Source organism: Calypte anna, chromosome 2, assembly GCF_003957555.1.
Source record: "Calypte anna isolate BGI_N300 chromosome 2, bCalAnn1_v1.p, whole genome shotgun sequence".
Lineage (NCBI taxonomy): Eukaryota > Metazoa > Chordata > Aves > Apodiformes > Trochilidae > Calypte > Calypte anna.
The window spans coordinates 5,984,889-6,056,621 of record NC_044245.1 but is presented as its reverse complement, the minus strand read 5'-3'; the positions used below and the strand labels follow the sequence as shown (position 1 = coordinate 6,056,621).

General features: G+C 45.1%; 1 protein-coding gene across 1 annotated transcript; it reads right to left on the bottom strand.

Moving 5' to 3' along the window:
* Positions 1-18,835: 18,835 nt before the first annotated feature.
* On the bottom strand, positions 18,836-34,331 carry CSRNP1 (cysteine and serine rich nuclear protein 1). The gene is made up of 5 exons (XM_030444067.1): positions 34,199-34,331; positions 27,004-27,199; positions 24,520-24,779; positions 23,870-24,166; positions 18,836-22,775 (listed from the first exon to the last, which is right to left on the bottom strand). Exons 2-5 carry the CDS (start codon positions 27,173-27,175, stop codon positions 21,792-21,794), a joined length of 1,713 nt encoding a protein of 570 aa, XP_030299927.1. The 5' UTR covers positions 27,176-27,199; positions 34,199-34,331; the 3' UTR covers positions 18,836-21,791.
* Positions 34,332-71,733: the final 37,402 nt, after the last annotated feature.

Genomic DNA, 71,733 nt, shown 5'->3' with positions numbered 1-71,733 from the left:
CCCAGGATTTCTGAGGACTTTCTGTGTTGTCACATAAAAAATATTGATAGATCTGATGTTTTCAGGAAGAGCTTTCTGCTTCAAGAGGCTGGAAATGTTAGCAGTATCTGAATTCTTTTTTTGCTCTGCCACTATTTCTTTTAAAAGCTTTACCCTTTTCCATGGGATGAGCAACATTGCTGTATCTTATTAATTACAACCCTCAAAACAAAAATAAAAAATTCCACAGGATTTAAGCAAATATTTAATTAATTTTTGCCACATTTGAAAGGACTTGAGTTATTGTGAGGTAGAGATACAAAATATTTTATTGCCTTATAATTTTTAGGCAACTTTTCAGCCATGGAATGATTACTTGTTTGGCTGAGAAGTGGTAAACTTAATATGTTTTTCTTTGAAATGGTGATTATTTGTGGATTTTGGATTTTCAGAGCAGTGCTGCAGAACCCCTGTGCAGTTTATATGAATCCTTTAAGGCTCAGTTTGTTAAGTGTTATTTTTTCATGTGCACAGAAATGAAACTAAGGTTTTCAGATGTGCTTATTAAGTTAGAACTGGTAAAAATGCAAACTTCTGAATAGGTCAAGACTTCTTTTGGAAAATACTGGAGCATGATCATGGGGAAAGTTATATTTATAGTGAAATAGGGTACTCCAAAGAGAACTATGTCCACCTGACTATATCAACTGGGAATACTTAAGAGCTCTAATTGTAAATAGTCCTCCATCTGCAAACATTAGGAAACAAATCTTGGCTTAAAATATTTCAGTGATTCTGCTCAAGATCCTTTTCTATAATGTAGACAGTCAGAGAATCCAAATAATTCATGTAACGTACTGTACAAGGCACATGTTTATTTGAGGAATCTCAATGTATTTTCTATACATAAGTTATACACATGACCTCTACATCCTACAAATGGTTTTACCCATTTTCCAGTTTTATATGGAAGTCCAAACAGTTCTTAGTCTATTTTTTTGATTTAGCTCTTTTGGGCAATTTTTTTTAAAAATTAGAGGTTATAATTATAGGTCTTCACATGTATCTGTAAATGATATATCAAAATACAATTAACCAAATCAAATTTGGACTATACAATCCATCTGATAATGAGAGGTTTCTTTTTATTTTACTGCACAATACATAATATTTTTTTGTAACTGGAATCTGTTTAATTTAGTGATTTCCTTATGACTTAATTGCTCAGAGCAGGTCCCCACAGCTGTGATATAGATGGGTTAAAGGTGTGCATACACAATACAGAGTTTATGGCACAGATCTTTCAGCCTGCACTGGACTGTCTGTGCAGCACTGTATGAAATACTTAATAAAACTTTCATTATATAGATGTGCAATTTTTTTACTGCTGAACACTGGTATAAAATCTCTGATGCAAATTCAAGCTCCTCAAGAACTTGCTGTACTGAAATGGGAGGGTCCTGCTCTTCCTTACTTCTTGCTGCATGGTCTCACCTGCTTCTTTGCACAGTCTCTGAAAACCATCCAGTTCTGCATCTGCTTGATCAGTTTTCTAAAATGACAGAGAAATAACCAGGAAAAATAGGAACGTATTTTCCCTGAGCTAGCAAATAAAATAATTTTACTGTGTGAGAGGAAAAGTTCCAGAGCTCAGGGCACATGTGGGCCTTGCTGCCAGGAGTAGGGTGATAACAGGTTGCTTTTCTTTGCAGCAACAAGATGTTAGAGCAGCTCAGCCATGTGGGTAAAGTTACCCTTGGCACAACTGATGGAGCTGGCCTGCTCATCACTTTTGAGCTATGTGAAGTCCTTGTAACTGGAGACACGAGCCAATACCCTAGAGCTGGATGTGACTCTAATAAATTATCCTTGCCAGTCGCTCGAAGGGGTTCCTTTCAGACTGCAGTTATTAAATGAAGTGCTGTTCTTTATCCATATTGCTCTTCACTATTTTATTTGCCATCATCACCACAGTGCAGGTGCATCTTGGTGAATTGTGTCCAAGAACGTGGCTCAACATCTGGCACGACCCAGCTGTTCTCTTGCTCACTGTCTCACAAAGGCACCATTGTGCTTTTAGTAGGGCTCGTGGGTTTGCTGCAATTTCAGGGTGAGAGTGAGAGCATCAGGTTTGACGTTTTAGGGTGGAAGTTGGAAGAAATGTAGACATCTGTGCCCTAGGGAGAGATCTGAATTGGCTGGTTTCCAGCAGCAGCTGACATTGACAGAGTTTAAATTCATGCAGTACCTAACCAAGAGTACTTCAGTAACTGCAGATGCAACCTTTGTCTAAGCTCAGAAGCAGAAAACAGCACTTAAGCAGCCATGATTCAATGCAGGAACTGGGGAAAAGTAAAACTCCTTCTCTTCCTGGACTGACTTCTTCCTTGGCAGAGTTTACCTGGTTATTGTGTCTCTTTTTTAAATGGCTAAACAGTGATCTGTGCATCAGAACTGGCAAACGTGATCTGTGAAACTGCAAGAACTGGGAAGCTATAAATGAAAAGGTGGTACATACATGAGGAAACCTGCACATCCATCAATCTATTAATAAGTTGAACATCTAAAGAAATTAATGACCTTATTGCATATGTATGTTTGTATACAAATGTATGTTTACTGCAAATATGTCAAAATACTCTTTTTAGAAAGACTTTTGTTTTTCATGGTGCTTTTTAAAGGTAAATGTGGAAACTTCACACTGAGAAGTTTGGTCACAATCTACTCATTTAAATTAGGCACAATCTTACAGGGATCTTAGGAACAATCCAATCAAGCTCTGAGATAACTTAGCAGAGCTAAAAGCACAGTGACTGGGCCAGAGAGCCACAGTCAGATCCCTCTGAAATCCAAGACTTCTACTTGTAGGGATATCTGTAAGATAGTTTGGCTGCTTTCTTGAGGTTTTCCTGTGCATTATCATTTAATTCCCAAGTACAGCCCCTGTTTATAGAGCCATATTTAATGCCTACACCCAGTTCTTACACTCTGCAAGAGACTACTTTGATTCACCCCTTCCAGTGAGTTATCCCTCTTCCTCTCAAGGGAGAGAGCAATGTACCAATATTACCTCAACTCCTTGAAAGGTCACAGTGTTCTCTTACCTTCAGTGGCCACAAACTCTTCAAGAACAGTATGAACCTGTTAAAAAGCTGGCTGTCCTGACAGTAGCACTGTGCTTTGTGCTTGAGGACCTTGGCATAGCTTTTAGCACCAAAACAAGTATTCTGAGTTCTTGATCCAGACATGGAAGCCATCTTCTCCTTCCTTTCCATTCCCACCTTTCTGCATCACCATACATCCAGCGAAAAGCTCTCAGTTCTGTTACTCCAGACAAGTAGGTGTTTAGCATAATATCCTGAAGCTTCACTTTGAGCCTCTCTTCTCCTGCAATCCTTTTCCTTGAATTTCTCATGGAAGGAAGGAAATGTCAATTTGAACCTTCTTCTGCAGGTGAACATTTTACCTGGAAATACTAAAACCCATCTAAAAATAGTTCAAGGGCAAGTTTCCCAATAGCTGTTTGCTGGTATTAAGGAACAGGGGAGGCTGAGAAAACACTGAGGATTTAATGAACTTGAATACAGTAATTCAAAAACTCTTATTAAAGTTTGTCATTGGTAATCCTCATTAGGAAGACTCGCTTGCTATCTTCTCTCAGTCAGGTTGAATTATGTTTGTTTACCATGACATCCAGTGGAGAACTTGAGTGCTCAATTGCTTTGCAGAACCCAGACTTTTCAAAAATGATATTTCTTGTCTCATATTTGAGGGTGAAAAGGTTAATTGCTTCACTTTGCATCAGCAGCAGGTTTACAGAGTAGGCACTTGGGCAGAGTTTCAGATGACAAAACAATTTGTTTTGAGTCTATCAAACAGATTGTGCCCATTCTTTATTCCTGAGTCCAACTGGCCAGACACAGCTCACATCCATGTGTTTAAACTCTTTCATCTCTAAACCAGAGTGTATGCAACCCAGCTGCCTATCAGCATCATGCCTGGCCTGTATTTCACATTAAAATGCGACCAAATATCATCTGAGCCTGTGATGGCTGACATGGGTCAAAATCACACCAGGAACTGCTCAAGCAGTTTCATAGACAGCAGAAGGGAACTCCAAGCCTTTTGCTCTGGTACAGTTTAGTTCTTGGCAGAGAAAAAGCTCTGAGCCTGAAGATAAAAGTAGAAAAGTTCCATTTGATCCAACCAAACCCATGGAGTTCAGGCTTTGATTTGGACTTGTTGTTATTTAAGATGCAGAGCATGGGACTGGTCTGTGTACCAACTCTCCTGATCACTTCATCACTTGGCCAGCTTGGCGGTGTCTCTCCTGTAGAAAGCCTGGAATATAAGTGACAAACATGGAGGAGGGATGTACCAGAATGCCTTTTAAATTGTCTTTACTATCCCAGTTAGCAGCCATGGTTGACTCCTCCTTGCCTGGCTGGAAGGTTCATCCCAGTGATTTGAAAGCTCTGAGTTTCTCATGCTTGGTAATTTCCCAAAGCCCTACATGAAGAAGATTCTTCAACTAGACATGGCAGCAAGTGATATAATCACTACAGTAGCAATAGATAAGGTACTGCAAGGTTCCCATCTTCTTTACCATCAAGCATTTAGCACAGAGTTTATCAGTGACTTACTCACAAAGACTTCAAACATAGGAGTGGAAATGCTAATTTAAAGTTGATGACTATTAAATGGGTCTTTTCATACAACATTCTTTCCTTTTCAGAATTGTTACTAGGTGCCTGATTTGCCTTTTCACCTTTTTTTTTTATTTCCACTTCCACTGCTTTCTTAACTTTAAAATAAATCTTTGAAATTAAATTAATAAGCATATTAAAATACTTCTGAATGTGTTTGCTACTTTTTCTGTGCTAAGGACTAAAAGGCAGAAAGGGACCTGGGAGTCTGGATTGACAGGAAGCTGAACATGAGCCAGCAGTGTGCCCAGGTGGCCAAGAAAGCCAATGGCATCCTGGCCTGTATCCGGAACAGCGTGGCCAACAGGTCCAGGGAAGGGATTCTGCCCCTGTACTCAGCGCTGGTGAGGCCACACCTCGAGTACTGTGTCCAGTTCTGGGTCCCCCAGTTCAGGAAGGATATTGAGGTCCTGGAGCAGGTCCAGAGGAGGGCAACCAGGCTGGTGAAGGGACTCGAGCACAGACCCTATGAGGAGAGGCTGAGGGAGCTGGGGGTGTTCAGCCTGGAGAAGAGGAGGCTCAGGGGAGACCTCGTCGCTCTCTACAACTACCTGAAAGGAGGTTGTAACCGGGTGGACGTTGGTCTCTTTTGCCAGATGACTTTCAACAAGACAAGAGGGCACGGTCTTAAGTTGTGCCAGGGTTTAGGTTAGATATTAGAAAGAATTTCTTTACGGAGAGGGTGATCAGACATTGGAATGGGCTGCCCAGGGAAGTAGTGGATTCTCCGTGTCTGGAGATATTTCAAAAGAGACTGGATGTGGCACTCAGTGCCATGGTCTAGCAACCGCAACGATGGTTCAAGGGTTGGACTCGATGATCTCTGAGGTCCCTTCCAACCCAGCCAATTCTATGATTCTATGATTCTATGAAAAGAAATAGAATGTAAGCTGTTTATTTTGTAATTTTTTTTCTTTACTTAAGGTCAAAGTGAACTATTCCAGTAAACATACTGGGTCAGATTCTGATGTCATTAATGCTAAACTTTTCCATCAATTTCAGTGGAGTTTCCCGTATTTATAGAGCTTCAGAGAATAATATTTCATAAGCATACAATTTATTTGCTCATAGAAAAATCACACCCATAACTCTTAAGAGTTATGAAAACTCTGTATTTTGGTAAACTGTTTCCTAGCTCAAGTTACTTTAAAAACTGAAACAACGTATTGAATTAGGTACTGAAATCTCTGCAGAATCTGAAGGCAAGATCAAGGTACTGTGTTGTAAAAAGTAAATAAAGAGGACATTATTTCTCAAGGCTAACTCTTGGTTCTATGTTGTGCATGAATAATTTAAATTACTGATGTTTTCCTCCTTTCCCAAGATGTTCAATACACTCAAATCAATACTGGGAAATAGGAGGGTGGAACCACAAATATCTTAATGCTCTGATCCTGATCCAGCCAAATATGTAATTACATGGTATCCCAGCATGAATATGTGTACTTAATGATTGGATTAGAGTTATATGAATGCTTGAAACTAATCATCAATCATTAAACACATTGAAGTGGGTAACATGTTTTGCTACTCAAAGGAGCCCTCTGACCTTGATTTGATTAGCAGTGTTTTGAATAATTAAGAGTCGAATCATCCAAATTCTTCATTTTACACTTAGGAAACAAGTCACATTGACAGCATCCAGCTGTAAAAGGTTATTCCTGGAAACTGTATCTTTGCTTGTAACACAGGAGATAGTTTTCCTTTTGGCCCTTCTGTGCTCAGTGTTCAGACAAGCTGAAAAGTTTTTAGGGGTGTTTCATTTCAAATAACTTTTGGTTCACATTTTCCATCTAGTTTGTCAAAAATATGTTGCCCTAATACAAAAAATTCGTATGCAGCCTCCTTTATATGATGAGATCCCAGGAACCTGTCTGCAGGAATTCAGGTGCAAGATACAAAGACACAATTGGAGGTGTACGTGCAGTGATTTTTAATGCTGTGTTGGGTGTTTGCTCTAAATGGCAGCACCAAGGTTTATTTCTCAGTCTGTTAACAACCTGCTTGGTTTTGCATGAGCTGTTTGTAGTATGAGATGATCACTAACATATGAAATGAGATTGCTTTAATTCATGCAGTTGATACTTTTTAAGAAAGAAATAGTTTGGATTATTTTGACAAAGACCAAGCCCGTGTGATGCTTAAACAGACTGCCAAGGCCAGAATTCAACTAGGAGAATTAGCAAAATAAACTGGACATTGTCAGATGCTGAGGAATCTGAAAAAGTGGTGTTGAATTACATCACATCTTAAGACAAGCTTCAGACTTGGAGCTCCATGGCAATGCTGCAAAGGTTCATCAGCCTTTTCAGTGCCATTGACACCAATCTCCATGATTTTTCATTTCCTTCCTTTACAGCTGAAGTCCTAACATATTAATTCAAGGTTTTATTCCCTGGTAAGTGCTCGGAGATGGAACAGCTTCCCAGTCCCAATGCCCAAACTCCCCTCTCTCCATTCTCACACATCCCCTAGGTTGACCTCCTTCACAAACCATACGTGTAGAGCCCAGAGCAAAACACACACAGTCCCTCAAGAGCTCTGTGCTAAAGCAATGCCTGAAGTGGAGGAGCTGTGAAAACAGCTGCAATTCATCATCCTCAGTGTAATTTATTTCTCCTTTGGGTATTACAATACAGCCTGACATCAAAGCCATTCAGCTGCAAAATGAGTGTGATCCCATGCACATGGCTGCAGAGCACAGATTATGGACAAACCATTCCTCAAGCTAAATTGCATGATGGCCAAAATATCAATAAACAAACAAGGATCTTCAACAAAATTGTATGTAGGGAACACATAAAGTCATTGGAAAAACAAATCAGTGATAGAAAATGAGTGAGTTTGCCAGGGCTAACAAATCTGATGAATGGAGTGAAAGTGAGTGAAGAGACAGTTTGGCTAGGAGGCCACTTTCTAACTTCATAGCCAAACTAACTGGAAACTAAAAATGATCCATGATATAAGGGGGAGAAAAGTGTTCAATGATTTAAAGAAGGTCTCAGTGCTGAAATATCACATTGAAATTCTTATGGCTCCTAGCAAAATAAAAGGGGACTGTTGGGATGATACGGAAAAGGTCCTGGTCCTACCATAATCATTCTGGTCCTATTGGCATCCCTGGGTGGATGAACCTACCCATCTTCTCCAGTTAATTTCCTTAACTTTTTTGAGGCACACAGAAACAAACTCATGCAGCAGAGAGAAAGGAGCAGAGAAGGATCCTAAAAAAGGATGAACATGTCCAGCCAGTGTTGAACCCCTGTCAGTGCTTACTCTTCTCTCTGTTTGCTATTGCTTTTTGTCCAGTTGACAAAGAGACAAAGAGCAGTTCATGTCACATGCAGTAGCAGGCAGATGGACTGACAGGTAAACTCCTTACAAGAGAATACAACATCTGCATCAGTAGTTGCTGGTCTGAAGTGCTGAACTCCTGAGCCTCAGTTTGCAGAGCTTTGTTTTTTGCTTGGTCTGAGAGCAGCTTGAATTTATCAGGATTTTTTTTCTGTGTCATGGCCCTGTGGGAACTCTGCAGTGTGGTGATGTTTGTGTAACCTTGGGCTCTACCTTGAACAGTTCACTACTCCTTTTTTCCCAACATTTTTAATCAGTTTAATGATTTATGAGCATAGATAAATTGTACTAATAACAAACGTAGACACACCTTTTTATTAGATATTGTAGTATAAAAAGTTGGGTTTTTTTCTTGGAAAAATGCTACCCCTTCAATAAAGATGCTTCAGTTTCTGGTTCTTCTTAATTGTCTGGGTAAGTTGCAATGGAAGCATTTGAACTGGGAAAGGGTGAACCTCTCAAGATCTAAGATATGCAGAATAAAGCATATCAATTTTTTCTCTGCAGTTACTGTGCAAGGACAAAGCCTACTGTGGACACAATTATTCCAGCTGGAAGGTTTTCTCTCTCTTGTGGGAACAAGATCTCCATGAGAAAGATCTGGTAGTTCTCTGGGAGGGAGGGGAAACCTACACCCAGAAAGAAAGAGGATTTAGGTTGGTGTCCAACCATCTGGAAGTTGGGGTGGGGTTGTAGGGTTGTAGGGAGCAAGGGCAACAAGTTAATTTATGTGAAAGCTTTGCATCATGAAGCCTGTTTAGAGTAGTTTTCAATGATGGAGACTTTAAAGACAGCCTCCAGGATAGAGAACAACCAGTGTCACCACCTGGAAGTCTCAATTTGATCTTTCAGACTTCCTTAGCTGGCTGCCCTATGCAGCACAAGTTTGTCACCAGCAGTCGCCCATGATGACTGATGCTCCTTAGGGATCCACATATAGAATCACAGAAAGTTTGGGGTTGAAAGGGACCTCAAAAGATCATCGAGTCCAATCCCCCTGCCAGGGCAGGGTCACCTCCAGGAGGTCACACATCCAGGTGGGTTTCGAATGTCTCCAGAGGAGACTCCACAACCGAGAAGGAGACTCCACAACCTGATAACAAGACAAACTGCACTTCTTTTTTTGTGTGTGTGGTTAGGGGCAACCTCTGGAAATCCCCTAAGGGATGCTCTTCAGCAGGATGTACAGACAGGAGGAAAAATGGGAAGGTATGAGACCCAACCAAACAGCTGGAAGTGGCAGTTAATGCTGGGGTGTTACACTTGGAAAAATCCTTCTATCTGAAAAAAACAGTGAGAAAATGACAGCTACCCTTGTCCAAAGCCACACATACCATTTCTGCATGGCACAGCCTGGGGGTAAAATTTAAACCACAGAAAGCTTGGGTTGAAAGGGACCTTAAAGATCATCCAGTTCCAATCCCCCCTGCATGGGCAGGGACACCTCCCACCAGACCAGGTTGCTCCCAAGCCCCATCCAACCTGGCCTTGAACACTTCCAGGGAGGGGGCAGCCACATCCCTCCTGAGCAACCTGTGCCAGTGTCTCTCCACCCTCCCAGGAAAGAATTTCATCCTAATAAATGCTGCTCTTTGATCTGGGTATCACTTCAGATTGCCTATGCTGACTCCCCAGGGTACTGCTCTCACATCTGTGCTGGAACCCTCATCAGTACCAATTGGGTCATGACTGCAGCTCATTGCCTCACCATGTGAGTAGCACAAAAAGCATTAAAGCTCTTGCTCTGCTCTTGCTGCAGGCAGGAGTCAGAACCTTCCCACCCTTGGAGCTCCCCACTGATGCCCTTCCTTGGACAGATGGACATCTGGCTGCACATGTAATCAAGGGAACTCAAAAGCTCTGTTTGCTTTAGCCTTGATTTTCCACTTTAATTGCTGACTTCCTGGGAGTGGAAATCAAGCTGATTGCTGGTTTGCATAAGAGGAGGTACATTTGCATGGATGTGAGCCTTTCAGATGGCTTTACCTCCTGAGAAACCTGCACAGAGAGGGAAAGATAGAAGAGAAGGAAGGCACATTTTGCCTTCCTTGCTGTACCATTTACTCTGCAGCATGTCTAACATGCACTGCCTGAATGATGCAGTGTGACACCAATAAGTGAACACTCCCCCTTTATTCCTCATGCCCTCAGAAAATGTACTTACAGTAACGTGTAACAAGCTGATCCTTCACACTCTGCTTCAGAGAGATGCAGAGATGCAAAATGATGAGGGGTGGTTAATGGTATGTAAGGGGGAAGGAGAAGTGTTGAGGGTGTCTCTGGGATCACTGGGCAGATAAGGCTGCATGAGCTGGGGTGCAGGACTGGTGGGGATCTCAAGCAAAAGTCACTGTCATCTGTGCAGGGGGACATGGTGTGAGGTCTGGATGCGGTGTAAGATCTGTAATTATTGGAGGGTTTTCAAGCTCTCCTCTTTCTCTTCCTATCTGACCCTCACATGGGACCTGCTTTTGCCATTTCTCCACCTATGATAGCTCTACTGCAAATCCTGACCATCTTGCTGCTTTCTGCTGAATATCCTCTAAACCAGACTGCTCCCCATCCCTCCATCTCCCCACAGTGCACCCAGCAGACAGAAAACCTACATATCCTCAGGGTGTTTCTCTCCCTTCAGAGTTGGACTAGATGATCTCTAGAGGTCCCTTCCAACCCCTAAAACTGTGTGTGTGTGATTTCAGAGGGGATAGTTGCCCTTTCTTCCAGCAGCTTGTCCTACTGGCCAGGCCTGAGGGACTAGGTTGAGACTGTGGCAGTTCCCTCTGTCCTCATCCAAAGGATGAAGCTGTGTGGATGTCTTACCACCCCTGCAATGTTGTTGTGTTGCACCCAATGCCAGGCAGTGCTTTCCCCTCGTTGTCACCCTTCTCCTCCCCAGCCACATGGACACCTGAGGTTGCTACAAGTTTTGGCTATGTCCAACTGAACCCTCTGGCTATGTGGAAAAGGAAGGTTCTGTGAGGTCCCCTTTATCCAAGAGGCTCCAGGTTGACCTGTCATCAAGGCAAGGAAGTCTGGCAGTGAAGGCAGGGGATAAAGTTTACCTCTGCCTGGATTCACTACAAAGGTGGCTTCTGGTGAAAGTGATCATGCAGAGCCCTTAAAAAGTAGTGGCCAAATATGTAACGTATTTCATCATGTAAATATATTAATATAATATAGAAAAACATAAAAATAAAACAGGTTGTACAATCATAAATAGGACAATTATAGACATAGTATAATTTTAATTACGGTCTTTACCATATTAGTATTATATTTAATGTATTTTCTGTGTGGTTTAATTATGACAGAACCCTGTTACAAACCAGTTGCTGAGCCAAACAAGAGACTTTATCTTTTAATATTTTTTTAGCTCAAGTACCTTTCTTTTTTCATCACCTTAATTTCCCAGGATCCTTTGAATACACTTGCTGGCAAAGAAGAGGGGGAGAAGCATTTCCCTTCTTTCTACTGGGTTTCCTGTAGCTGGTGACTGCACTGATTTATTTTTTCTTTAACAGACATGCTGTGCAGGTGGACCTGTCTGGGAAGCATTGTGTGTGATACAAAATGCTGTGGACCATCTGCTTGGAGTCCCTGTATTTGCAGCAGTGGCAGGGTGGTTAAATTTGGGTTTCAGCCTTTCCTGGAGTGTCTATATATATGAATGCAAATGTAGGTTGAGGTAGTGAATAGTAGTAAATAGTGAGTCTGATCTTTGAAAGATCCTGGGAGGTACTGAGTGGTCTCTGCTCTCATGCTCTTTGAAAAGAAAGCAGCACAATATTTTATTTTCATGTTCAGGACAGGGATGAACAACTCGTTTAGTGGTCATTCCCATTTGCCACTAGAGGGCATTGGCAAACCGAGGGAATACCCCACACTGCTGCCACCAACTGCTTAAGAAGTTTTGTGGCCCGAGAAGGGTAGAATAGCATCTGTGCTGCCTTGCACTCTGTCCTTCGTTTTGGTTTTTTTTTTTTGCAGACACACAGATAAACCAGGACAAACAGGAGCTGCTTTTCACTGCTCTTATCCAGAGGTCCGATTTGCAAACAGATAAATCCTCCTTATTACAGTAAGCCCAAATGAAAACAAAACCAGCAGGGCCTCCTTTAGGGTTTGTACAAGAGTGGAGTCCCACCTGTGTTTTTAGCTCTCTTCGTTCCTGGACTGCACTTGGTGTCTCCTGGGTGCTCAGACGTTTGGCAGTTCTCCTCTTCTGACAAGTTTGAACCACCCCAAAAAACTCAGCTTTAATATTCCTGAATGGTGCTCGCTTCTTTCAAGACAGAATGTGTGATTTCTGCTGCTCTGAGTTCAAATATTTAACTTTTTCCAAAAAACCCTCAATCTCTTTGGCTTGGCCATGGAGTGATGGCCATGTGGAGTGGCCTTGTCAGAGCACTTAGCAGCTGAGAGGAGCACGCTGGCACCTGAGGTCTTGGCCTGACTGTGTTCAAGCTTTTTCCTTTGAGTTTCAGAAGGAATTGAAAAGACACAGATCAAAGGCTTTGAGAAATGAGTTTGTTTTTTTTTTTAAAGGGAGCCCCTCTAACCACTTCCAAAAAACTACTCAGATGCTGAGGTGTTAAGAGTGCCTGGTGGTTTTGCAGTGCCTGGGGGGCTGTTTCTAAGTGCTTGGTGCATGGGCCATGGGGAGGTGTGGGGATGCCACACGGGATCCCAAATTCTCACCACCTACCATCCCTGGCCTGGGCTGAGCAGAGCTGGGAACCATGGAGGACATTGCTGCTTCTTGGACCAAAAGCACTCCTGGGACTCCATTAGCATATTAATGAGGATGCACGTGCCTTGCCACAACCCCAAACTCCACAGCCACCCCCTGGCATGAGATCACTAGAGGACAGGTTGTCCCTGCTTCCACACGCAGCTCTGCAACTGTCCCTGGTCTCCGTGGCCAGCAGGTGCTTGAAACCTCCTTGCTCTAAAAGCCAGGCTGGACATTGCTCCTTTAAATTCTTCCTCTGAATTAGCAAGACCTGGACCTGCTCCTGCAAGAGCCAGAGGGAGAAACATCAGGCTGCACTTGCAGGAGCAGGAGAATGGGGTGCTGGAGACTCTCTGCTCTAATTCATGGTCATTATCACCTCCTCAATGCCAAGAGGAACGTTCCTTCTGCCTTCTGATGACAGGAACAGCTTGTGCTGCTCAGAGGTGATTTATTGCCTTGGATAAGAGGAAGGTGATATCCTGGCAGCACAGGGCAGGGTGCCTGTGCTTCTCCTGTGCCTCGTTTACCCTTTGCTGTCCAAGAGCCTGGCTAGAAGTACTTGTTCCCCAGCTCTGCTGGACAAAGCTGGGATCCCAGGAGCACATTTTGGGAAGTCTGTGGAAAATGCTGTGCTTCACACAGGTTTTACTGTATGAAGACAGGAGATGACACAGTCAATATCCAGTGGTATTAAGAAAAGACATCTGGGCACACACAGTACTGTAATGCTGACTTTAAGTCTGCCCATCTTTTTATGTGAAGCTTGGAGGTTGCAGCTCAACCAGGGAACAAACCAGATTTTGGAAAACTAGTGCTCCCTACAGCTTTATGGGGAGAAGAAAAAGGAGACAACCATGGCAATGGGAGACTGATCTCCCAGGGCTGGTCCCATCTTGTGTAGGGGCCTCTAGTGAGCTGTGGAACTGGCTATGTCACCTTGAGCTGTTTGGGGAATTAAGGCTGGAGATGCTCTGAAACACAGTTTGTGGGAGTAGGGATCAAATACAGTGGTCAGTGTCAGTAGGGATGGATGAGGACATCCCATCCTGTGGCATCAAAGGGACACAGTTCTTCTGAGGTCCCTTTTCACAATCCCCATGATGATATCTCTATGCCCTTGAGCATCTTAACTGGCCCAAAACACAACAGAACTGGGGAGCTTTAAATTTAAGCAGAGATAAATTCAGCAAGAGGGTCCTCAGTCACACCCCAGCTGAATAGCAATGTTCTGGTTATAGACTTCTCGTCCAAATCCTTCCCTGGGGCTGTTTTCCTTTACCAGAATAACCCTCAAAATCTCCAGTACCACTCCTTCACCCATAGCCCCCTTGCTCACTTGCAGGCAAATATTATGGTGATTTAGGAGTAGGATTACAAGGGGCTCCCTTGCCTCCTGGCCATTATTCAGCCTTCATTTCCAGAGAGCTCTTTGGGATGCTTTGACTAGGAAAAGTATTTGAGGACCTTTAAGTACGCATCTCTATTTACTCCAAAGTAGTAGCCAAATATTTATTTCCAGGGAAGTGTAATAGAGAACAGTTTCCTATGCAGGGTATCTTGGTGGAGCAGGTTTGTTTTGGAGGGAAGATCTTTTCATGTTATTCATCTTGGTGACAGGGTTCTCCTGTTAGGTTTTACCTTGGCATGTGGCTCATGAGTTCCCCAGGGAATCAAGTCCCCAGGACATCTCAAGCCTTTCAGCCTCCTTGGTTGGACTGACCTGAAAATCTTCACAGCCTCTGTGCTGGTGCCAAAACATCTCAGCTCTGTTGGTCACAGATATCCCCCCTTTGGTGGGTTTGTTTTTTACCAATGTGATGGAGTCAGAGTATATCCAGCCACAGGCATATTTGTCCCTCACTCAACTTCCCTGGTCAAAATGTATGTGTAGATGGGTTTGTTTTATTTATTTTAATTTTTGATTTTTATCTTCTATAGATGGTTTCCTCCATCTGTGGATGGATGTGCCAGACCAGGTGTGGAAACACAGCCAAGCCCCAGGACACCCCTTTGTCCTCTCCAGACTCAAGTAGGACATTTAAACCTTATTTTGTACTTTTAAATATGATATCTCGGTGAGACACACAGTGTCTGGTCCCACAGAGAAGCAAGCATTGCCTAAGTGCAGTTTGGGCAGCTAAGAGGCTGTGGCAGAAGAATGCAGCTGCCCAGTAGATGGCAATGCTGCCATTCCCTCAGCAGCAAGCTTAGAGGTATAAAACAAGCTGATGGAAATGTGAGGATTAAGCAGCATAAAAAAATCCCTCCTAATGGTCGTGGCTGTGAAGGAGAAAACTTTGTTGTCTCTATTAACTCCTTATCTGAAGTCTCTCTTGAGCCAGAGCTCTGGCAAACCAGGGACTGGGGTTGTTTTATGCAAGGAAAACACTGCAGCCTGGCTGCTCACATTGGGCCAATGCCTTTAGCATCACCTGGTTCCCCAAATGCTGAGGAACCCACAGCTCCTCCAGAGATTATGACCACAGAAGGCCCCTCACATGGTGCAGAAATCACGCTGCTTTTAATTTCTCTGTCATTTGGGTTGGTTTGATGGAGAAGACCCTTCCTTAGACTGCAATAAGGATTTCTGTCATGTTGGACATCATTACTCCAAAGAATAAGGAATAACAGCTGAACTTCCTCCTTTTTTCAAATCCCATAGAATGACAGACTGAAACTCAAACAGGCCATAGGAACATGTCAGCAATTGCCAATTCTGCAGTGCCTTTTTTATGGGAAAGCCAAACCCATCTCTAGGTCTGAGTTAAAACCTCGACACCTGAAAACTTCTGCTAAATTCCATGGAAAATGGTTGTGCACAGGTAGAGAAAGTGCCTGTCACAGCAACAGAGGTCTTGAAGCTGGCAGGGATGCAGACATCACCTTTTATTGCCTTTGCAGAAGGCCTGGGGCAGCCTGACCCCTTGCAGTGTCACTCTGCTTGCCCATGTGGTGCAAACCTGCTTTTTTCTTATCAATCAGAAAAGTGATTTTTCTTCCCAACATTCCTGCCTCCAAAGCAGACACAAGCCCTTCCTTCATGTGCAGGACCTGGTCACAGGGACCTGTCCCTGCTGCTGCAGAGCCTTTGCCTTGCCCTGGAGCTCTTGGCTTGGTGTTTTTCCCTGCTGAAGATAAAGTCCATCCTACTTGTCATATTCTCGTTGTTCCTACTGAGAAATGTCCTCGGGTGTCATTCCTGTGTGGCGCCAGGTCCGGAGGAGCCGAGTCTCTTGTCCCAGCCCATTCCTGTCCCAGTTCTCAGCCTTCGATCCTCCGGTGAGTCATTCCCCTTTTCCGGAGGCTGCTCCACCACCTGGGGAGAATTGCTTTCTAGTCTGGTGGTTACAGGCACGGTTCAGCTCTTGTAAGGCACCTAAAAATGAAAGGAAAGCAGACAGTGAGTAATTCTGTGCCTCTGAGTGTTACAGGCAAGGCTACAGGATGGCTGCCTGGAGGAAAAAAAAACCAGTAAAAAAAAAAACAGTAAACAAAAAAAAAGCAGAAAAAAAAAAAGAAAAAAAAAAAAAGAAAAAAAAAAAAAAAAAGGAGAGAGAGAGAGAGAGAGAGAGAACAAATGAAAATAAAGAGGGTGATGAAGCCCGAAGCAAGGTGGGAGCAGAGAGATAAGGTTAATTGTGGTCAATGAATCACCACCAATTTCCAGGAATGGGGAGGAACTCTGCTGTCAAACGAAGCAAGAGTTCCAGCTCTGTGACACCAGATGGGTGCATGTCCCTCCTGTGTGTGCAGAAAACATCATGGCATCAATCCTGCCACGACATGGAAGCAAAGTGGGGTGTACCCGTTTTCACCCCTTTTAAGGTGCAGCCCTATCAAAGTGGAGTGGCCATGGCATTTATGTCTGTGCCTTGAAGAAGGACGATCCTCAGCCAGCTGGGGAAATTCCTAGAGAGCTTCTCCTGCCTTACTCTTCAAAGCAAACACAGACTCCTCTTGGCACGAAAAGGCTGTGAGAAACTGCCCAGAGAAGTTGTGGATGTCCCCTCTCTGGAAGTGTTCCAGGCCAAGTTGGATGGGGGCTGGAACAACCTGGTCTAGTGGGAAGTATTCCAGGCCATTCAGGGGGCTGGAACTGGGTGATCCTTAAGGTCCTTTCCTACCCAAATCATTCTGTGATTCCCTGTGGTGATGTCCCTGCTGGAGTCTGACTAATGGGAGGTGGCAGTTTTGGGGGCTGTTTTGGCACATTGGGGGTCTCCTGGCTGAGATGCCCTTTGCTGGGTCATGGCCCGAAGTCATCACTGTGCATCAAACCCCCCAATGTGGCAGCTGGAGCGGTATGCTGGGGGGGTCTTCCCCTCCCTATCAGCAAATGATTAATATAAGAGGGAATTATAGGCCTAAAACCTGCAAGGCAGAAAAAAATAAACCCACAGCACAGCTAAATGCATACTTCTGGGTGAGGAACCTGGGGCCAAGCCTCATTCCCCCTGTGCTGCAGAACAGCCAGGGATGAGCCTCTTGTCAGTATTGCTGCTTTTATGGCCCAGCAAATAATTTGTAACAAAGCATTTATGCAACTAATTGAACTTCTCTGCTCTGGGGGCAACCTTTAAAAATGTGTTCCCCATGGAAAATGAGACAATGGCGTTCGTGGTCTGATGTCTCTTGCTGTAGGTCAATGCCAGAGGTTATGATTTACACCCATGGGGTAGGTGTACATTTCCCCATCCAGGTTTCTGGGATTCACTCAGCTTTTGCTTTGCACCCTGGGCTGCTCACATCCTCAACCCCTTCTTATTTCCCTGTTATTGCCCAAAAGTATTTTCTCTGCTGTCCCCTGGGGTGCAGGATGGTGGTGATGCTGTTTTTGGCTGTGTCCTTCTAGGTCCCAAGGATGCCATGGGAGGAAATACATTTTCCATGTATTTCTGAGGGCTTCCCAAGATTTCTTCCAAATTCTTCTTGGTGATGGGGATGCTGGCACCACTGTTTTTTTCCCCATTATACCTTGCAAAGGTGCAGCCTCTGCAAGGCTCAAGCCTCAAAGCTCAGGAAACGTCACAGCTGGAATGCAGCCCCATGCATCCAATTTTATGGGGCTTAGGGGGAAAAAAAATAGAAGGCATTGTGTCACACAAAGTCATAGTGGTGGAGCAGGAAGCCACTTGAAAGGACAATTGTTACATGCCACCACAAGTCAATGCCTTTGGGGACATTGCCATGGCATGGCTGAGAGGCCAGAGACACCTTGGGAGCCTCAGGAGATGCACTGCAGGACATGACTCTCACACTACCAAGGAAGAAGTTCCATCACATTTTTGCCCTTGTGTCCATTAAGCAAATTGCTGAAAAGGTTCTTCCTAGTCCCAGTCCCAGTAGTATTTTAAACCATGTTATTTTAGCATAAAATTTGAAAGTAGGGACTGACACTGGGTGCCCCTCTGAGAGTAGAACTGTCCTTGGCCAAAGACAGAGGGACTTTGGGCATCCCTTGTCCAGCAAGAGCTTCTCTTTGTGACCTCCTAGGGCTTTGGTAGTGTTCCCTGCCATGTTTCTGTGTCAAGGTGACAATGAGGCTGTGACAGACCTGGGGACACCTCAGAAGCTACCTGGGAAGCCCCCCCCCCCCCACCTCTTTGCATACCCAGCTGTGATGCAAGGAAAAGGGCAGGGATGGATGAGCTGCCTCAGGTCCCCTTTTGCTCCAGGGACCAATCCTACAGCTGGTTTCCCACTATGGGACTGGTCCCATATCTGCATTCAGCCCCCCAGGTTCCTCATGTCCTTACCCCATAATGAGGGCATAGGGATGCTCTTCTCTGGGCTGCATTTGGAGGTGTGAGAAAAGGTGTCCTCAAGCTCAGGAAAAGCCTCTGAGATGACAACAAGATGGGCCAAGGGCTGCTCCTGCCCTGGCAGGATGGTCCTATGCCAATAACATGGGCTTGCAACTTTGGGCCTCTTCAAAAAGAGGGCAAATAATGCCAAAAACAAACAAAAAAGGGACAACGAGGCCATCCAGTGCAGCATAAACACCCATCATTCAAATTCTTGAGCCTCAGTAAAGGACAAAAAGGGCAAAGACACTGCCGTATTCAAACAAAATTATTTTATTGAAAGTGTAATGGAAATTTCTTCATATTGCTTTGATGAAATGAGAGACAGCAGCTGTAGACAAATATGCTTTTTTTATAAACAAATGCAAATGGATAAGGTAAAAATAAAGCATTTTTTTTAACTTGTACCTTTAAGCAACATAATCACAATATATACACAAAGAAAGCTAAAATAAAGCTATGTTGAAACCAAAGCGTTTCAATCAATACATTAGATAATTACAGATTGTGTCAATAAATACCCAGTTTTTAAACTGTTTAACAGGCAACTTTTTACACAGATACCAAGAAGAAGAAAAAAAATATATATTTACAATTCAGTGCCCGGGGAGGGGGGAAAAGAGAAAAAATCATGGGTTTTTTTGGCACCAACACAAATAAAAAGAATAAATTATAGAAAAAAAAAATCTACATAGGCAGGCATCCATCCCCACCATTAATTTTTTAAAAAGTGTGTGTGTATATATATATATATATAAAATATTGCATATATTTTATATATATAAATACATATATATATGTAGAGAAACCTAGGAATGTTACAAAATATATTAGTGCCAATAAATACCAAAAAGAACAGTACCAAACTTTCAACTGTCAATATTTTTGATGCAGTCTGAAGGACAGAAACTACCACCTAGGAGATAACTGAAGGGGATTTTTTCAATCTAAAGAAGTGATGACAACAAAAAATAGTAATAATTATTATTAATATATATATATATTTATATCCAGGGAATCCTCCATCTGCCAGTAGTATTCCTACAGTCACCCTCCTGCCCAATGGGGAGGTCCCCAGGGTGATGCCTCACGGGAGGATGCGGTGGAAAGCACGGGGTGAGCGTCTGCTCCTGGGTCAGCAGCTCCACTTCCAAGCTGACTGGCTCAATACCAGAGAAGATGCACAATTAAATAGTAATAATAATGATTAAAAACAAAACAAAACACAAAAACCAAACCACAACCCAAACAACTCAGCCTTCGCCATATTCATCCATCAGAAGTTTCCTAAATTCTGCCAGGTTTGCACAAGGCACCTGTGGAATAGCAGGTACCTGAGAGCACCACCTCTCTGTTGGGATATAAGCAGCTCAACCTACAGAAAAATCCCCAAATCTGTATTTTAGGTTTCCTCCCATCCCCATCTGAGTGTCTTTGCATCCCTTAGAGCTCCCAAGGCAGCAGGGCTGGACTGCCAAAGCTGCTGCCTTGCCCCATGCCAGCAACACCAGGCATCACTTCATCCCTAAACTTCACGTTTCCCAAGCAGGGATTTAAAGCTGGCAGGTTTGTTTTTGTTTTTTTTCCCAATACTGCTGGCATAGGCACTTAGTGTATCACTGACATAAAGATTTTATGTCCAGTTACATCTCGTGGCCAAACAGTGGCATGTTCTCAAACTGATTTAAATAACAAAAGGACAAGAGGGCCCCCAATATCCTTCTTAAACACAATGATTTATCTCATTAAATAAAAAAATCCTTCAAGTTTTTCAGCTTTGTTTTCAGGCATTATTTTTTCCCTCCCTCTAAAACTGTACTTGAAGAGTGAGGGGTAACCCAATAACCTTCCCGTCCATCTATTTTGAGTCACCCAATGAACCTATATTAAAAACCAATAAAATAGTATAAACCCCACTAGGTTTTGGAGATGCAACACTCTTGATGTTGGGAAGTCCTAAGGAGTACTTGCTGAGGAGCATGAGCACAGTGTTGCTGCTGTTTGCTTTCCTCTCCCAAAGCCCCCCCTGGCCTGCAAAGGTCCCCTTTGTCACACCCCCCCACACAGCTCCTCTGCAGATTCAGGCACCACAACTAACTGTGACAGATCTTATGGCCAAATGCTCAGGAAATTAAATAAATTATAAAATAACTTATGAAAAGGGTGGTGGAGTGGGTTGGGTTTTTTTGTTGTTGTTGTTGTTCTTGTTTAAATAGAGCTAGTTCCTATTATTTCTTGAAAAGTTGAGGGTTTTCTTCTCCATAGTGGCATTATGGAGATCAGACACATCACGTCTACTAGAAGGCTGATAGTGACCAAAGGACATTGCACAGACATTTCCCCCATCCCTCCCCTCCCAACAATTTGCATTCTGCTCTTTTAGAAATGTGAAGACAAAACAGCCAACACCTTTCAGACTCAGGAAAAAAAAACAGGGTCATCTTTAGGATGGGTGCTGCTGAAGACCTTATTGCCCTTCCAGGTCATTGATAAACCACAGTGCTATTCATGTACTACAGGTAGAAAATAAATAAATACAGATATATTATGCAAAAAAAATAATAATGATTGTACACATAATACATCTGAGGTATTACCAATTTAAATAAGGTTTCATGCTAGTTCAAGCTTCAGTGGCTAGTTAAATTCTGGAATTTGCAATAAATAGATGAAGAATGATTATGTATATGGTGTATGGATCTCTTCTGTAAACCTTGTCCGATTTAAACGCAAGAGCACGTTGGACTAACTCTTACGCAAACCACGTATTTTCACAATAAATACAGCTTCAAAAAGTTGTCTTAAAAAGTTCCCACAACACTGAAACGTTTCTAGAAGGGGCTGTGTGTACGACTGGCAACGTTAGCGAGGAGTATTTCTTGACAGGTCTTTTCATACAAAACACAAGGAAATTCATACGTGGAAGTCTTCTTCCCTTCCCTCCCCCCAAACCCCATCATGAAAGTTTAGAAATTTTTGCACAAACAGCGAGAGGACTGATTGTAGCTGCAGTATGTCAAAACGTCCACATTCTATAAAGACCAAAAATAGTTTGTTTGCTTGGAAAGTCTTTTTGCTGTTGTTGTCTGGGTTTTTTTTTTCTTTCCTTAATTTCGAGTAGCGCATTATCCTTTTGGTGAAAGTTTGCCTGTCCAACAATTTTTCAGTTTTCCTTTCGGCACCAGCCCTTGCTGCCTCAGCCACATGGGCATTTCACACTTTCACTGTCTCCATCAGTGATGACTTGATGGCATCCTCCAAAAGTTGATTGTCTGTGAAAGGGGCTGGGGTTTCAGGGACAGATTCAGACAAACCAATGAGGGACTCCAAGAAACAGGAGCCCTGATCTCCAGCTTGCGGGAAGCCAGGAAAATTAGGCAACTGAAACTGTAATGCTGAGAAGTTATCGAGGTTCTCATACTCCTTTAAGGAGTTGTAAAGAGGTCCCAAGTTATAGTCTGAGAAGGACTGGAAGAAATCCAAGGAGTCAGAGGAAAGGCTGAGGTCGGCATAGCTCTTGGAGCAAGGCTCTGCTGGGGATGAGGCGCAGCAGGACAACCCATCGCACCGCGCGTGGGTGGCATCCTCCAGCAAACCCCCACCATCCTGGTTGGCATTCTCATCCAGGCATTCGGAGAGGTGGGACAAGTGGCCTGGGACAGACTTGGCCTCGCTACCGTGGTCCTCGATGAAGAAGTCAGTGGGATGGAAGCAACTCAAGTCATCCTGGCCATGGCCTCCCTCTTCCTCAGCATCCGAGTCGTTGAAGTGGAGGATCCGTGCCAAGCCGTCGTCGTCCACGTCCGACTGGGATTTGTCGGAGGGGAGGCTCTCGTAGGGCTCCTCCAGGTCCTCGCTGGGGTGGGAGGAGATGGAGGAGTCTGTCATGTCACTGCTGCAGCTGTTCTCCCCCAGGGCCTCCAGGTCAGGGCTGAACTGGAAGGCAGGTGCCAGCGGCACAGCACGCTCCTCCAAGGAGCCCTTCCCCCCAGTGCATCCCAAGGGTGGGAGCCGCTCCCGAAAAGGGGGCTCGGCCTCTGCCACCTTCTCATTGCTCTGCTGCTGCTTCTCCAGCTCCAGTTTCATGATGGTGTGGATGAAGTGGGTCTGCACTCGGGCCTGGTTGAACTCGATCCTGCCCTCAGTGTTGCCACAACCGTCCTTAGTGCAGCCACAGGGGAAGGAGGTGTGATCCATCTGGAATGGGGAGAAGCAGAAGTTGAGGGTAAGGACCAAACAGGGTGGTGCAAAAATCAGAACTGTCTGCAACACACCCACTCTGAGAAACCGAGTAACAGCTGACTGGCTCAAAAGCAGATTGAAAAAAGAAAGATAATTACAAGAAACACTGCTCTTTGAAGGGTTGTCATAAAAAAGCTGGATTTCAGTGCAACTCCAGTTGAAGGGTTCCGAAGTAAAGCAAAATCTAAGACTCCAGAAGGAGGAGAAATAAGGAGGAAAACCTGAATTTTTTACATGATATTTAATAGCTGATCCATACTGCTAGCTTCTGCCCCTTGCTGAGACAAGGACAAATTGCTCAACAGGCAATTGCAGCAGCTTTATGTCCCTGTTACCAGCAGCCACTAGAGGAGGCACACGGAGCATCAGTCTGTCTGCACACATCCACCCTTCACCACCCCCAGCCACAGTAAGGAGACAGCAAGCAGCACCCAGAACAGGGAATATGGCTCCCCCAACACAGCTGGGCAAGTACCCACAAAAAAATAAAATACAAAATATACTGAAGTAACCAAATAGACAGGGATGACCCCACGTTGTGGGGGCTCTGCACAGCTTGCTGGGAGCTGGCACTGATGCTCCTACATTTGCCTAAGCGTGCTGGGAGTTGTGATACACATCAAGGGGAAAAAAGATTAAACCAGGGAAAGGAGGAGAAATAGCAGCCTAGTGTGAGAAGGGAGCAGCTTTCATTTGCTAAGACATCCCCACGTGGCCCATCCCCGAGAGGAGATTAGCAGGCAGAGATCTCATGGGGAAGAACGTGGCAAGCACATTCCCGCTGCAGGCTTGGGGACATCCCTGGGGCTGCCAGCTACGGCAGTGGGTGGATGGCTGCACGTGGGATTTGGGAAGTGGACACTTTCCAGCAGCATCTGCCTTACAGCCTGGGGAGCATCTCCAAGAGCTTCTCTCACCTGCTTTGCTCCAAGCATTTTTACAAGCTGCCCTAAATCCACCCTGCTTGCTGAACACCCCATCCTGCTTTAACAGGACACAATCAGTCTCAGCTGTGGGTTTTCCCCTGTGCCCAGAGGGGAGGGCAGTACCTGACATTTAATGCCTGCCAAGCTGCAGCTGCAGGTCTCGGGGTCGCAAACCTCCCGGCAGTCGCAGCCGCAGTCCTCCCGGGACAAGCGGATGTTGTGCAGCTCCCGCTTCTCCTCCTTGTCGATCTTCTTCACCCCCAGTGCTTTCAGCAGTGCCCGTCTCTTCTTGGCAGGGTAGGGCTGGAGGAAGAAGCCATCCTCCAGGTCCACGTTGCTGACGTCAATGTCATCGTCAGAGATGTCCTCGATGGTGAGCTGGTTGGCCTCCTCTGACACCTTCGTGCCATTCATGGTTAGCTGAGAGCATAAAAATGGGCAGAGCATGAGGGATCTGTTGGGGACACAGAGCCACCAGCACCCCCATTTCAGAAACAAGAAATATCTGCCCCCACACAGTGACTGACCCCAGGCCCAAAACGTGTGTCAGAGCCCCCAGAGACCAGAGAGACACCTGACTCAGTGTCTCTTCCATTGCTTTTCCTAAAGTGGAAAACTGAGCTGAAAATCCCTCGCTGAAGTCTGTGTTTGTTGGAGACCCAAACAGGGTTGAGGACCAAATGTGCTGAGGTCTCAGAAAAGCTCCCACGAGAAATCAGCCATTAACTAACAACATCCACCCACTCCTCACCAGCCCCACGCTCCTTACTCACTTTCCATTTCAACGCTTCCAACTTCTCCTCCTTTAATTTCTCCTCAAGTTTCCCCCGACGAATGTTTTCCTGCTCCTTAGAGAACTCTGCTAAGGTGAACTGCCGGGAGGAGCTGTGTTTGCTCACCATCCCCAGGGTACAGCCCCCACGACTAGGCACACTCGTGAACCCCTGGCAGCGTGGGAAGTAAAACACAGTGACCCGGTCAAACTCCACATTGTTCTTCTTTAGTCGCTTGGATTTCTTCAGGATAGAGGTGGCTAAAAATGGAGGAAGGACAAAAAAAAAATAAATAAAGAAAAACAAACAACAAAGCACAAAGTCAGTGCTGCCACCCTGCAGACATGAGAGAAACATTGCAAACGTTATAAATATTACAAAGAGATTTGGAGTAGGTGCATAATAGGAAAAGGCTTCAACATTGCATCGTGGCTTCTGTGGGGATTAGGTTCTAGCATTTCAAAGGTGGGATGAGGATGGAGAGGGAACTAAGCCCACTTCCAATGCAGCGGAGTCACCAACCTGATTTACCCTAAGAAACAGCTGCTGCCTCTCCTTCCCGCCTGACTTCCTCCAGTAAAGATACATTTGCTTATTCTTCACATGCAGCAGAGCATAACAAACCAACAAACCATCCTGTGTGCTTGTCTTGCTCTAAACTCAACCACCCTGTCCCACATTCAGGAGCTCGTGGTCTGCTCCTACGATGCTGAAGCCCTGAAACTCTAGCACAGCCTGGCTCCAGCTTTTGTGGCAGGGCATCAAATAGCCCAACTGGCTGTTTTTCTGGTGCTTCCTTTCACCATCCACTGGGAGGAACTATGAATCTGTAGTTTATTCTCAAGAGACTCATTTGAGAGCAGCTGCAAAGATGTTAATCTTTATGCAGGTGATCCCAGGGTAAACTTGACTCTGGTTTATCTTAAACTGCTGAAACATGCTACACACCATTTACAGTGGAGCCTCTCCAGAGATACCTGGCTCTGCACATTTGCACATGCAAAGGGAGCAGATGGAGGTGAGCTCATTAGCCAGGGCAGTTTCAGAGTCAATGAATTTCCATGAAGGTAGCTGGCCACAGAAAGCAAAGCCAATGGTGGTGGTACTGGGTTCCACAGCTGCTTTTTCTGCTGCATGAGCACCTCAGGAAAGAGTCAGCTCCACACAAATTCCATGACAGGGTTTTTTTTTGATGTCTTGGGTGCCACCACAGAGCCAACTGAAAGGACTGCTGAAAACCTGAGGGGCTCGGGTAGTTTGGCTGTCCCCAAAGGCTGGGAAAGTGCAAGACCAGACAGCTAACTGCACCCACGTTTTACAAGTCTCACTTGCCAAAATACAGCATTTCAATTTCACATGAAAAGAAAAAAAAAAGAAAGAAAAATTGTTCACCCAGCTGTGTCAGCAGCTTCTGCTAAATAGCTGAGGGTTTCACACTGGGCTCTGCAATCACTTTGATGGTATCTTTGCACTGCAAGTTGCATTTTCATAACAACCTTGAGTCAATCTTCTAAAACATTAGCTCTTTCTCAAAAGGCAAGTTAACCACTACCATCATGTATCGGCTGAGCTGCTGCACTTTGGCATTTGCTTCTCTCTCCCCGCACCCCTCCTCTGAAATTGTTTTCCCATTCCTGACCCTTTTCCAATTGAGCCAGAGAATACAAAAAGTTCATTGTTTTGTCACAAAACCTGGGAAGACAAGCAAGAATGAGACTCTTTATTATTACAAGACTTCTAAAGCCTTTTCAGACAACTACGTGTTTGTGTATGTCTGCTAAGTGGACCTTAACTGCTATGTACAGTTGGTGTTCAATATAATTCACTAGGCTGGACTATTTCTACTTTGTGAAGATGTTCCCCTATTGTACTTTTTATTTTTTCTTCACACGGCAGATAAAGGATTTTACAACCTTGTCTTCTGTGTTTTCCTAAAAGCTCTCAAAACTCATATTGCTGGGAAAACAAAATAGCATTTAGCTGTACTAACAGCAGAGGCAATGTCAAATGTGTCATGTTCTTTGGCAAGGAACCCAGCTCATGTAGGAAATGAGTTCTGAAATGGTAATCACACTACTGGTTAATCATTTTTAAAAAGCAGTATTACAGGCCTTTGGTGTCTGTTTAGTTTTTGCCTATGGAATAGCTTGACAGGGAACTGAGGGAGGATGGGATGGTCCTACAACACTGACTTGACCTGCATGCCTCTGCACACCAAGATCCTTGGGCTTCTACGTCTGGAAACATTATAAAGGAATGATAAATGCTGAGAGGAAGGGCTGGGGAAAACTACCCTGAGGATGGTGGCTGATTAAAAAAACAGGATAAATTAAGATAATGACAGGGAACTGGCCAGATGGCTGCTTCCACCTGTAAAGGTGTGCTCCAGGGGGGTCTCTGCATGGTGACAACCCACCCCCACATCCTAAAAGCCCATGCAGAGCCACATGAGATCCCAGGAAAGGGACTGCCAGAGATACTCACGGGTGAAGCTGGGCGTTAAGGCAGAGCTGGGCTTGGGCTCCCCATGGGAACTCTCCTCATCTGACTCCCATCCTGAGGATGCTGAGGAGGAGAGAGGGGAGCAGGAGGAGGAGGAGCAGTAGGTACTGTCATCCCCCAGCTCTTCATACTTCCTTTTCAATACTCCGCTCATGGTGACGCCGTACTTTTCATGTAACTGGAAAACAAAGGAAAAAAGAAAAATTAAACCAGGGAACTACTGACAGCTTCTGGTGATGAGCAGGAGAGCTTTAACCCCCACCCAGATTTCTCCACCACACCCACTTGACCATGCAGGTGTGGTTCCCAAAATGTGCTCCCCCTAAAAACCAGACCTTCCTACCTCACTGGGCATACCTGCTGACTTTGTCTCCCATTTTAAGATACTACAGAAAAACTGACTATCACAGACAAAAAAACTGTCCAGAAACCAATGCAATCAACACAAACGCTATCAAGCAATAAGTATTACATTTTGCTTACTAATTCTTTTATGCTAACTTCTTACCCAGCTCACTTGCTATGCAGTTACAGCTTTAACGTCTTGCTAATTACAAAAATAAGCCAGTTTGCAAAGAACAATCTGTTGGCATGATTTACTTGCTACAGCCCCCTGGGGAAACAGACTTATTAAATGAAGCACTGAAATACAAATATATCAACTGTGAAGAACAGCCCTTCTCACGGTGCCTTTCATAGTCAGTCCCCCATTCAATAAGCTATTCTTGCTTAGGCTGGGTTTATGTATCAAGCATAGTAGCAATTAAAAACAATGCAGCTAATTAAAAACAAAGGAGCTCTGTACTTGCCTAGATTCATAAATTTACTGCATGCTTTTCCTCTGCTCATCTTATAGTAAAAAATTAAAAGATAACTATTTCATCTTTTAACCTTTGCTTTTATAAAGTTTGTGGGGTTTTGTTTCCTGAAATTGCACAAAAGCTACACACATTGCCTGAATTTGTGCTAATGGATATCAGACCCCACCTAACCTGGGATGCTTTTATATAGATGATGGACCATTTCTCCTTTTAGATGCTGGCAACACTATACCAGAAGCCCCTGCTTCTGCAGAAGTCGCTGCCAGCTTATCTGGAAGCCAGTGAGCTATACCCAAAGCTGAAGACCAGGCTGCTGCTGCAGCAGTGACTTCCTTTGACCCCATCCCGTCAGGCTGTGAGGCAAACCCATGGTGGTAGAAATGCAGCCCCAGCCCAGAAACTCCCTCAAGCAAAGAGGGGAGAGCCCCAGAGATGCAGGATGCTACCAGCCACCTCCCTGATCCAATAAAAGCAGAGGTAACAGGCAAAACCTAAAGCATCCCTGATATTCAGATGACATTGGGATGCTTCAGACACATACAGCCCCAGGACAGTGAAAGTGCAGATACAAGGGTGCCAGACACCTGGTCCCCATCCTCTCCCACCAGCTGAAACTCCTCCACCAGCCAAATCAGTTTGTTGTAACCGTAGCACTTTCTCACTCTCTTTTGCATGTCTGAAGTTAAATTAAGTCTCCAAAAAAAAGAAAAAAAAATAAAACAAACCACCAAACCCACTCTGCTGACAGCCCTAAGCAGGTGACACAGAAACCCCACCAGCTTCAAAAACACCTCACGATGGGTTTGTCAAGATCTCGACAGAGCCACAGGATGCCAGGTAGCAGGATGGAAGCACAGGGCCTGCCTTCAAAGCCCTGTGCCAACCCTCCTTAATTATGTTTACCAATAGCTTCCCAGAAGACAACAGTCCCTTAAAAGGTAAAAAAAAAAAAAATCCTTAAGATAATCCTCAGCCTGAAGAAGTCCATCATTCACTGCAACACACACCTGGGGAACTTCTGCATCCCTCACAACCCCCAAAGCTGGGGATGGGGGAGAGATGGTGCCCTCCATCCCTCCTCCTCAGAGCTGCAGGTGGTTTTGCAACTGAGGGGTTGTTGGTTTTTTGGTCTTAATCCAAAACAGATGGGGAGAAGGTGGCTTTGGCCACCCTCCAGCCCAGTAGCACATGTCCTACCTGACACCTGGGTTAACCCTTTTCCTGCCTGGAGGAGCTCGCAGGCAGCCAAGACACCCAAACCAGCTACCTGGCTACATTTAAGTTTATTTTTATTTCTATTATTTTTGTGCCTTCTGCTCTTTCTCACACAACAAGGAGGAAAGAAGCCCTTCAAATTCATGGCAGGGGGCTGAATCAAAGCCTGGGCTGCATGCAGAAGTTTGCTCTGACCCATCAGCCACCTGGAGCAGCCAAAAATTTTGCAAAAAAACCAAAAACAAAACCCTACACATGGCTTCAAAGAGCATCAGTTCATGCCACAGAGCAACAACTTCACTGCCAGTGAAGGACACTGCTGCCTAGCCAAGGGAGGGAGAAATCAGCTCCTAAATGCCCACAGGACACACGTCCCTTGGCAAACACCCTTGGAGATGTGATGTTGACCACATCCAAGACTTGTGGAAGACACCGGAGGGTGGTGGAGCAGCCAAGCTCACACTGCTGAGACAGGGATAACTCCCAGGTCTGGAGCAAAAAAAACAAAAACAAAAACAAAAACCAAACCCACGTGCCATCTGTTTCTACCAGGATCTACCTGGTCTGCAGGGCTCTCAGAGAAGCAAGAGAGGGGACATGATGATGCTGCAGAATGACAAAACCCTGATACCCAGGTCCCCCACAGACTTAAAGGGATCACCAGGAACTGTCACCCCCCCACATTCCCCCAAAGGACATGGCAAGAAAAACCCAAAGTGTTTTCCTCAAACGGGCTAATTGAGCTAACACAAAACACCAAGGGAGAGCCAAGGGAAGCTGTGTCTAAGATGGTGCAACTTTATTTTTATTTTTAAAACTACCATTGCTGATTAGCCACATCTGGCAGAAGGATGAAGGTAGGTGTGTGCATCTCTCATCTGTGAGAATAAGCCAAATGCATAGGGGAAAAAGAACAAAAACCAAACCCACACCTTTGGCATGCTGTCTTATTCAAAACACCTATTGTTCTGTTAATGCAAAGTAGGTGTCGTGCACACATGATTCTCAATTAATGGGAAAAAGCTGGTGAACCTGTTGTCAACCAGCCAAAACATATTAATTCTCCCCGCTCCCCCTAGCCCCTTCCCCCTCTTTGCTAATTTACAGCTGTGATGTTTTCCAGGTCAAGTTTTCAAATCTTTCTCAGGAGCTCTACCTGATGTAGTGGGGCTGTTCCCACTGATGTCTACCTGTATCCAGCCCCCAAAACCCCCTCAATATGGGGGTTTCACTGTCAAAGCAGAGACAGTCCTGACCTCCCCTCATTGCCCAGGCACTTGGGAGCAGGAATTCATGCCAGCAATTTGGATGCTGCCTTTGAAAGCCAAGTCACCAAAACTGCTGGCTGCTCAGCCAGAAAAACCCAGAGGCCAATTCAGACACAGTGAGGATATTTTAACTGCAGTAATTCCGCAAGTAATCTTAAATCCACATTGATGTCTTACAAAGAAGTCACAAAAATGTGCACAGCAGCACAAAAAAAAGAAAATACATATATAGAGATCTGTGCCTGCCACTGCAAATCTCTGCAGGCACCACCGAGCATGGGATTTTACCACCTTTTTCTTTTTTTTTTTTTAATTTTTTTACATAACCTGAAATAAAATAATCCTATCTTCCTTTTAGTTGCCAAAAAAGACATTCTGTTCTTGGCTAAGACTTCTTACTCATCTATTTTACTGAAAACAGCTTTTGGAACAAGTACATAATGCAATGGATCAAACCCGCAGGAATTCCTCTCTGGCACCAGAACTCCCACTATCCTGGGAATACTTTCTAACAAATATTTAGCCCAGATGTGCATTCCTTTCTTTTTCTCCCTCTCTCTTTTTTTTTTTTAAAGCACTAAAGTTGGGGGGCTGGAGGGTGGCTCTCCAGTTGTGTGTGGGGGGGGAGGGAATTGAATCTGCAAAGTTTCTCCATTTCTGGAGCTTGGCAAGTCGCAGGGTAAAGCCCTAATACACTGGAATGCGAGGAATTAATGTTTTAACTATCCTCCTCTTGGACGACGTCTCACCAGTAAATATTTCGAGTAATTCAGATTTAAGAAGGTTTGGCATTTGTTTAGCCAAGAACAGAGGAAGGCAACCAAAACCCCTACCAGTGTCCACTTAGTCTATTTACCAGAGACTGCATAAAGAAGCATCAAGGCTTTGTGCATAAGTATGTGGAGAAGATGTTTCAGCGTTGTGTTTCTGGGGCTGTTTATGCATTTTGCACGGGGCAAGCAAAGGCAGCAGTGCAAGCAAGGCAAAGGAAACTTCTCCCAGCAAGTTCAGTGGCTGCTTTTGCTTGTGCCACAACTCCCATGGTATTGCAGGAGAGCACCTATGAGCGAGGATATTTTCAATTTTGAGGTTTCTGTTGCTGGAGCATCCTAAAAAAATGGAAGGATCCTGAACCTGTGCATGAACTATTGCAAACAAACTTTCCTCTGCCAAGCAATCTGGGTGAAAACAAACAAACAAAAATAATTAAAAAAATCCTCAACCTCAGTGCAATGTAGTCAAAGTATTTATTTTCCAGTGACTTTTTGAGCTGGTTTGCCGACTTCACAAGCAGAGCTGCCTGCCTGCAGCCAGGGGAAGCCAAGGTGGACTCTTCCTGGCACACTGGGATAAGGGCTCAGGCGCTGGGAGCAAGTTCACAACTGCTGAGCCATGAGTCAGAGCAGCTCCTGCTCCCTCCCCCAGAGACACAGTGGCTGTGCAGGTCTAGCAGGAGTAAATATTAGTTTAAAAAACACCAGTGCATATTTTAGCCAGGTACGGCTCCAAAGGCAGCTCGTGGAGCAAACCTGGGGGATTTTTTGGGGTCAGTGTTTATTTACATGCTGCTGTTTATTGCTGGTCAGGCACCCTTGGTGCAAGTATCCCCAAAAGCTGGCTGTGGAGATGAGTTTCCCATTTAGCTATCCCAGATATTTGATGTCCCACAGCAGTGGTGGCTCCAGTAACACCTCTGGGTTACTTAAGAATCACCACACTATCAACACTGATTCATTGCTCCTTCATTTAACTATTTTAATTCTTTGCATATTTACTTAAGTGGTTTCCCCAGCACTGCTGTGACAGGCTCCATGATGACAACACTTCCCAATTTCAGGGCTGACCAGGGCCAAGGTGAGTGGGATCATCCCACTGGGACCCTACAGTGGATGGTCCCGTGTGTGTTCCCTGCCACTCAGGCTCTGCTTTCCAGTTCAGATCAGATTATTTTCACTCAGCTGGGTCTAAGGTTTCATAACCTTGCTCTGGTTAAAAATAGCCTCTGCCTACTATGCAACAGCAAAACCCGAAGTACCCCGTGCCACGGAGCAGGAGCATGAATCAGTTCCTAGCACCACGAGTTCATTCCCCTGCCAGAGACTGAACAAGCAAAAAACACCTTCCCCGGGGAAGTGCATGAGAAATATTTACTCCATCTGCTAATTTTTGGGAAGGCCACAAAGAAAAAAAGGCTTTTCAGATTCTTCTATCGAGCCCCTATTTCTCACCGAAAGCTCAGAAGGTGAATAAGAAACAATAGCAAATACATTAAAGGTTATCTGACACGAGGTTCAAATGTACCCGGCGCAGATTGTGCTGTAATAAAGATGAAAACAGCAAAGTGTGCTTTGTCTAGGAAAATCCTCTATTTGATTACACCTCATGAATAATTCACGCCAGGTTTCCATATTTGTCCTCCTGTAGGTACACGCTGTGCATTACCTTGCCTGCTATATATACGCACGCATTTCCTGCGCTGAATTATTAAAGGCTCGCCGGGAGCTGCAGAGTCTCTCCAGGCAGAGAACAAATGTGCCATCCCGAAAATACATCCCCCCCCCAACCTTGACTGAGGTGGGGGCCACATCTGCAAACTGCTCAGCAGAGAAGGGAGGAGGGGGAAATCATGGGGAAAAAATAATTAAAACAGTAATTGTTGATGAGTTCGTTGTAACAAATGACAAGACTTTGGGGTTTGTAAATGGCCGTGAGGGTTTTCTCTCCGTGCCACTGAGGCGATGTCATTGCATACGTTAGGAAGGCACGGCTGCTTTAGGAACGGGCTGTCCCCATGTCCCTATGTGTCACCCTCTTCCTACAGCGACATTATGTAACTCGGAGGTGACAGACACTTTGAAGGATGTCGCGGAGGGGAAGGGGGGGGGCGGTGGGCAAGAAAAAAAAACCCACACTGAGAAAACCGAGTAGTTTTAGGGTTGGAATTTTTTTTTCTTTTTTTTTTTTTCTTTTTTTTTTCCTCAGGTGCGCAGTAAAATCCCCGATGTTTTATCCCGGGAGGCGGCAGGAGGGGGGGCCCTACTGCCGGTCCGTCCGTCGGTCCATCCGTGAGGCGGTCGGTAGGTGTTGCTGTAGCGACGGGAAAGCATCTCCAGCCCGGAGATTTGGGGAAGAGCGAGACGGCAAGGCTCTCCTCTCCGCACCCTCCTTCTAACCCACCCCCCCACACCCCCCCCGCCTTTCTTTCAACATCAGAAAATTGTAACCGCAGCCGTAAAGACGGAGCAGAACCTGAAGTGACAGAGGGGAAAAAACTCCGCGCTACTCTAAATAAATATATAGGTGTTTATGCGTATATAAAGCGCTGGGGGTTCTGCCCGGGGGAAAGTGCGGGAGAGCCGGGGGAGCAGCAAAGTGCTCTTCACCCTGGGGAAACGCGGTCCCGCTGCCTTGGGGGGGTGGTGGTGGTGGTCCCGGACCCTCCCAGCCCAGCCGGGTTCCGCTCGCCCCGGGCAGGAGCAGCCCGGACAGACGGCGCCGCCGCGGCGGACCCGCCCGCCTCCGGGCTGCGGGAGACCGGGGCAGAGACCCCCCAAACGGCGAGACACCGGGACGGGCTCCCATTCGCACCCCCGGCAACCGAACACCGAGCCGGACACCGCACCAAACCCCTCCATGAGCAAACACCGACCTTAGCTCTCAACCGGACCCCCGGCAGCCGCGCCGGACACTCCACCAGACCGCACACACCAACCCCCCGACCCGCACACCCGTTCTACAGAGCACCCCCACGGCGGACAACCCCCGTCCATACAGCCCCACGCAGGACACCCCCCGTCCAAACAGCCCCACGGCGGACACCCCCCGTCCAAATAGCCCCACTCCCGGCGCCGTCTGCTCCCCCGCGGGCCCTACCTGCGGCGGCGGCTGTTGGTGTCGGCGCGGCGGCTCCGGCTGCAGCGGCGGTGCCTGGCGCGGCGCCTCCCGCTCTGCCGGGGCCGGGGCTGCGCCGCGCCGCGCTGCCCTTTTTCGTCAGTGGAAAACTCCGAGCTCTGACGCAGGCGGTGACAGGCGCGGGGCCGGCGCGATCCCGGCCCGCCCGGCTTCCTGCCACCACCACCCCCAACCCCGGGCTGCCTGCCTCCTGCCTGCCCGTCCGCCTCTTTCCCTCCCTCCCTCCCTGCCCGCCTCCACCAACCCCCCCTCCCCTCCTCGGGCGGGGCGCTGAGTCAGGGCCGAGGGGACGCCCCACCCCGCCCCGCCTGCATCACCGGGGGATGAGGGGTACGGGGGTGTTGGGGTCATACAGGAGAGTGAGGACCCCGAAATGGATGGGGGGCATACGAGGAGGTTGGGGGCACACGGGAGGTTTGGAGCCCACAATAGATTTGGGTCCTAGTAGGTGTGTGGGGCGTGTTGGGTAACAACAGGCAAAGCTTGGACCCTGAAACAGATTTGTAACTCCAGTGGGCTGGAAACCCACAAGGGGCTGGGGAATCACAAGCAAGCCTTGGACTCCACAGTGGATTTGGGTCCCATAGGGGGGTTGGGACTTACAAGGGGTTAGGGACCCACAAGGGGTTGGAGACCTACAAAGTGTTGGGAACCCACAGGCAAGGCTTGGACCCCACAGTGGATTTGGGTCCCAGAGAGGGTTTGGGGCTTACAAGGGGTTAGGGACCCACAAGGGGTTGAGAACCCACAAAGGGTTGAGCAACCCACAGGCAAGACTTGGACCCCACAGTGGAGTTGGGTCCCACAGGGTATTTGGGACCCACAAGGGGCTGAGGACTCGCAAGCATATCTTGGACCCCACACTGGATTAGGGCCCCACAGGGGGGGGTTTAAACCCACAGGCACAGCTTGTACCCTGCAGTGTATTTGAGTCTCACAGGGGGCTTGAGACCCACAAGGGGTTGGGGGACCACAAGCACAGCTTGGACCCCAAAACAGCTTTGTGTCTTATAGGGGGTTAGAGACCCACAAGAAGGCACAAACCCCAGAGGGGATTTAAGTGCATTGAGGGTTCCAGAGCCCCCAATCTACAGACAAATCTTGAGACCTGAAACAGATTTGAGCACCACAGGGAATTTGGGCCACAAAAGGGCTGGGGACCCATAAGCAAGGATTGGACCCTGGAACAGATTTGGGTCTCACGGGTGGTTAGAGACCCTGATGCAGGCATTGACCCTGTAGGGGATTTGGGTACCAAGGGGTTCAGAACCCCCAACCCCAGCAAGGGGTTGAGCATGCACAGGCAAAGCCAGGTCCCAAAACAGAGTTAAACCCCACAGGGTATTGGGACCCACAAGGGGGTTGGGGCCCACAAATATTCTTGGGCTCTGAAAGAGATTTGGACCCCATCAGGAGTTCTCGTCTCCACAAGGGGGTTGGAGACCACAGGCATAGCTTGGAACCTAAAATATAGTGGGGAGCCACAGGAGCTTTGAGTCCCATGTGTGTTTGGGGCCCACAGACTTGGCTCCTGGAAAGTATTTGAACTCCACAGAGGTTTTTGGACCCATAAGCGTGGGTTGACCCCTGAAAAAGGTTGGAGACCCACAAGGAATTTGGAATTCACAAGTGGGCTGGGCCCTGAAAGAAATTTGGGCCCCAAAACAGCTGCAAGCCCCACAAACAATGCCCCCCAGAAGGGATTTGGGACCTATGGATTGCCTGGGATCCACAGCCATCCTTGGACCCCAAAACAGATTTGAGCCCCAAGAACAAATTCAGGAATTTGGAACCCACAATCAAAGCTCAAAGCCCAAAACAAATTTGGGCCTCAGAGTGGGTGTTGTCCCCACAGAGATTTGGGGTATTTGGGACTCACAAGCAAGGTTTGGCTCCTACAAGATTTTTGTACCCTATAAGGGGTTGGGCTTTGCTTACAAGGGGGAGAGACTCAACTTTCAAAAGTGGTTGGGATCCAAAACAGGGCTTGTCCCCACAAGTAGGAATTGTCCCCCAACAGAGTTTTGGCACCACAAGGTGCCAAAGAAGGATCAAGAAGAAAGGTTTGGCCTTCAAAAAGTTTTCTGGAAACCAGGGGCATTTGGCACCTACACAAAAGGCTTGTCCCACAAAAGGGATTTGGGCCCCATAGGAATTTTTGGCCCCACAAGTAAGGCTTGGACCTCAAAAGAGGTTTTGGTCCCATGAGGGGTTTGGAGATGCACAAGGCATGTTTGGCTTCTTGAAAAGATTTGGGCCCACCAGAAGATGCTTGGGTCTGGTCCCTGAAGGGAATTTCTGACCCACAGGGATGCCCAGAAAGTTGTTTGGGTCCTCCAGGCAAAAGTTGATCTCTCCAAGGGATCTGAGCTTCTCAAAGCAACATGGACCACATGTACAAGGGTTGAACACCTCAATGGGGCTTAGCCCCACAAGCAAGAATCCCTCAAGTCCCTCAAAAGCAGTCTTGGAAAGCACTTGGCTGGATTTTTGCCCCACAAGCCAGGCAACATTCAGTGGCTTAGTCAGAGGCTATGGAGCTGCCTGCTCATAATGTTACTCTTTAAAATGTAGCCCAGCTTTACCCCACAGTATTTGGGTATAGACAATTTGCAGGAGTCCCTGTGTGGGACCAACTCCATGGTGGTGGGAGGATTTGTCTCCTCTGGCTTCACGGAGAAACCTGAAGCAAATCATACCAGGGTCTTCTCAACTTCACTTCTGCACTCAGCACATCCCCTTCCTGCACTAAGGTTACACTTTGATACTTTGCCTGCCATATCTTTGACTCAAAATCAGATGGATTCAGGATGGATTTGCTTTCTCCAAGAAGATGGTCAAGGTTGGATTGGGTGTGGAAGCATTTCTCCAACTACCATCCCCCTGTGCTCCATTGTGAGCCCTCTAGCTCCAACATGCCTATGCTTTCTACACTGTGCTGTGAGCCAGGGCTCCTCCTTCCAGGAATATTATTTTAGTTGTAAAACTCTTGGGCTGCCCTTTATCTTTTGTTTTGGTTTGGTTTGGGTTTTTGTTTTGTTTTTAACACAAGTGTCTCATTTGGAAGGTGCTTGGTCTGACCATGAAAAGTGGAGATGAGTTGAGAGCTTCACTGTGGTACAAGCTCTTCTAGAGTTCTGCAAAACTGTTGCCCTTAGTACTTTCAGAAACAAGTCATAGCTTTTAAACTCTGGGGCTAAAATGTCAGGAAAAAGATAAATCAAGTGCTGGAAAAGGTCTTCTCTAGCATCAAAGCCACAGCTGATTTGATACCACCATGTGAAGCAGTGCCACAAGTCTTATCATATGTCTTATGTCTAATCATATGTCAGTGAGTCCCCAGGACAGGTCAGTCCCATTGGTTGCCCTACTGACGCTGCTGCAAGGGCAAAAGACACTGGTACCAGATGAAGGTGTACAACCAGGGTGAGCTGAAAACATCCTCAAGACTATTTTGCTGCTGTACTTGATACAACTGCATGCCCTCCCTCATGCTTCCCATCTCCAGGTGCTTCACCCCAATACCTGGCTCACTTCTCTCTCTCCCCAGCCCATGAAGCAACAGCCACAGCTCCCAGATGTACAGAACCACAGGAGGGATGAGCTGAGATTTTGTTTCAAGTATGCAAATGTCATGGAAGTAATACCTAAGTCTGGATGGTGCTCTGGTGATGGGTGGGTCCTGTCTGAGGCACGAGGGCCTTCCTGAATGTGATGGTGTACAGCACTCACAGGAGAGGTTTTCCTGAGGTTTCATTTACCATGTTTGGACATGGCTGTGATTAATATTTCCTAACAGGAAGATGTCATGCGTGCAGGCTTTCCTCTTCAGGGTTTGGGTTGAGGGTGACCAAGCTCAGGTTATATACTGGCTCCTCACTTCCTCCACCTTGGAGACTACACACACACACCAGCCACCAGCTGCCATCACTGAACCCAAAATGGGTTCTGGCAACGATGAGACCCACAGCCCACACAACCTCTGGGGACCTGGAGAACTTCAATACAACAGGACCAGGATGTAATGTCACCTATGGGTGACAGCCTATGTACCTTGTCTGTGAGATGAAGGGGTGGAGGGAGCATTTATCTCCATCCCTGAGCTGAGTTTTGCTCAGGGTATTGGGGAGAGGGTATATCCTGGAAAATGGTTCAGAAAGTCTGCAAGTAACTTGAAGGTTACACATTTTCTTTCTTGCTTTTATTAGTTTAAATGAAAGTAAAGCCACCGTGAAAGTGAGTCCCATGCAGGGCAGAAATTATTTAGTGATTTGAACGAATCTGATCTCAAACTGCCCATATTTGAATGTATAAAGGATAAGTGAGGTTTGAAACAAAACTTTCTGGCTGTTCTTTTGGAAGCTGCTTTTTTTGTTCGTTTGTTTCAAAATCAACCTAAAAGCACTACTACATAAATAAGTGGGAGCTTACACAGAAGGATAAATAGCCCTCAACCAATTTAAGATGTTTTCTTATGTAAGTTGAAAAAAATATCTCAGTTTGACTTAAGGTGTAGCCTGTTGCATCTCTGAGCCTCCTTCCTCCAACAAATGAGTACAAGAGAATGGTGAAAAGAAAAAAAAAAAAAAAAAAAAAAAGGAAATGCTTCTCTTTAACTTGAGCCAGGTTGTTTTGGTTTCTAACACAGCTTTTTCACCTCTCAAGGAGCATCCCTCTTCTCCCTGCTCAGCGAGATAGATTTGCAGCCCCTGCTCCCAGGAAAGCCCTCACTCCCTTGGCAAAGGCTGCTGGCAGCACTGGCCCAGAGCTGGTTTCCCTGGCTGGATGCCACACAAGTGCTGCTCCAGCAGGAGGAAATTCCCTGCTGACCGTCCGTGGCAGGGATAAGTGGCCTGGCAGAGAGCAGCAGCCACAGACCAAGTGCAGGGAGCAGGGATCCCAGCAGGAAAGGACTGGAGGGAGATGCTGAGTGATACACGAGGTGGTGAGATAAGAGGTGTGAGTTGGACATGCTCTGGATGTCAAGCTCTTCATTGCTCGTTTTGTGCCAGACCTCCAGAGGGAGAAGAGCTTTTCCTGGAGTAAAAAGCCTCTTGGTGCTTGGGGATGGGAAAATCAGGAGTATCTGGGCTTGGAGATAGGATTTTTTTTCTCCTGGATTTAAGTGAATATCCCAAGCTCGGTTCTGAAAGGGTTTGTCAGCTGTCTTGGGCTGTGGGTGTATTGCTGGGTACTGCAGCAACCCATCCAAGAATGAAGATCCAGCCACACAGGAAAAGAAACCTCTGCTGAACCAACCCCTCTTGAGCAATCACATCACCCCCAGCTGGCCCTGACTGGGCTCAGATAAAGTGAGCATTTTATTTTATAATGTGTTGTGCAATCACAATAAGCTGCCACAGCTGCACATGGGCTGCCTGTCAGTGTCAGGGCTCCTTCCCACCTAACACATCTTAAAGACAAGTTGAACCAGGGCATTGAGTTGGTTTGTCAGTTGGTTTTGGGTTTGTTTTTTTTTTTTTTTTCTGAAAGATAGACATAAATTGGTAAATCAAGATTTTGCCTCAGCCATGCTCTAGGATATTCACCTTCCCTGGAAACCAAGGGAGGACACATCTGTCCTTGGACAGCCTTGGCTGAATTAGTCTGGTCATGCAGGTGTGATGGAAGCTGTCCTGCTGTTTCCTCATTGATTTTGCACCAGCAAAACTCCATCAGCTTTTGCAGAGCTGCTCTTGGTTTCAGCTGATGCTGGAAGACAGATCTACAGCATTTAAAGTCCTATATGCTATGCTGTTATATACTTGCTGGGTAAATATTTTTGCATTTATTGAAACATGTTTTCTTCATACATTTTGCTGTACTATTTGCTGTCAATCCTTGACAGAGACAAGGACATTGCCATACAGGTATCTCACAAAGCTACAGGCATACAGGCATACATCCTGTATGCATGAGAGAGACAGAGCATAGGAACTGTTTGCTGGGGAGCACTGATATAATGGTTAGATTCCCAACAAACACACTAAAATCATCCACCTGAGGAAATAAGTGTTAATTTTAAATGCAGGCATGAAAGGGGAATTGTAAAAGTGCTATGTAGTTTCTACCACTCACCAGCAGTGGCTCGTGGTGAGGAAAATAAGGATGACAAAAAAAACCCCCTTGTTATCCAGTCAGCTGAATTCAAGTGGGGCACCTGTGTCCTCAATTAACCCAACTAATAGTTAACTTGAGTGTCAACAGAAGCCCTCACACCAGGATTTGGAGGTGGGAAATACAGGAGTGCCATGTTTTTCACTCCTTGACATTTTGTGAGTCGTCTGTTTTAGCACTGAAACATCTCAAGTGATGGGACCCTTGCAATTTCTCTTTCAAGGGTATCGCTCTCACACAGTAATTAAATCTCTGGCTTTCAAGAGTAATTGCCAATGAAAGTGCCTCCAAAGTTGCTTTTTATGCTCAGCTGTTCTGTCTCCTGGCAGAAAGAGCCTCTGGAAAAATGAAGAAGCCAGGGTTACAAGTGACCACAAATGCAAGAAGCAGCAGTACAAGCTCCATCCTTCCCCCCAGGTAGAGGCAACAACTGCCCCTAAACATTGAGGTGGCCCAAAACACATCACAGTCCTCGATGCCTAAAAGGCCCTAAAGGAAATGGAAACTTATAGTACTGCTCCATCGTTAGCAGGCTCATTGGAAAATGGTAATTTTTCAGCACTAGGACCTGTCTCCTGCTCCAGGTTGGTAATTGGTGGAGTTGGCAGTGAGCCAGGCAGCTCTCTCAGCTCTGTCTTGAGAGGACAAAAACCTCCATTACTTTATGCTCTCTAATTCTCCCAAGGTGTGCTGCTGTCTATCAATGGAGTCGCCATGAGGTAATAGAAATTACAAACCTCCCCAGACTTATTTGTCTGAAAGCGTTTCTTGTAAAAATAATTATTTGAGTCTCCGGAACCATGGCACATGAGAATGGCAGAAGAGAAAGTTTGTAAATTAAAAATGAAACAAAAGGCTCTTTATTGAAAACTGCAAGGGATACTGGACAAGAGGGCTATTTCCCTTCTGTTGGGTTGGCTGGTGGCAGCTTTTAGAGGGAAAAAGGAATTTTTGTTGTCTATTTGTCACTTTGCAGTGAAGCTGCTCTAGTCCCAAGTTTTGAATAGGGTGATGAGTTTGGCTAGGCACTGTCAGGGGTTTGTTCCCTACCTTTGCCATCCCTCCCTGTGAGCTTTGGTAAGTCACTGCCCTGTCACTTGGGTAGCTCAGGATGGGGATGTCACATCTCTGGTCTCCCTTGCTTTGCCAGGCTGGCTGGGGAGGCCTCCTTCAGCCTCTCTTGGCAAGAGGAGTCCTAAAGCCTTCATCACACCCCATTCTCAACCAGAAAAACACCAAATGTATTTGCAGTGATGTGACAGACAGAGCTCTGGAGGAAATTCCTGAGCTGTCTGGAAAAGTTACTACCCCCTTGCCTCCAGCAAAGGCCCATGAGTTGACTCCACCATCTCAGCTCCAACCTATTTTCATGCAAAGTTGGAGCAAATGGGCTGGACTGTAAATGGGAACATCTGGGGCTGGATGGTGAATGGGAACATCTGAGGCACACACACACCTGGTCCTGAGACTGCCAGGGGTGAAGTCTTCAGCCCAGGAGAAGTCTGGGGGCTCCTGGAGAGCTGCCGGGGCTCCTTGAGGCACTGCAAGGGCTTGTTTCAGAGCAGGGAAGCCAGGATCCAAAGCCATTAAAAATAACAATATGGTTAAACTCATTTTTCTCCTCTAAAGAAGTTTTTCATAAGCCCACAGTATGGGGCAGAGGCATTGCTCCACCTGGGCAGCTTTTCTGATACTTGAGCTGGACAGAAACATCAGTAGAATACATACATAAGTTATATATATATATACAAGTAGATGCTTGTCCTTCTCTAAATATTTAACTTTAACTGAATTCACAGCAAATCTCACAACAAAAAATTCTCCTCCTGTGTCAGCAAGAGCTGAAGCAGCACTCGGTGCCCACAGCAGCCACGGGTGACACTTCAGTGCTTTCTTCTCAGTGCCAGAGCTCCAGCTGACAGTGCCTGTTTAAAGTTAGAAGCTGCCAAAAGGGCACCAGAGCTCCACTTGTGTGCTGGTTTTATCTGTGAACTGCTGCTATCTTTCTGACACTTGCAGGATGCCCAGAGCCTCTGGCTTTTAGCATCAGATGCTGGTGGTGTAGAAAATTTGCTCTGAAAAGGTTAAGTGTGTGGAATTAGGTATGGAGAATTATTATTTGTCTTTGCTGGTGCTTTATGGCTTTAGTGACAGGACATGCTCCTGCCATTGCTTGTGATCAATCCTGAGGCTTCTGAGCCAAATTCACTCCCAGAAAGGCCACTGGCACATGTGCCATGTTTGGGGGTCTTGGTGTTCCCCAGTGTGACTGTGTCACCTTCCCAGGAGAGAAGGACCTGGTTCTACCAGTGGGAAACTGAGGCACCAAGCTGGGGCCATGCTTTTGGATAAGGATGGGCACAGGCATGGGGTTTTTGGCTTAGCTATCACCAGGCTCCTCTGATATCAGTGTAGTGGGTAAGCTCCAAAACCAGGGACTCTGAATTACCCCGTGCAGGAGCTCATCTATTTCTACAGGAATCCTAAGCCCTTACTCCAGGCTCCTGATGGATACATGTACATAAGGCAGGGCAAGAGCTGCACTGCAAGGCAAAAGCTGCGTGGAAAAAAAAAAAAAACATTTAAAGATTTGTGGCAAACTATTGATCATTCATTGCCTGCCATATCAGGTGACCTTCAAAAACTGGAGGCCTGTCCTCAGAGGACCTGGGAGCATCCACCTCTCCTACCATCTGTAGCAAGGAGCCAATTGCATCAATTTTTCTCAGGCAATTTGTAGCCAATCTGTGCTGCTTCTCTTTGCCTTCCCTTGCAGATGCTTGGCAGTCCAGCTTAAGCTTTTGAGCTCTGGCTTCTGGTTATGGAGCAGGTGGCTGCTGTGCTTCGAAAGGTTATCCAGCCCTCAGCTACCTTCTGAGGAGTCTGTAGGAGGCAGTTCCTACTCTGGAGTCAGCACAGACTGGGGATGGGGCTGTGAGCTCACCACCTCACCACCCACCTGACTGTGTGTGAGGTGGAAAGGGCAGAGGTTGGGGCACAGAGCCATTAGACTGCTCACTATAGATTCTAAAATTGGGTAATTTTAGTGAACCTTTCATCACTGAGGGGTGGCAAACAGCATGGTGGTTGTGGCCATCTTGCTTTTCTGGGATGCTCACCATCAGAAGTATATATGTCTCCTAATGTCTGCAGTACTAACAGGCCTAGAGGAAAACTCCCTTTCTGATTCCCACAGCATCTCATGAACTGTGCAAAGGTTTTAGAGACTCAGACACCCCTAACTCTTCCTCTGTAGCAGAGAGTGATCTGAGCTTTGGTGTATCTCACCCCACCTGAAGATTGTTTTCCCCAATCATCCTGTAAAACAGGAGCTGCATTTGTGCTTTTGCCCCTTTATTTGTGCTTCTGCCCCTTTATTTGTGCTTCTGCCCCATTACTTTCCACAGAGGGTAATAATGAAAAATGTAAGAGATGTGTATGTATATATGGTGGTGACATTAATGGGTTGAAGAGATCTCTATAAGACAATGGTACAACCCCATTTAACAAGAGGCAGAGAAGGAGAAAGGGAGATGAACGTTGTCTCTCTGGGGCCAAAATGCCCACAGACTTATAGGAACTGAGAACATCTTGTCCAGGTTCATCTGAAACACAACTGTGCTGCAATTCAGGAAAAGCAATAACCCTGGGTCCTTTTGGTTTCTGTTCTGGTGTTTGAGCTCCTAAATGTTTACATATGCAAGTTTTGCAAAAATGAGGTCTCTCCTCCAAACGAAAGCCAAGATTACCATGGAATGACTTGACCCCAGGAGAGTGACTTCTAAGAAAAGTACCCAAACTGTGGCAGTTCCCCTGCATTGGCAATATGCACCTGCATGTCCAGACATGGGATTTAGGAGGGGCTTTGGTAAGTCAGCCTTTGTTACCCTCAGTCTGGAGGGCAATGAAAAGAGGAGGCTTTTTGTTTCAAAAAACAACATTTAATTTGATTTTTAAAATTAATCTGCTCAAGACAACCGAAAGAAAAAGATGGCAGGAATAGCATAAAAAAGGAAGTTGAGTTTAATTAAAAAATTTATTGTTGCAGGAGGCCTGAAACAGCTTTTTTAGGACTCAACTTCTCCTCCCAGGTGTGATTTTTCAGTTCATTCATCAACCTGAGGAATCCCTCCCCTGCCTGGCTCTGCCCATGCTGAGACTGAGGTTGTATCATAGACATTGAAGAGTGTCACAGCTTTAACTCCACAGAAAATCACTGCAGGGGAGAAATAGTTCTTGAATTCAAGAATTATAATTTACTAACAGGTTTATTAAAATCTTATTAGAAGATTATTTTTAAAGTCCATTTTACACAGCCGTTGCCCTTCTGCTGCGGTCTAATCCCGGAAAATCTCAGTGAATGAGTCATTTGCATTTACTATCTATTACACCCTCTTATTATAAACCTGAGTGTGTTTGCCTTTGCCTCAAATAGTATCAATAGTAGAGTCAGAACAGTGCCATAAAATCTCTCATGCCTTCTCTTTTAGAAGCTTCTTTGCTGCTGGAAGAGGTATCTCAGTGTGGCTGCACAGGGTGGTTCTGGTGTGCAGGGAGGCTTAAGGAGCATTTTATTCAGAAATAGCCTATAACTTCATTCATCCAGTCCTGATCCAGTCCTTTTAATCCAAGTCAGGTTTGGGAGGTCAGAGACACTGCTGAGGGTCGAGTATTTGCAAAAGACATTCCTGCTTCCTAAAGGCAACTTCAAGTTTCAGCTGCTGTTAACCATGTGCTTGCAGGTCATGCCAAGGAGTGCATCAGGGATATGTGGGGGTCACCTTCTTTGTTTGCTTGGTTTTGATATCTGAAGGCTGTTGAGTATTAAAGGTGACTTCTAGGGCTGGGATCTTTGCATGTCTGCCTCATTTGGCTTCAGGACATGATGTTTTACTTCCATGCAGCCATTAAGAAGAGGGAACCTGATTCAAGGGCATCAATTTCTGGAGCAGTGTTGGGTAGCAGGGGGTGCAACACTATCATGCAGTAAAAAAAAAATCTTGGTTGATACAGAGTATGATTTGGTCACAGCTTTCATTCACAGCCGTGTTGTCTCCCTGGATTAGCTGGTGAGCTTCACCAGTGTTTTGGTGATGCAGCCACCTCACCATGTTCAAAGCCTCAGGCACACAACAAGCACATCCTCAGCACATCCTCCTCCCTCTGCTCTTACCCACCCTGGGGAACTGATAGGGGACAGGACCATGCAAGGAACATGCAAGGAAGATGGGCTCTTCCTGGTTAATCAAGCCATTTTTTTCTGGCATCCCAGAGTGACTTTCCTTTGGGACATCTGGCCAGGAGTCAAGGGAAGAGATTTGCTCTGAGTGTAACTACAGCAGGGGAAAAAAAATTCTGAGTATTCAAGGTTTAAAATCACACTTGCTGCAGGGAATGTTTCCATTGGCAAAGTCACCAGAACCAGCACAAATGATTCACAACATTTTGTTAAATGAAATTCTCAGATTATGTCAGAGCTGAGGCTGCTTCAGCAAACTCAAAAAAGAAGGAAGGTCGAAACCAAAAAGAAGAAAAATGTAAATTACACCGTTTGACAAGAAGGGATTAAGAGCTTAAAATTATATTTATAGGCTATCCAAATATTTGAAAGCTTGGAAAGTTATAGTTCCAGTGCTTTAGCTCAGCTCTAGAGTCCTGCCAGCCCCTTAGTGTAAGTCACGCAGCCAGCTGGGCTGGGCACACTGAACTCACAGAGCCTATTTGTTCACCCCTGGCTCCAATTTCCTGCGGGCACACAAACAAATCCTACCACATTTTCTTGCCTCAGTTTCCCCCTCTCTCAAATAAAGCTAATTCACTCAGCCACCATAAAAACACTTTGAGATTTGGTGTCTAAAAGAGCAGAGAAGTGTTTTGGTCTCCCCTCTCATGTGATTCAGCACCCATCCTTCACAGGTCCCCCCAAAATAGCAGATTGATCATTTGAGGGTTGAGGGCAAAGCTTTGTGTGACCTGCTTTTACACCACCCACTTCTGCTGGCTGCAGAGAGCCTGTGGGCAAGGACAGTGCTCTTGAGATGCTGTTTTCTTTCCTGCCTGGTGCACCTGCCTGTTTGGCCAGGGCTGTGTGAAATAACCACATCTTTGTCACAGCTCTACTCACCCACTTCATCTTTATTGATCAGTAGGTCATAATCCTCTTGTAGTGAAAACATAACCATGCCCATGGCTAGAGGATTCAGATATCACCGACAGGAAGATTACAACTTCTTGATCTTTCATGGAAAGTGAGAGGGACTGACAGAACAAGAGCACCTGTTAAGAGGAAAATCAATTGCAAGCTATTTGGGGAGGGAAAAGAATCCCAACCACCCCAAATGCATTAAATACAGGCCTCAGTGCTCCAACTTTATATAAGCCCAAATTAAATGTGACCATAATAAACTATTTACTTTTCTTGGGTTTACGCAGTAGAAAGGAGATTCCAGGTTGCCTTGTGACAGGACATGTGTTGGGTTTAGTTTGTGCTGCTAGTAAATTTTGCTAGAAAATATTTCAGTACTTCCCCTCTTTTTCTTTTTTCTTTTTTTTTTTTTTTTTTTTTAATTAAAACATCTGATAGCAAAATGTTAGTCAGGGCTGGAGCCTCCATTAGTTACATCCTGGCTGAAAAGCTGTGGTGACTCACGAGGGTTTGTGAGATGGGGAGGTGGAATTCCTTCCCTGTTTCACCTTGGTTAAGTCCCATGTTGGGACAGAAGGGACATTCAATCAAATCTTAGGCAAATCCCTTAGCTTAGTGTCTTCTTGATGCCCTGGGCAGTGCTTTCCTTCTCATTCCTCACTAGCTGTAAGCTTCCCCTGACAGGGACTGCTTGTTAATGAATGAACATCCAGCCTTGAGTATCAAGGAGGGATCAAAATACTCTGCATACTCTGCAGGCAGCCCACAATGTAAGGAGTACTCATTTCACTCCTGCTTTTAGGGCAATGATGCTGCTGTGAGTCTCTGAGCAAGGGTACATTTCAGCACTGGTGATCCTGCATGCTGTAACCAACCACTTTTACCAGTCACCAAAAGAGATGCAGAGTTAACAATAAATAATGAAAAAGAACTAGATTTCCTTTGTTATGCAGCTCATTGAATGAGGTTTCCCACATCTGTAGAACTCACCACATCTTTTATGAGATTTGACTGTCAGCAAATGTTATGAATCCCAGATGTTAGAATATGGATTTATTTATAACTCAGGGCTCATAATAGAGCTTTCAAAAAGATTATATCCAGCCCCCCTCCTCAAAAGATCTTCCTGGAATAAAAGTCTTAGCTTTTATTATTTTTTAATTATTCTTGCTACATGATTTATTTTTGGCATTACCTCTTTAAATGCCCTTTCATCACTGTGTCTTGAGGGCTGGTGTGCATGGGGTTTAAGGAGCATTGGGTGAGGAGAGCTGAGCATCCTGGCTGAGCTGGGAGCCTGGGAGGGCAGTGCTGGGAGAAGGCTGGGGTGGGGGAAACGCAGCCTCAAGGAGTTCTGTGGCAGAGCCATCATCTGAAGGCACAGCCAGCTCCAGGCACCTGCAAAACTTGGAGCTGGAGGTGTTTGGTATCTATTGCAGCCCCGAGGAAATGCTCTGGTCAATAAAAAAGCAGTTCCTCCCAGCTGGTGACCATTACACTGAGCACAGGGTTGGACAGATCGCAGCTGCGAGTCTGCCGGAAGATGGAAATGGTTTTGGAACTGTGTTGGGAGCATTTGTTCCATTAATGCTTTCTGCCTCCCTCCTCCTACCCCCAATTTTTCAAAATGCTGTAAAGAAGAACCTGCAAGTCAAAGAGGAGGGGGCCCTCCAGGGGCAAAAGCTGCCTTGAGGGTTGGGGTGTAAATATGCCTCTGAATTAATGCTCCAGCAACACCTCTGGGTCCCAAAGGAAGATCACAGTGCTCAGAGCTCTGCACTTGTGTACAAGGGACCTGCTCTGGCACAGCCAGCCCATCCTGTAAACAAAGGCAACAGGTCTGAAGGGACGTATAAAGCATCTCGTTTTGCAGAGAGGGAACCAAAAGTCAATGATTTTACCCCAGTTCACACAAGATGCTGGCAGCAGCCTCGGGAATCATGAGATAAGTGCAGGGGTGGTGGACAGGAGCCCTCCTTCCCACCATCCCTTCTCCTTCCCACCCTCCCTGCTCCTTCCCACCGTCCCACTCCACCATTGCCTCAGCTGCTGATTTGTTCAGGGACCTTGTCCAGATTTAGAGAACTCAGTTCCCATTCCCCTCCCTTTCTTTTTTCAAGTTAGATCATCTCCCCAGGCCTCTTACAAGAGTTTCTTCAGTGCAGACAGCAGTGAGCACCTGGCCTATTCCAACCATACCGCCAACCCCTTGGATGCCATCACTGCAACCTTTAAAGATCAAAGCCCCTTTCCACACTGCAAAGCTGTAAGCCTGAAAACAGGTGCTCCAGCTCTTTGACCACATCAAGCTCCTTTCTGCTTTCATGCAATGGCCTGGAGCAAGGTTGGTGCCTGAGATCCCAAGCTCCAGTCACGAGGGCCAGCTCAATACATGGAAAGCATGCAGGCTATGAGCCCTGATGAACTTAACTTTGATTCACCAGGTCCACATTTCAATGAAGAGGTGGTGGATCTCTGTGGCCTTCACCCTGGGACTGCACTGTTTGGTATTTTGAACTACTTCAAGGTGGGCCCCCTGCACCTTGAGATTTGCAGAGCTGGAAACCCAAACCTTATCTGCATCACACCAGTGATGAACTGATGGAAAGCTGAAGGAAACTGGCTTTCTGTGCAGACACTACACAAATCTCATGGTGCTGTGAGGAGGAGCAGCAAGTGGATAACAAGGAGAGACTACATGGGCCTGGCATTTCTGGGCTGCTGAGAGCTGGTATGGAAAGGACCAGAGCTCTGGTGTAAATCAGCACAGCTCCTTTAGTGCCTGCAGAGGAAAATCTTTGGAGAGGATTAACAGGACACTCACCAGCCTGTAAATATTTTTTGGTGTATCAGTTTTTGTGTCATGAGATTTAAAACTTTCAACACCCTAACATTTTCCACCCTGCAGAGAACTCTGATCTGGGTATGATATGCACTCGAGAAAGTTTGCCAGTTGTGTGATGTTACAAAACTTGTGAAACATTGTGCTTAACCACAATATGAAGCATTTTTCCAAGCCACATACCTATCTATTACAAGGTCTTTCAGATAGGGTTATAGACAGACTGTGGGTCATGAGATCCTGACCTTGGTGTGTTTTTACTCCCTTCTTCTCATGAATTAACTCCTGAACTATTGACTCTCTGCTGAATGGATAGCAGAGTTCAGCCACGTTTTACATGCAAGTTTTCCATCCTGTATCTCAACAACTGCAAACCCCAAGGACAAGTAAATACTTCAACCTCAGCCATAAAATTGATGTGTTGCAAAATGAACAAAATGGGTTTAGTAACTTACAAGGGAGATACCATCAAATTCATAATGAGCCAGTACTGAGAGCAAACTGCTCTCTCTCCTTGGCAGTGTGGCTGGAAGAGCTGGAAGTAGATCATCCCTTTGCAGGCACTCAGTTTATGCCTTATATCTCCTTCACTGAACACAAAATTCACTTGTGGTTGTGTCAGATCTCAGCCTCAGGAGCCCCCCTGAAAGAAAAAGATTGACTTAAGATTCACAAAGCTTGCAAGGAGCATAATCAACTTTTAAATTCTTTTCTTGCCTTCTGGTTTTTGAGATTGGAAATCACTCCCTGCTAGGGTAGTGAGCTTTCCTCCACAACTAGAAAGACAGAATAAATAAATAAATAAATCACCAGTAATACATAAAATTCCTGAGATCTTGGGAAGCACAACAAAAGCAATAAAAGCACAGAAATCATCCAAATTGCCAGTTCCACATTAGCACACTCTGCTGCTGCAGCAGGGCACAAATGAGCATGGTAAATCTGGCTACAGCTGCAGGTTGAACCTCTATTTTGTCATTAAATAAAAGAAGACCCCTAAAACACAGCATATAACACTAGTGTATTAGAAGCTGTGCAAGCTATTTCTACATTGCACATCCTACTGAGCAGAGTGCTTTAAGAAGCTGAAATTTAAAAACTAAAAATAAAAGGTGCAGTTTTCTTTAGATTTAGAGGTCAAATGGAACACATATTTTAAAATCTAGCAAAGAAATTCTCTTTAATATCTGAAAGTGGCTTGGCTGAGGAACAAAAAAACTTCATATATTCCCAAGGCTCCCTAGCCAGCCTGGCTCTGGAAAAGACCTTTCTGTGCTCCTGTGCCATCAAAGGTGAAAAGCTTGAAGTTTTTCATGCTGATTCTTCATATCTGACTGAAAATTACAACACAACAGCTATCCCCTCAATCCAAAATGCAACATAGGCAATGGTGGCAAATGAATAAATCTTCTCACTAGAAAAGATTTTAAGGAAAGAGTAGGCTGAGCCTCAAGGCATAATATTCCCATTGTTTTGGCAGGGAAAAATCACTGATATGCAACCTCAGATTAAATTGCAGAAGGGAACAGAGTGGGCCTGAACCCACCTGGTGCAACTCAAGGCTGGTAAGGAGCTGGAGTGATTTGTAGGATGGCTTCTCCTGCCTTCCTGTGTGATCTCTGTCAGGTATAGAGAGGGCCACAGCACTTCTCTATCACAGGCACAACTTTCCAGGAGAGGCTGGCAATAGATAATATACACAGGTGACGTTCAGGCTGACCACACATTGTCACTGGGCCACCTTTGCTGCAGAGATCAAAGTCAGTGTATGCTACCCCAGGCTGGAAGAATTGTTCCTGCTTCCTTGTAGACCTCATGGAGGTGGTGGCAATATTTGAATTAGGCTTTTTAGGAGGTGTTCTGAATGCTCTAGTAACTAACCAGGAGCACAGGATGAAACACTCTCCTATGATCCCCAAGAAGTTAGTTCATTCCCTGGCATGAGTTTTGGACCATGCAAACTCTCAGGCTTCCACCTGGACACTGGCCAGGACATTGCATGGGACAGGGTATGTGACTTGGAGACAGGACCCTTGTGTGGGGATTGTGGAAGGGGGCAGGAAGGGGCAGCTGGATGGGTCTGGGCTATGTCAGGGGTAACCATGCAGATATGAACCATGTCTTGGTACCCATCCTGGTACCAGAAAAAAGGCTGGGGCTAGCTGGCCCTGCTTGGTTTTCTGCTATAGCCAGAATCAGTATGGGCCACCAAGCCCTCTGACTGGGCTTAAATATATTAGAATATTATCAAAATATTAACACCACATATTAAAATATTAAAAAACATATTAAAAAGAAAATGGGCAGCTAAATGGTAACAATTCCATTTAGCCAAGCATCATTTCAGATACAGCTCCTAATTCCTAGAATCTTCCTCGAGTTATGGCCAGTCACATCAAACTCCCTTTCCCACCTAAATCCTTCTTCCAAAATGATGTCTGTGCTCCCAATAAAACGTCATGGTAAGGAAACCAAAACCAAAACCAAAACCAAAACCAAAACCAAACCAAACCAACCAACCAACCAACCAAACAAACAAAAACAAAACAAAACAAAACAAACAAAACAAAACAAAACAAACAAAACAAAAAACAAAAACAAAAACAAAACCAAAAAAAAAAAAAAAAAAAACCAAAAAAAAAAAAAAAAAAAGGAAAAAAAAAAAAAAAAGAGAGAAATGTGGGAAGTGGCTATTTACCCAGATTTCCTCATCCAGCCCTTGTGTGAGTCTGAGGGGAGATCCTGGTTTATGTGAATTTGGGACATCAGACATTTACCCAAAACTAAGAAAGATGAAGTATAAGTCTCTTGTGAGATGCTCCCAGACTTTGGTTTAATATTTTTGTATAAGTTTACTTCCACAGTCATCCCTTTAATAAAGTTCATCTTAGCAGTAAACCTAAATACCTAAATTTTCTTCCACTGAGCTGAAATCCACTACAAAAACATCTGGATTTGCATTACAAGAGGTTTCCCCCTCCTCCTTTGCATCCTGTGAAGGTTGACACTGAGAATTTCCCTTTTCTTCTGAAGAAAAATAGCTCTGTTGGAATCAGTGCTGAGAAGAAGAAAATAAGATGTTTTACATGGATATCACGTGCAACCCACCCAGATCCTGCTTACCTAACAAAAACCACAACAGCTCAGATTCAAAGCTTGCTTAGGCCTGGCTGAAGAGCCTGGAGAGGCACTTCCCAATGTCTACCATCAAATATCCACTCCCTTTGCTTTGAGTCCAGCTGGCTGGAAAACTCCAGGGCTCTTCAGTAAGTGCTGTCATCCAGACGTGTGCTGTGGGGAAGAAATAGGTCAGAGCAGTCACGTTGTCATCTGATTTTCAGTGGTCAGCCAGAGCCATTTTGGTGACAGTCTTTAAATACATGAAAAAAGGGTGGATGAGCCTTGGAGAAGCTGTAATTACCACTGCCTGGCCTGTGACTTTTTGGCTGCATGGTCACTTTGGTCATGGTGGCTCCTAGAAACAGAGAAGAATTTCCCTGGACTGGCTGTGGGTAAGTGCCTTGAGCATTTTAGCCAAGACAAAGCTCTTGAAGGAGAGCTTTTCAAAGGCACAAAAGGAAACCTAACTCCTCTTGAATTTCATGCTTTGGAAAATCTATCTAGCCATAGTATTTTTTGCTTGACAAGCAAACTTAGGCTCGAGTTTCTCCTCTTTAAAATAAGCCTGACAAACTAATTAGTTTTAAAAAATCTGGCTATCATCTTTTACTCTCACTTGTGACACAGTAACCATTAGTACATTTGTAGATAATTTTATCTGAGCTCAGTGGGAACTTTACATGTACCTGGTTTATATTAAATAGTAGGTCAACCCAGTAAAATCTGGAGTTAAGCACACAAGCAAGTCTGATCAGGACTAGCAAAAACATTAATGTGATTAAGGATATCATTAACTGATGATTCAGAAGATCCAGACTAGAGGACATCACAGAAATACTCCCTGTATTTTCCCTGTTCCTCTGAACTTCTTTTGGATGAGACTTCCTGGGAATTCAGGCATACCATGGAATCTGGCTAATTCCAGCAGGATCTGAAAGGCAAAATGACAAAAGACAGTGAGGCCAGTTTCCCTAACCTGACAGATAAAGACTGACCTGCAGAAAAACTGATTTGCTGTGAATTTTCAGGCAGCTGATTGCTTTGATCCTGGACTTCTGTCCTGAGTCTAGGAGGCAGAGTAAGTTACTTCATGGTCTTTTAGGTATCTCCAGGAACCTGGGCATGTATAAAGTTAATAGATTTATATTTTATTTATATTTATTGTAAGGCCTGGAGGGAATAATTCTTGTTTTTTTCATTAAAATATATATAATTTAGAAAAAATATACGTGATCTGTTTAAAAAGAAAATGTATTGATGAAAAACCCAATACAAACCTTAAAAAAAATGGTTCTTGTAGCTGATACCTGTCATTGCTGGAAAATAAGAATCTTGCTTTTAAGATGAATTTGTGTGGCTTAAATTTACTGATATCTGATCTTTTTTTAATGCTCATATCAGGTAAGCTGAGTATCCTTTTGTCAGCTTTTGATGATTTAACCAGACTCAAATCACCCCTTTGGCTGTTTCATTTCCAGACACCTTCAGGGCCATTTAAGCCTTTTAGTGTAGGCCATATTTATTAAAATCCTCTTATCAGTCCTGTGACTCTCTCCAATTTATTAACATTTGTTCAGCTGCAGAAGAACAACTAAGTCAACCCTTGCAAGTGTCAGATCTGTGCCAGACACAGATCTCAACCTCCCTGCTTCTGCACAGAGGTCTTGTTTTTTCCATTCCATCCCTCTAAGCCCCTGGAAGATATTCTCCAAAAAATCCCTGCTTCATGAGGCTCTGTTCTGGACTCAGTGTACACAGAAAGACTTCATTCCTCAAAGGATAAATGTATATTTGGCTGCAATGCAATGAATTCACTTTCAATGAGCACAGCAAGCAATCAAGGGAACCCACTACCCCAAACTCTTTTTTTTTCTTCAGTTCCCAGGTCTTCCAATAATTTGCAAACACTAGGAATATGTTTCTGCCCAGAACATTACTAAAAAAGGTGTTCAAGTGTAAGGCCAAAACCTGAACTCTGCAAAGCACCCGTGTAAGCACAGGAGCTCAGTGAACTGTCTCCTGTTACAATTAGAGATCTATCAAATGTCCAGTTCTTAACAGATTTTATGTATGCCAGGAGGATTTAATCAGCTTAAAATACCCTGTGCTACTGATACCTTTATAAAGTGCCAACTCTATTAACACTGTTGTCCCTATCAACAGTGAAAAGGTAACTTTACTTTGACAGGATCTCCTTTCCATGAACCAGTGCTGATGGGTATTGACTGCATTAGTGTCTTTAGTGATCTAGTAAATTTCAGCTGATGTAGTTATCAGTGCTTACTTATTGTGCCAGCATTGTTACAGTCTCCCATTTTAACTCACAGGCACCCTGGAAATAATGAAATTCAATGCTTCTAGCCCTTGGGCAGCTCAGTGAAAATCCTGGGGTGCAAGTTATCCATTTAGCTCTAGGCCCTTGCTGCTTAATGACCACAACAAGTATTAGCAGAGTGGAGGTATTTAATTTTCAACACATAATAAGAGAGCAATGCTGGGCTTTTTCACCAGTACAGTACAGAGATATTTACTGAAGAAATCTTTCCTCTATTCTTTTGCTTCCTTCATCAATATCATAGAATATCTGGCTTCTCATTTATATTTATTCTTAAAATCAGTTTTCTTTTTCCTCTTTTTCCTCTGTGTTTGCACCCTAGAGGTAGTGCATATTCACTCCTCCACCTGAATCAGTGTCTCAGCTGTGGTCTTGGGCCAAAAGCAAAATAGACTCCACAATTTTATAATTAATAGTCACAGTTTTTCTTAAATTCTTTCTTCCAACTCTTTGGCTTGTAAACGACGTCAGCCTCATGAAACTGTTAATTTTAAACGTCTTAACCAGCTTGTAATATGGACACATGTATATGTGCATACATCCAGATTTTCCTCTCAATCTGCTGCTTTTTCTGTGCCTGTTATAAAATATACATATTCCCAGTTCATTCCCTGCTTCTGTTTAATTTGGTGGGTGAATGAGTAGCTAGAGATGTGTTTGGAAGATAAGGGATCTGGGCTGCGGGAGCTGTAAAATCCAAGCATCTGTTGGAAAGCAGGACTCTCCTCCCACGGCAGAAGCTGATGCTGGATACCTGCCAGCTTCTCTTGCTCTCCCACACCAGGACTTTCTCAGCTGTCCCTGCAGCAACAGCAGTAGGAACTTTAACTTGGAGAAAGGCAAAAGGCCTCAGATGTACCTCAGGGGGGTGTTTCCCCCACTTCCATATACTGGTGGGAACTTTGGGGAGACTTTTAGAGCAGCTTTGATGTTAGAAGTGAAATTCCTAGAAATACTCTTTTTTTGCTTGACAAATAAAATACTTGGATCCTAATTCAGAGAGCATTGTACCTCCATGGTGGAGGAGGTTCAGGAGAAGACCAGGTTAATTAAAGGTTCAGGATGCATCTGCATAGTTTCTGACACCCGAGGGATAAGCCAAAATCAGCAGTAAGTGTAAAGTCCTTCCTTTGGAAGAATTGGTGTTGGGATGGCCAGTGTGGGGCTCTTAAGCTGCATGCCTGAGCATCTCCTCTGGTCCTTATAGTACCTGAGATGTGTCCTGTGGCTCTTGGTCCTAGGAGATTTTGGCACACAGGTCATGAATCCAAAAACCTGAAACAACATAAGCTCATTTCTGAGAAGCATGGGTGAGCCAAAGAAATGAAAACCCTGCTCTGAACCTTCAGCTGCTCTTAAAACCATTCTGAGGGCTGTTCCTTCTCAACTTGGGCCCTCCAGCAGCAGACATGCATATTCCCTCTTTGTCATAGAAAGAGGAAGGGATCTTCTGGTGAAGGCATCAGCCTGGGGCTATCCAACCCAGCTCCTGAATAACTTTCTTATCTGTTCAACATACCTGAAGGTAACCACCCAAGTTTGGATGGTGTGATCCCTCCAGAGGCAACATGAGGAGCTGAGACTAGAAGCTGACCTTCATGAAATATGGACAATACATTTAAATGAAATAGCCAAATTTAGAATTTTTTTTTTTCAGTGGGCTGAATTTTATCCCACCATGCCTTGTTCCAAGCCCTGGTTTAACCTTGGAATATCATGTCTATGGGTCATGGCCAAGGCACTGTTTTTCTGAGTAAAAGAAACCCTTCAGAGACCTCCTCTAACTGAAGGGATCTCAGAACCTTTGCATCTTCTCCCCTTCTCATACTTTCCACGGGTTTCCAGCTCCTGTTTATTTTGGACACATTTCTCAGGTGTCTCACCAGCTCCAAACCCCTCTGATTTCAGCTGGTTTTGGATCCCAGCCCATCTGTGTTGGACACCCAAGCTGCCACTGCTTGAGTTTTACCAAATGCCTTGGCCTTAACAGCCTCGAAACCTCAATATTTGATGCAATACGGGGTCAACCCCAATTAATGATAACACTTGATGAGTGTTCCAAGAGCTCTCTTCAGTGTCATCAGTAACGTCAACAAAAAGGTCAGCAAACTCAGTGGCCTAAGCCCTGACCTCCTGGATTGCCCACGATTTCCCAATGCCACCACAGTGATACATTAACTTCACATGCTTGTGCAGGTTTGGCCTGAGGAACCTCTGGGGCAATTTATCTTCTGCCACCCCTTTTCTTGTTAGTCTTGGGGAGAAACTGAATTTTCAGGGATTTCTATTGTTGGAAAACTTAATTTGCTCTGATGCAAAGCAAGCCAGGCAGAGTGAATTGTGACTTTTTCTCCCTTGCTGCCTGCCTTACTGGCATCACTTTCTCTCATAAGCTGCACTCTTAAGTAGAGACAGTGCATCCAAGGTAAGGATATTACCTCAAACCTCCTCTCTATAAATAGGCCTGGCTGCCTCCCTGAGGTTGCTTGTTCTGCTGTCAGAATATGGCTAAATGGCCACTTACGAATTCCAACATGTGCTTGATGTGGAGATTACAGCTGCCCTCCGAAACAAAGGAGCTTTCTCTCCTCACAATGTGCTGCTCCCTTTATGAGGCAGTTTGGAAAAAAATCCCCTCTCTCTTGAGGGTTTAATTTGTGCCCTGGTGATTCTTTTGTGTGAGTACAACACAGCTTCCTCTGGGCTGAAATGAAACCAGGAGACTTGAGTGTCCGCTGGAATATGTTTGGTGTCCTGAAAATCACAAGGGAGGAGAGGTCTGGTCCCTGAGGGTTCACCTGGGGAGCAAAAGGCAAAGATGCAGAGATATGTCAGCACAGCAGAGGTTGACAAAGTGAGGGAATGCCAACCTGGACCCCAAAATGGCCCCAAGAGTGTGGCATTACCTCCTGGTCCCCAGGAGCCTTCACCCAGAGTTTGAGCTCAGAACCACAGTAATGTGTAGGGAGGGTGTCTGAGTTGTAATCAGCTGAGGGTGGCTAATGAATGTTGGTTGGTACTAAAAGGTGTGGTTTTGCAAAGAAAACAGCTTGTCAGATGCTTCTGCACAGCTGCACTTTCTCACAGTAGTTTCACCGGGGCCAAAGAAAACTCTGTTTTTCTTGTACTTTGTTCTTACTCTACTATTTCCTGCTTGGGGGCATTTTGCAAAGGAAATGGGAATGGCTGTGCCCCCTTGACAGATGTGAGAACTGGGAGATCAGGTGAAGGGATGTTTCCTTCTGTCCCCCTGCAAGTCCAGGCAGGGTTTGGAGCAAACTGCCCCACTGTGTAACCTCCCATAGGGGAGAGCTTCCCTCACCCTGAGGTCCCACAGCAAAATCTGAGCCAGACACAAGCCTTTTCCTTGCTAGTGTGGTGGGGCTGAGACAGGCTAGCCCAGAGTTCTGGCAATGGAATTTGTGCCTAATTTATTCACGTATGCTTGGCTGGCATCTCCAGATGCTGTTGTGTCTCTACAAAAAAAAATATAATTAACTTTCTCCTCGGCAGCCACAAGGCAGATGGCCCTCATGGGCTTGGCAGCAGTAAACCAGATGGCACAATGAAGGTAGTGGCTGAGGGGTGACCGTGCTCCCCCACCTACCAGCTTTGCTAGGGGAGCTGGGTACATCCAGTGGGTGGCCAGTATTTATATTTGCTTGTAAATTACGGCCCACAAAATGCTAAATGAGTCTGGCTGCAATCTCAGAGCACAGCCTGACTCCTGTGACCACAGGTCTGAGTCTCTCAAGCAGAGCCGGGCTCACCTCCCAGCTACAAAAGAGCCATTTATGTGTTTGCTCCTGCTCCTCTCGAGCTACTCCCTGGTCCCAGTCTGCCTCAGCCTCCTTGCTTCTAGCCATACTCATGCTTCTGACTCAGCTGGACTCTTAAAACTACCTAGGGCTCTTAGATATCAATCAAATCACCTACCACTCTTTTCATGCCATCTGCTCTCCTCCTTTCCTGACATCTCCAGGTCTTTACTTCTCACCCACCTGCCATTTGGTTGCAGGTTTCATGGCAAGCATCACCCAGACAATGCTTCTTCACTCCCACCACTAAAACTCCTTGCTTCAGGAGAAGGAAGACGTGGCTCTTGGTGATGGGCAGCTGGAACCTCTCTCCACTTGTAGCATCCTACAGGAGGGTATGGGCAGTGTGCACAACCTGGGTCACAAAACAAAGATTGGCATAATTTTAGGGAGGTAGGAATCATCGTGCAGGCTCTGCTGATATTGTCTTCAGCACTCAGCTTGGCATCCTTCCATGTCCTCATTTTCCCCCCTGACTGTGGCTGTATCAGTCCCTCAACCTCACCACATTACATGAGAGGGAAACCTCAGCTCATGTCTGTGACCGTAAGCTCGGTTTCCTTCCTGCTGCACTCAATTCCCAGCCACGGTGACAAGCAGCTTCAATGTACTGGCTCCCAGGGAGCTAGATTTTGAATTTTGAATTTTTTATGAGAGCCAGAGCCTGGCTTCAGCGAGGGGCAGGGATCTATCTGGTCCCCGGGGGCTGCAGCATCTCCTCCATCTGGTCCCCGGGGGCTGCAGCATCTCCTCCATCTGCAGTATGGTCTAGGTGGGGGAAAGCTGCACAGGTCATTGGTGAGAATAAACTTCCACAGGAGTGTGCTTTGCTGCTTGTCTCACACTGATGAAGCTCTCCTGAGCTGATAGTTTTAGAAGGAGATGTGTGTGCACTAATGGGAGATTGCCAGGCTAGATGTAATTAAAAAAAGTTCCTTTCAGCACATTATAATCATTCTGAATTATTAAACAGGACAGAATTTTTAAAGTCTAATTCACTTTTCCATTATTTATGCTGTTTGCTTCAGTTTTATCCCATCTTTTGAGAGGTATGAATTCATTAGGAAGTTTCACTTTTAGGTCCTGGCACTGTCAGTGTTGGAGACCTCCAAGCCCTCAATACTGCTCGTGTCGAGTGCCTGGCTGGGAGAAGCATCTTTTCCCCTTTCCACACACAAAACTTTTCAGATTTCAAACCACTTCTAGCACTGCACCTAAAAGCTGAGGTATTTTTTTTCAGTTGCAGTAAAAGGCTGCTAAGGATCAGAGAAAAAATCAGCACATCAAAGATGTGGGGTAGGGAGCAGCACATGGGCAGATCTGTCCTGTAGTAGGTATGAGATCAAACAGATAAACATCCATGCCTGCAACCCAGTGCTGTCTTCCATCCCTGCCTAATACATCCCAGCTCTAGCAGCAAACCTCACTTCTTAAATGCTCTGAAACAAAAGGGTTTTAAGCTATAATTTACTGTTTCTTTTTTTTTTTTTTTTGACATATTTCTAAATCAGTTCAATATGTCTTGAACCACTAGACTAAAGTGGTTGACTTGCTTCAAAATCGAAGTGTTCATGAAAAAAAAAAAAAAGAAAGAAAAAAAGGGGGGGGGGCAGTTGGGGGGAGAAGAAAATGCAAGAAAAAAGAGAAGTGCTCTGGTAGTTTAAATCAGTCAGCCCTGCACAGTGATTTAAAACCGGTGGAGCACTTCAAGTTTTCATAAGCACTTAGCTTTGGAAGCAATCCGAGTCCTGGACACGTGCATTTGTGGAATCATTTACCATTATTAGAGAGTTTGAATGGTGCTTGAGCTCTCCCTCTGCCCCGATAAGCACTTAGATTGCCTGTGATTAGTAGGGTGGTTTCAAGCTTGTACGCAGTTGAGAGTGATTATTTTAAAGCATGCCATCGCCTGTCCCTATCTCCAAAGATCTGAGATCTTCCAAATTCATTAATTCCTTCAGCTCATCTGAATGGAAATTACTAACTAGACGTAGTTACCTCAGTGCAATTTTACAGCATGTGTCACAGACAATAATAAATGTTTGCAACCAGGGCAGATGGAGCAATAATGTACATGCCATAGAGCACTCCTGTGCTGGGTAAGACCTGTTATTAAGATTTGTGATTGTAAAGCCTCTTTGCTCCAGCCACAGACTGGGAAATTCTGGTTTTAGATGCCCTGGTGCTTCCTTGAGCTGGAAAGGGCAGAAGGACAACGCTTGATATTGCCATGTGTTGTACTCTACTGCATTTGTTGCACTGAGGGACCATACTTGGTCAACCCAAGGCCATGTTCTTGCACCAGCATGGAGGAAGCCAGTGAGGTTGTCAGATGAAGCTATGAAAGGAGCTGATTTTTTCAAGTTGCTGGCAGAACACAAAGAAGTTTAAAAAAAAAAATTGTAAGAATTCAGGTTGGCTAAAGATGGAAATATTTTGCTTTTCTGAGCTAAGCAAAAATCTGAAAGAAAAAACTTTGACTTGCAAGCTTTTTAGTTGTTAACTGCACACAAATTTTCAAACAAAATTCTGTTGCAATAATAAAAATGGAAATGCCTTGACTTGAAATCTGCTCAGCAATTTCCCCCAGGTCTTTTGCCGAGGTGGTGAAACCAGCAGAAAATGCAAACCCAAATTCCTAGTTTTCCATGGAAATTTTTGATTAGCAAAGAAAGACACAGTCCTGGATAAAAGCGACATGAAATGCCCAAATTTGTGCATGGAGCAAGCTGGGGCTGTGCTGGCTGCTCTGCAATCCAACTCCCCATGAGATGAGGGCTTTGCAGAAGCTTTTTTGCTGCTGGTAGGGGAGATGACAGGAGTTTGAACTTTCGAGAGGGTCCCTAGATTCCTCCATGTGGAAAATCAGAACAATCTGCTGGCAAAGAGGTCAAATTGGAGGCAGAAGAAAGATAATCCCACCCCTGCCTCCTCCCAGACATGCAGCCAATGGTCTCCAGCACCCCAGCCCCTTCCAGAGCTCCCCCAGCCTATCTGAAGGCATCAGGACCTGGCTTGTCTCTAAAGAGAAAAAAATGAAGGAGTTTTCCCTGGTAGACACACGATGGGAGTGGCAATGCTCTCCCTGTCTCTGGGACCTCCAAGTCTCTCCTGTTCTATCTAAGCAGGTTATAAAGTGCTATGAGGGTCCTACAGCCAGGCTTGGGTCCCCAGTCTGCCCTGGGTCTTGGTTGGGTGTCTCTTCATGATGGTTCCACTCTTTGCAAATTTGTTGGCAAAAAAAAGGTCCAGGGAGGACCAGATGCCTGGGTGTCCTCACTCCATGGGAAACTTCAGTCCTGGCCATCTCTGTGTGGGTGAGGTTGTCTGGTCTTCCTTCTCTAAAGCTCAGGTTTGTGCTTGTCTGTCTGGCCCATCACTCTGTAGAAACCTCTAGAGGATGGCCTAGAGTTGACCCAGCCTCCTGTTTTCAGGTGAGATTACTGTCTCCTTTTCCTGTAAAGGCTGACTGACTCAAATGGAGACAGAAACCTAAAATCAGGTCCAGATGACTGCATCCCAACCTCCTGACTCTTACCAGTATACCCCACAACCCCGCCATCACACACAGTTACTCTCCTGGCAGCTCAGTTTTGCAGGAACTGAGGGAATATTTGACTTTCTGCAGGTGATGCAGGTTGTCTGTAACTGCTAAAACCAAAGCTGGATCTTCCAAGACATGGGCCAACATATTGAACATGTGAATCCTTTCCCTGGTGTAGCCCATGTGCTCTGTCCTATGCTGTCTGTGGTCTTTGACTGCAGAGTTGCATTTCAGGCACAGTGCTGACATCTATAATAGTGTCAGCTTTTCTTGCTATTTAAGAAAGCAGATAGAGATTACCTCCCATAGTAATGTCACTGTCTTTAAAAGCTTGCTTTAAAGAGTTGCAAGCTGTGTGCAGGTACCCTGAAATGATGGTTGTGTGGGACTGAACAGGTCAGGGATATTGAGTTGAATTTTAACTGGGAAATTCTACGTACTCCTCTGACTCCCCACCAAAATTCAGCTACCTGAATTGTGATCTTCCATCCAAATATTTGCATGAAAAACTTTATTTTTATTTTTTCAATGGCAAATTCAGATAATATTTTTGAGAGGAATGTCCAAGAAAAACCTCAAACCATTGATTTTCTATATCCAAGATTCCCACATCTTAAAGAAATGTAAAGCAGAAGGCCCTCCCTCAGCTATACCTTTGTGAAAAAGCAAACAGATCATTTTGGGCCAGAGCCAGCAGCCACTTCTTGGAAGGAGAAAGTAATATATTTACACACTGCCCTGCTATCCTGTAAAACACTGAGAAATTTGGTCTGAGGAGGAAATACAAGAGTGTGAAAGACCAAGATAAGGCTTAAAAACAGCTGTGATAAAGGGGAACAACTCCTGGGGAGCTGTGCTGGTATCTTGAATTACACAAACACAGGCTGGAGAGAGAGGTGTAGCTGAGGATGGGCTTCCTGCCCTGACCACTGGCTGTCTGGATGATGCTGATCGAGGTAATTCATGGCTCTGTGCCTCAGTTTCCCCTTTTTTAAAAATAGAGGTTGGAATTCCAGTCCTGCCCTGCAAACAGCTTCAAGCTGTGCTGATGCATTGCTGTAAAATAGAGGTCTCAGACATTTGTGGGGTTGGGCTTTTTCCCCCCTAGATGCCTGGGTCTCCTTTGTCTCATTTTACAGTCCTAATGGAGAGGGAAAATACACTTGAATTTGCCATGATCTGGAAGGGGAAAGTCATTCTCATTATTAAGCTTTTATTTTTATGAAGCCATAACTTACAGGAGGCTCTCAATATTTATAACAGTCAAAAACCAGGATGAGGCCCCATAAACCATTCTTTATAGTAACCAGATGGTCATCAAGGCTTCAAAGGTACCTGGCAGTGCCTAACACAGGGAAACACCTGCCTGAACCTTACCTGTCTCTCTGCCACCACCAGTGGGGTGACCCCTCTTGCAAAAGCTGAGGGGTTATTTGGGGGCCACTGTCATGCCCCTTCTCAGACCCATTAACCACAGTTGTCCTGTCACAGGGATGTTTTACCAGCCCTAACCATCTTCCTTTTATTTTTAACCCTTTAATTGGACATAATGTGAGTATGTGAAATATTTGCTCCAACCCATTAGAAATCTGGCTTCTTGCTTTATTTCTACCTTCCCTTGGGAGATGCCACTGGGAAGGCTCTTTGGCAAGTCCCCAGCTCAATGTAGACAGGGCTGCAGGTTCTCATCCCCTGTGGGACCCTTCATGCTGGCAGATGACAAGTCCCACCAGTCTTCCCAATGGCACCCAGTGTAAAAAATCTCTGACCTCACCTCAGACCCCGTTTTGGAGCCCAATTTAGGCCCCATCTTGGAGATGCTGGCTCACCTCCTTGCACTTCTGATAACCAAAATGAGCTTCTGTACATATTATGTCAGTGCTAACTCATGTCACCTTGACCAGGTTTCATAGAATCATAGAATGGGTTGGGTTGAGTTGGAAGGGACCTTGAAAATAATTTAGTTTCAACATCTCGTGCCTTGGTCAGGGACCAGGTTGTTCAGCTCAAAGTCTGCAAGCAGTGACTGGACCTTGTGGGTTGGCTCATGGCGGGAGGATGCTCAGAGAGGGTGTTGAGCAGAATGAAATGAGTACCCCATGCAGGTTTGAGTGTCCATGCTTTTGGCAAAGCATCTGTATGAATAAAATTTCCTAATAATAACAGGGTCTCAGCACCCCATGTGGCAGGGAGGTGTTGTTACTGAAAGGCTTATTTCGTCCCTCCTCAAAATCAGAACTGGACTCATTTTGCTGTCTGAACCAGCAATGAAGCAGAAACTGTTTAAAAAAAAAAAAAAAAAAAAAAAAAGAGAAATATCTCTGGGGAAAGATACACCTTTGGCTTGGCACAGGGAAATGCTGCTGTTTCAAACCTGCTTTGATCCATGCATATCCCAGGTGCCCTACAACATCCTGCAACAGTTGAATATTTGATTATAACAATATTATTCAAACACATGTTTCATGAGAAGCAACAGCTTCTGAGAAACAACTGTGAGCTGACAAGAGAGGCATTTTATTTGGTATTATTTCTCTTTGCCCCAAATGGACTTTTGTAAGTCAATTGCTGTGATATTGCTGTGAAAAGCAACATCCCCCAACCCTCCCATTGACCTCCATGGCTTCTGACCAGGAGGGAAGCACAGAGACTTCCACAGTGCCCTGACAACCTGGCATGACCTTCATTTATGTGCTACAAAGCCCCATCTCCCCTTAAAAAGAAATAAATAAAATAAAATTTACAAAAAGCCCTTACTCATACGTTCTTCCCTCGGTTTCCCAGAGGATGAGTCACACGTTGGCCTCACCAGCATCCTGCCTCCCACCACTGCCAAACCCTGGGCAGGAGGGAGGAAGGGAGGGAAAGAAGGAAAGAGGGTGTTCAGCAGAGAGTTTCCAAAGAAAAGGTGATTATGTCTTGGCACTGAAGTCATCAAGGCCACCACTGCTTTGACATGCTCTGTAACCTTATGCTGGAGTGCTGGCAATGACTGTTGGTGTGGAGATACTGAGCTGAGCACCATGGAGGAGGAAATCCACCAACACCTTTAGGATGGGATCACCCTTCAAAAAAAACAAAAGCCAGCAGGTTTTTTGCCTTAAAGCAATAGGTATGCTATAGTCCTAAAAGGGGACACCTAATGGCTTGGGAGATTCATCTAATAAATAAATGTCTCTACTTTCTACAGAGTTGTTAAATTGTGCAGCTGTTTATTTTCATTATTCTGTTACAGATATACTCTACTGATTCTTTTGTCTAAATGCCCAAGAGTGACTCCCTAGGCTCAGGGTTTTTGATGCCAGGTTAGTAGCTGTCCTCTAAAGATCATGGAATGCCTTTGAAAGGCACAATGATCAGGTTTGGGTGATTTTGAAGGTTAGGGTTAGGGTTAGCTTAGGCTGCCTAAAGTTGAAATAGCTTCAAAGTTACCTCTCCATGCCCTGCTTCTCCATGCCTTGTCTCTCCATCCTCTCCTTTTCCATAGAATCACAGAATGGTTTGGGTTAGGAAAGACCTTAAAGATCCTTTAATTCCAACCCCTCTGCCACAGGCAGGGACACCTCCCACCAGACCAGGTTGCTCCAAGCCCCATCCAACCAGGACTTGAACATTTCCAGAGATGAGGCAGCCACAGTCTGGGCAACCTGTGCCAGTGTCTCTCCACCATCACAGGAAAGAATTTCTTCCTAATATCCACTCTAATTCTACCCTATTGCAGCTTGAAACCATTCTGCCTCATCCTGTCACTTAATGCCCTTGTAAAAAAGTCTCTCTCTAGGTAATAAAGGTGCTATAAGATCTCCGTAGAGACATCTCTTCTCCATGCCCTTCCTCTCCACCCCTGCCCCTCCATCCTCAGCCTCACAACAAGGCTCTCCGTGCCCACATCACTCCAACAGTGACACATCCAGCCCACCAGCTGCCCTTGGGAAGTGCTCTCTAATGTCTCTAATCCACCACTGAAGGACAAGTTTGCATCTGTCCAGCAGAATCTCCACTTCTATTTTAAACTGAACTTCCAGACACTTCCTGAAAATAGTTGATGGCTCATGTCCCTTCCTGAGAAATCAAGAGCTGTGAGCTATCTGGATTGGAAAGGGCAGATATCCAGAAAGAAGGAGCAGTGGAATGTGTTGATTTCCAGGCTATTCCGGTGTGATAGCAAAGCCTGATGGAAAACTAAGGGTATGGATGCTGCCAATGCTTTTGAGCTCAGGGCTGGTACCTATAAATAGAGACACATGGAATTATTCTTAGGAATTGAGTCATTAGTTCTTAATATTTCTAGTAAGTCAGTGGGAGTTGTGCTATTTAGGACAGAGGCAAAAAGTGGCTAGGCCCACACAAAAAATCAGCTGCAAAAAGCACTTATCAGTCTTTTCAGTCTTGAGCAAGGTTTTCCCTCACAGATTTTTTTACAGTTAGATAACTTATTCAGCTGTGCAGGGTCCTTTCCAATTATAAAGGCACAAACCCAGCTCCACTCCCAGCCCCTGGCTACTCCCCTATCCACTCGCCAACTTTTCCTGTTGGTTTTTTTGGCCCCACGAGTGGCTCAGCCTTGATGAAAGCACTGGGCAGGGTGGGATGCAGTGGGGGTGGAGGATGAGGTGGTCTGTGAAGCCTTGCCATTGGGGTTCTGGGGGTGGTGTGGGTCCAGGTGTATTGCAAAGGGACATTTGGTGGCACCTCGCTGTGCAGCATTTAGACCCATGTATTGGACAAGAGTGGCTGTCCCAACACCAGCATTTACTGGTGCCTATCAGTGAGCCAAAGGCCAATTTTCACCTTGTTTTCTGCCTTTTCCCCCTTGTCTCCAGCCAAAGGTGTTAAAAAAGTCTCTCTTCCACATCAAGGGAGAAGCAGGGGCTTCCCTGTCATCTGGCCTGCAAAAGTCACCCTGTTCATGCAGGCAGGAAGAGGATGAGTAAGGGAGCCTCAGAAGTTCTTCCTCTTGCAGATTTATGGTCCTTTCCCTGCGTGAGGGCTAAGTTCTTTCCCTGAGCAAAATTCCTGAATCAATGGCTTGATTAATAGCTGAGAAACATTGTTCCCATTGAGTGTGGAAGGACTTTTTCACACGGCATTAGCCAGAAGAGACACAGATTTGTTTTAAATTGTATAAAGTAATCAGTTCTAGGAGTCAGATGAATTAAAAAATCAACAACTTCCTGGCTCTTCAGTCATACAAAGGAGAAAAAATATAAAGTAAAAGCTCCAAGATACTCAGAGACTCCGAGTCTCTCTTTAATTCACAACATGCCAAAATATGTGACTAATGACCATCTCAAATTGCATGAAGACCTGAACTAGTAGAGGTCACATTAATTTCCTCCACCTTAACTAGTGCATCTCTGATAAGCAGTGTGTGTATTGGTAGATGGGAAGAAGCCAAAAGAGAGCATTCCTCATCTGAGGATACACAGGATGAGTATTTCAGAAATTAATATGTCTATAGTGTGTTTCCCAGAACAACTCCTGTTCAGACAAGCATAATATTTGCAATTTCCCTTTAACATTTTTCACTGGGTTGAGTTTTTTTTTTTGTTTGTTTGTTTTGGTTGGGTTTGTTTTAAACAAACAGACAAACAAAAAACAGAAATAACTGCTAATCTGTTCAGATGTGAAGCTGCATTCTGCTGCTCAAGACTGGACTTTGGAAAGTCTGATGCTACATGTATTGCAGGTCCATTTATGACTAACCCCACATTGTGTTAGAGGATGCAAGGCACAGGTTGTCTCTGCTTCACTAGGAGATATTATGAGCCATGGCTTAAGTCTGTGTGTAGCTCATATAGAGATCATCAGAAGGTGGAAATAATGCATGTGTATGGGTGGGTTTCAGAGCAGCGCAAGGGTGCAAATTGGACCTTTTGTTGGAAATGCCCCTGTGAGGTTGAGGCATTCACAGCACCACATGCTGCTGAAGTGGTTATTTGTCTTTCAGCCAAACCAGACCTACTCCTTCTTGTAATTCCTACCCAGCTCAAAGATGTTCACAGGAATCCCTTGGACAAGAAGAGACATTTTCCTGCTGGCAAGACAGGAGGCTTCTCCATTTGCAGCTTGGGGAGCAGCAGAATTAATCCTGTGGTGGGTATTTTGGGAGGTTTGTCCTTTTGCCAGTGCCCAAGGGATGCTGGGCAAGGAGATACAGGCAGAGGCACAACATCACTCTCAATCCACCTGATTCCTCCCTGACCACCAGGACTAGAGCAGGAGATATCTTACCCCAAAGACCCTCAGCTGCCAGCTCAAGGTTTGACTGAAAATAGTGAGATTTTGGCCAAGTCTTCCTTGCAGAGGCAAGGCCTTGTACACAGCTTGAGGTAGCTAAGGGCACAACCTCTCAAGTAATGGGACCATGACAAACTACCTTGTGCTCCTGAACACTTTACATCCAATTAGAGGGTTCTCACTGAACACAGATCTGTGGTGAAGTTAACTTGACACACGACCAAGAGGTTTGTCCTTGCAGTGGTGCAAAAGTCTGGGTTTATCATTTTTGCTGATAAGATGCCCTACAGCAGGTCATAACACTAGAGTTTAGTCCAATAATTAAAAAAAACCAAAAAACCCAACACATTTACCTCATCATGCTTTACAACCCAGCTCTTCTATAAACCACCTGGGACCCTGCCACTGTCAGGGCTTGAGAGCTTAAGGCATCAGGCCAGGCTTAGCTGCCTGCTTGTGGAGATGAGTGTTGATGAGATATCCATAGGCTACAAAGGGAGACTGGGAGACTGTCTCAGATGGGCAATTTAGGTGTCTGCTTTTGTCAGATGAGTCACACCCAAAATATTCAAAGACATCCTACCTGCTGCAAACAAGCAGGTTTTCTCATGAAACCTCCTGTTTACTGCTTGAATACTGACACCAAATCTGATCTTGCATGATAGAAATCAAGTGTATTCTTACTCTGGTGTAGTGAGTGCTGTTTATCAAATCAACTTCTTTCTTTATGTGAAGTAAATTTCAAGGGGTTTATCACAACTAAAGTTTTACATGGGAATACCATGGAAGCCCCAGGGATAGCAACAAACTAAAGAAATTTATGTTCTGCTGAGACCCAAATTGTGGTCAGGGAAACACACCAGAAGAAAATATGAATACCTAGCAGTTGGAGATAACTGCAAGTAATCCCCTGGGATTCCTGCTCTAGAAATTTAAGCCAAAATTTGGATTTTTGTGCAGAAAACAATTTAATAGATTGTTTGTTTCATTTCTTGGCAGTTTCTCCAGCTGAATCACTTTGTAATCCACTCTCATGTCCCGCGGCAAAATGGAAAGGAATCCTGCTGAAAGGGTAGACAAGCGTGGGGGAAAAAATAAATTGAAAAATAGCAATGATTAGAAATTGCAACTTTGCAGCACAAGGAGAGAACAAACATGGCAAGTGGAGAGGACTGCATCCTTCCCAGGCACTGCTGCAGGTGAGGATAGGGAGGTCAGGCCAGGGGGGTCTCTGACCTGAAGCTTCCCAAGGGATATTACTGACCATTGTAATCCCCTTCCTGGTCTCTCCCTGTCTTTTTGCTCCTAATGGGATGTGCAGAAAACCAGGAGTACTGTTCAGGGTCCTATAAGAGCCAGCTGTGAAGACCAAATATTCCTGTTGTGATATTGCTGCGTGGTGTAACCACAATGTTTGGTTTAGCTGATAAGTCATGGAAGTGCTGAACATCTCCTGAAATCTGATTAGCAAAGCATGCCACTAGACCAGGCAGTGTTTATAGAGTCAAGAGATTCTGGATGGTTAAAAATGGCCTAAAGACTCACAGCAACATCTTATTTTGACCTTCTTTTCTTTTTCAGCAAAACACACCCCAAACGACAACAGCAACAACAACAAAAATGCATCCAGTTTTCATTCATCCTCCCCCTCTCTTTTGGAAACAGCAAGAAAGAAGTTTTCTGTGTGTGAAAAACTAAATGGATGGATGTTTGTACTGATACAGCCGAAAAATGTCATATTAACAAATAGCTCTTGTCTAGAAATTGTTGAATGAAAAGCTTTGCTATTCTGTCCGTGAAAAGATCTCTATGTGGATAAATAATTCTATGTAGCAGCTCCCAGCTGCTGACTGCTCTTACAATATAACCAGCTCCCAGTAGCAGGGAAGGGCACAACCTATGAATGGATTCTGTCCTGCCTTGGGCAACTTAGATGAAGGATAGCTTAGGATGTAAGATTTTTGCTCATGGCGATCCCCAGCACGTCTTCTCTGGGTGGTCTCCTCTGAGTGTTTTGAACCAGGCTTTGCTTTCAGGAGTGCTGCCATCATTTTCTTAGACTCAAAATGTCACTTCTGCACTCTTCTGCTGTGTCCTTGGACTGCTCTACCCTGGGGCTACACAGACCTGGACTCCCTTCTGGTCTTCTCCAAGTGCCTCTCTCTGCCCTCGTCCTTTGTTGTTTTAATTTGTTCATTTGTTCTCCCAGAAGAATATCTCCAAAACAGTCCAGACAAGGAGCAAATGCTGTGATGTTTTTTCAGCTCTTGTAAGACCAGATGATTTCATCAGGTCACAAAGGAAAGCTTGGAAGTACCTGTGGAGGTTGTGGGACCTGCTGGGGAAATACCAGGGGAGTTTTGCCATGGGGTAACCTGCACTTGGCCTGTGGCCTGTGGCCTCTCCTGAGTGTAGGCTATGAACCACAGAGGGAACTGGCCCTCCCAAGTTCATTTATGGAACATTTTTAGGCAGTAAAAGAGTTCAGAAAAAGCTGGGACAACTGGTTAATAGGTAAAAAAAAAAAGAACTCTTTTTTTTTTTTTTTTGCAGCTCCAGAAATGAAACACAGTTAAAAGCACAGAACAAAAACCACTAAAAGACCAAGAGCAACAATAGAGTGTTTTCCTTCCTGTATGTTTGTTACAGTTCTTGCTGGCCACATAAAAAAAAAAAAACCAAAACAAAAAAAACCAAAGCCAAAATAAAATCTGGCACACAGGTCATTATGTTCTTTGGGAATCAGAAATAGACTGAGTAGGCTTGGTAGGCAAACACACATTTCACAAGCTCCTTCTCATCACAAAGCCAATATTTGTTCAAGAGAGAATTCTTCCTTTGGGTAATTAATAATTTTTTGCTATTTATTGCTCACTGGATGGAAGTTTTGGAATGTGTAAGGAAGGGGGGAAACCTGGCAGTGTTCCTTGCAGTTATTACACTGCTGTTGAGGCCTCCAACAAAAATCACAGCGCTGAGCGTACATTCCTTTCGTAAGCAAAATGGATCATCAGGAGATGGAATGGCTTCAAAGGAATGTCTGCATCATGCCTTTGACATTTTGCTACAGCTCAAGCAGGAGGGGAAAAAAAAGAGCTATGGATAAGCACTTTCCTTAGGTTGTACATTTGTTCTTGCTCATCCACTGTAAAGGAAGATTTCCACTTGGCACCTGAGTGGCTGGAGCCTCAGCTATTCCACTTCCAAGCCACACGTTTGAGAAAAGCCAGAGAGTTTACATTTGAGAGGAACAGGAGGTGAAGGAAATTGTAAACTTGAGTGAGATGTTATAGGGCAGGTTAGATGCTGGTGGGTAGACTAACAAAAGTGGAATG

Excerpts from the sequence above, each read along its gene's own strand:
- CSRNP1 (XM_030444067.1), bottom strand. The coding sequence starts at position 27,175 with ATGAGCGGAGTATTGAAAAGGAAGTATGAAGAGCTGGGGGATGACAGT. Across the intron at positions 24,167-24,519 it reads TGGAAGCGTTGAAATGGAAA|CTAACCATGAATGGCACGAA; the intron begins GTGAGTAAGGAG and ends TTATGCTCTCAG. Across the intron at positions 22,776-23,869 it reads TGGCAGGCATTAAATGTCAG|ATGGATCACACCTCCTTCCC; the intron begins GTACTGCCCTCC and ends TCCCCATTCCAG.